This window comes from Sus scrofa, chromosome 2 (genome assembly GCF_000003025.6).
Source record: "Sus scrofa isolate TJ Tabasco breed Duroc chromosome 2, Sscrofa11.1, whole genome shotgun sequence".
In the NCBI taxonomy this organism is placed as follows: domain Eukaryota; kingdom Metazoa; phylum Chordata; class Mammalia; order Artiodactyla; family Suidae; genus Sus; species Sus scrofa.
In genome coordinates this window covers 67,575,952-67,648,040 of record NC_010444.4, presented here as the reverse complement: position 1 = coordinate 67,648,040, position 72,089 = coordinate 67,575,952, and the positions used below count along the sequence as shown (strand labels likewise).

The following is a 72,089-nucleotide window of genomic DNA, read 5'->3' as shown; positions in this document are numbered from 1 at the left end:
AGGCCCATGTCCTGCCCCTCCCCTACCTGATGTTGGTTGCAGGCTGAGGCTTTGTTCTCAGGACTGGCAGGAAGGCAGATCCAGGTATGGACGTCCTGGTTCAGACAACCATGGGAAATGAGACAAACACACATGGATCTCATTGGACTGGAGCTGGCTAAATGAAGGGCTAAGAAGCACATTCTGATTATTTGCAGTGTAATGACCTCAAGACCTCAAGGCACCAAGCACATAATTAGCCAAATTGGTCCATAGTCTCTCAGTCTCTGAGGATTTGCTAACATAATGGAGGAGGAAAAGGCGAAAAGTGAGTGCACTTGGAAGGACTGAAGCCCTTCCCCTTCTCAAGGGGAAGTTGACCGCTCCTCCTCACCTTTGTTTTCTAAATTATGTATCTTATCATTCAATGTAGACACATTTTTATTAGAGAAAGTCATATGTATTTTTATTTCTGCAAATCCATTGAATTTGCCATGTAATTTAGAGAGATGTAGATATTCCACTTAAAGATTCTGATAATTTTTCTATTTTCTTTTTCTTTCTTTCCTTCTTTCTTTCTTTCTTTCTTTCTTTCTTTCTTTCTTTCTTTCTTTCTTTCTTTCTTTCTTTCTTTCTTTCTTTCTGTCTGTCTGTCTTTCTCTCTCTCTCTCTTTCTTTCTCTCTCTCTCTTTCTTCCTTCCTCCCTCCCTCCCTCCCTCCCTTCCTTCCATCCTTTCCTTCTTTCGTCTTTTTTGGGCAACACCTTTGGCATATGGAGGTTCCCAGGCTACAAGTAGAATCTAAGCTGTCTCTACTGGCCTGTAGCTGGCCTACAACCACAGCAACACCAGGTCCGAGACATATCTTTTACCTACACCATAGCTCACGGCAATGTGGGATCCTTAACCCACTGAGTGAGGCCAGGAATCTAACATGCATCCTCATGGGTACTAGTCAGATTTGTTTCTTCTGAGCCAAGATGGGAACTGCCATATTTCTATTTTCTTGGTTAAGATTTATGTCTCCGAAAACTTCCTATCTTTCTTTATGAACCCCTGGTTTAAGGTTTGGATTTTATTTATTGGAGATTTATTGTTTTTGCCATTTTCAATGACTGTTCAAATTCTACTAATTTTATTAGAATTTTAAATTCTAAATCATTTTTCAGACTTTCTTTCTTTCTTCCTTCCTTCTTTTCTTCCTTTCTTTCTTTCTTTCTTTCTTTCTTGCTTTCTTGCTTTCTTTTTTTCTTTCTTTCTTTCTTCCTCCCTCCCTTCCTTTCTTCCTCCCTCCCTTCCTTTCTTCCTCCCTCCCTTCCTTTCTTCCTCCCTCCCTTCCTTTCTTCCGTCTGTTCTTTCCTTCTTTCTGTCTTCCTTCCATCCTTCCTTCCTTCCTTCCCACCTTCCTTCCTTTCGTCCTTTCTCTCTTTCATTCTTTTTTTTTTTTAAAGGCTCGGCTTGTGACATATGGAAATTACCAGGCCAGGGGATGAATGGGAGCTACAGTTGCCAGCCTATGCTACAGATGCAGCAACACCAATTCCAAGCCTGAACCACATCTGTGTCATAGCCTGCAGCTCACAGCAACACTGGATCCTTAACACATTGAGCAAAGCCAGGGATTGAACCCTCATCCTCATGGGTACTAGTTGGGTTGATATCCCACTGAGCCACCATGGGAACTCCTGTAAGGCACCACTTGCATGAGCTCCAGAGGGTGGGTGCTTGCCACTGATGTCATGTCAGGCTCCAGAACTCCAGAGGCAAGGTATAGATCATTGTCTCCACTGAGGGACTCCCTGTCCCTACCTTCCTGGGAACATGTGCATGGACCATGGCTGCCACTCCCCCAGAGGGCCCCACAACCAGGCACCAACCCCTCCCCTTGCATTCCTGGGAGTGGATGTGGTCCACCACCCCTAAAGTTACCAAAACCGTGCAATGACATCTGCCCACAACTCCCTGGGAGTGTGCATGGCCCACTGCCTTCTCTGCCAAGGGGCCCAAAGAAAGCACTGACCATTGCCTCTACCTTCCCAGGAGCTTGTGTGGCTCACTGTCATGACCAAGAGTCCCACACCTGCCAACATCTGTTCCTCATTTCCCTGAGAGGATGTGTGACCCACTGTCTTAGGAGCCACAAGGCCCATGACAAGTTGAGAGCTTGTGGCTGCCACTGGGCTCTAGGAGGGGTTGCACAAGCCACTGCCATCTCCCTCACAGACTCCATCACCAGCCAGCACACAGCTCCAGGAGCAATTGTGAGCCCCCACTGCTCCCATCACGTGCTCTGGAGGCACGTGCAAGATGCCAACATGACTGAGAACTCAGGAATAGGTAAGAGCCACTGCATTAGCACATCTAACATCAAGCACAAGCTGAGGGAAGAGGAGACAGATATCCATATAAAATATTCTGAGACTAAAGGGGAAGAGCTGAAATCTCTCCTCCCAATTGTGTGAACCACTGGTTTTATACCTCCACTGACAGCCTTATAAATTCTGTGCCGGTGGAGCTCCCCTTGTGGCTCAATGGTGATGAACCTGAGTAGTATCCATGAGGTTTTTGGTTTGATCCAGGGCCTCGCTCAGTGGGTTAAGGCTCCGGAGTGGCCATGAGCTGCAGTGTAGTTTGAAAATGTGGTTCAGAGCTGGCTTCACTGTGGCTGTGGTAAAGGCTGGCAGCTGCAGCTCTGATTCAACCCCCAGGCTTGGAACTTCAGAATGCTGAAAGTGAGACCCTATCTAAATAGATAAATAGATAAATAGGTAAATTCAGTGCTGGTGGAATATCCACATTGATGAGTGCTGCCAAAGCTGAGATGGGTCTGGCTTTAGCAGCTGTGGGCTCTGTGGGTACATACATATGGGGCTTGGACCAGGCCAGAGTCTGAGCTGCCTCCATATCTTCCACAGCATATCCAGGTACACGGATACTGCTGTCCTGAGTCCTCAACTCAGTGCATCTGCACTGGTGGCCAAGTGAAATTACCTGAGAGACACCAGGGCCACTTACCAACATATGCATGGTTAAGGTGGGGTTGAGAGCAACACCAACAACAGTGTATTTTGTGAGACCACACAATGGGGAAAAGGTGACACGACAGAGCACATTCACAGGCAATTAACTTCAGCATAAGGATACTCAATGGCTCCTCTCCCAGTGGGACTGCTTCAACCCCACCTGCCTTGCACTACAGGTCAGAAACACAGCTCAGAAACAGATCTGCAGGTTTCTGGAGTGGCAACTAGAGAGAAAACCCTGCCCTCTTACTGAACAGTGACAACCAAAGAGCAAACAGGAGTCCCCAGTCCATATCCAGTGCAGGTTCTGGTCACCGCATTTTCAATCACACCTTCAATTGATGTGAGAGTAAACCACACATTTTCAATGCCCACGTTCAGGATTATCTGATTACTGCTCAATTAGAGAGAGTGCATGTCTTCGACTATATTTCCTTTAGAACCTTTATGTTGGAATCTTGATGTCATTAGTATAATTTGGCTTATGAAATTTGATATGTGGGTGAGTGGTCTGTTGCAACCTTCCACATCTTACCTGTGCAGTCCTCCTGACTCAGAGTTCTATGCATGAGGAATTCAGATATTTATTTCTCATTACCTGATTTGTAAAAGTAGAGTATATATACCCAATTAAGTTGAACATGGAAGGAAAAAGTCTAATTATGTGTCTGTGCATAAATGTCAGAGGAGGGCCAAATGCCCAAATGGCAGGAGTGTAGAGAAGAATTGGAAGGAAAAGTGAGTAATTACAAATTCAAGAATGCTGGAGAAATAAGAAAATTGTAATAATAATAACCGTGATGACTTCATAATGGGAAGTGGAGATCAAATACTAGGATCATTGCTCAACTGAGACGTCATAGTATATGAAAATCAAAGATAGGCTTGTGAGTGAGTTGTTTTGTGATTTTTCCAATCCACTGTCTTTGCTATGATGAATTTTCTTGAAGGAGGCAGAAAGGTCCTCACCTTGTATTTTCTTATTACATGTCCACTTGAGAGATTTATATCATGATTACTTGTCCCTTCTTATTCTTGAAATTATAAAACCAGCATTTAACTTGTGATGCAATCTCATGCAGACTATTAATTGGGTAACATTTGATCCTATTGAATATTGATAGTAATAGAAGAAAACCAAACATTAATTATCTCAGGGGCTTATATATCACTGTATGTAATATCTAGTAGTCCAGGAAGGAAGGGAAATTATGGATTAATGTGTTACAAATATTTTGAATTTTTTAACACTTATGAAAGGGCAGGGGTATAAGAATGAATTTGATCCCAAGCTAAAGAGAGATGTTGCTTTGACCCAGTCCCTAGAAGGTAACATTTATTTTTATTTATGAGTACATATATATATATATATGCATATTTTATTCTTTTTTTTTTTTTTTTTTTTTTTTTTTTAATTTTATTTTCCCACTGTACAGCAAGGGGGTCAGGTTATCCTTACATGTATACGTTACAATTACAGTTTTTCCCCCACCATTTCTTCTGTTGCAACATGAGTATCTAGACATAGTTCTCAATGCTATTCAGCGGGATCTCCTTGTAAATCTATTCTAAGTTGTGTCTGATAAGCCCAAGCTCCCGATCCCTCCCACTCCCTCCCCCTCCCATCAGGCAACCACAAGTCTCTTCTCCAAGTCCATGATTGATTTTCTTTTCTGAGGAGATGTTCATTTGTGCTGGATATTAGATTCCAGTTATAAGTGATGTCATATGGTATTTGTCTTTGTCTTTCTGGCTCATTTCACTCAGGATGAGATTCTCTAGTTCCATCCATGTTGCTGCAAATGGCATTATGTCATCCTTTTTTATGGCTGAGTAGTATTCCATCGTGTATATATACCACATCTTCCGAATCCAATCCTCTGTCGATGGACATTTGGATTGTTTCCATGTCCTGGCTATTGTGAATAGTGCTGCAATGAACATGCGGGTGCATGTGTCTCTTTTAAGTAGAGCTTTGTCCGGATAGATGCCCAAGAGTGGGATTGCGGGGTCATATGGAAGTTCTATGTATAGATTTCTAAGGTATCTCCAAACTGTTCTCCATAGTGGCTGTACCAGTTTACATTCCCACCAACAGTGCAGGAGGGTTCCCTTTTCTCCACAGCCCCTCCAGCACTTGTTATTTGTGGATTTATTAATGATGGCCATTCTGACTGGTGTGAGGTGGTATCTCATGGTAGTTTTGATTTGCATTTCTCTTATAATCAGCGATGTTGAGCATTTTTTCATGTGTTTGTTGGCCATCTGTATATCTTCTTTGGAGAAATGTCTACCCAGGTCTTTTGCCCATTTTTCCATTGATTGATTGGTTTTTTTGCTGTTGAGTTGTATAAGTTGCTTGTATATTCTAGAGATTAAGCCCTTGTCAGTTGCATCATTTGAAACTATTTTCTCCCATTCTGTAAGTTGTCTTTTTGTTTTCTTTTGGGTTTCCTTTGCTGTGCAAAAGCTTTTCAGTTTGATGAGGTCCCATGGGTTTATTTTTGCTCTAATTTCTATTGCTTTGGGAGACTGACCTGAGAAAATATTCATGATGTTGATGTCAGAGAGTGTTTTGCCTATGTTTTCTTCTAGGAGTTTGATGGTGTCCTGTCGTATATTTAAGTCTTTCAGCCATTTGGAGTTTATTTTTGTGCATGGTGTGAGGGTGTGTTCTAGTTTCATTGCTTTGCATACAGCTGTCCAGGTTTCCCAGCAATGCTTGCTGAATAGACTTTCCTTTTCCCATTTGATGTTCTTGCCTCCCTTGTCAAAGATTAATTGACCATAGGTGTCAGGGTTAATTTCCAGATTCTCTATTCTGTTCCATTGGTCTGTCTGTCTGTTTTGATACCAGTACCACACTGTTTTGATGACTGTGGCTTTGTGGTATTTCTTGAAGTCTGGGAGAGTGATGCCTCCTGCTTGGTTTTTGTTTCTCAGGATTGCTTTGGCGATTCTCGGTCTTTTGTGGTTCCATATAAATGTTTGGATTGTTTGTTCTAGTTCTGTGAAAAATGTCATGGGTAATTTGATAGGGATTGCATTGAATCTGTAGATTGCTTTGGGTAGGATGGCCATTTTCACAATATTGATTTTTCCAATCCAGGAACATGGAATATCTTTCCATTTTTTTACATCTTCTTTGATTTCTTTGATTAAGGTTTTATAGTTCTCGGCATATAGGTCCTTTACCTCTTTGGTTAGGTGTATTCCGAGGTATTTGATTTTGTGAGGTACAATTTTAAAAGGTATCGTATTTTTGTATTCCTTTTCTAATGCTTCATTGCTGGTATACAGAAATGCAACTGACTTCTGAATGTTAATCTTATATCCTGCCACTTTGCTGAATTTATTAATCAGTTCAAGGAGTTTTGGGGTTGAGTCCTTAGGGTTTTCTAGGTATAGAATCATGTCATCTGCATACAGTGACAGTTTGATCTCTTCTCTTCCTATATGGATGCCTTTGATTTCTTTTGTTTGTCTAATTGCTGTGGCTAAGACTTCCAAAACTATGTTGAAGAGCAGTGGTGAGAGTGGGCATCCCTGTCTTGTTCCAGATTTGAGTGAGAAGGCTTTCAGTTTTTCCCCATTGAGGATTATATTTGCTGTGGGTTTATCATAAATGGCTTTGATTATATTCAGGAATGTTCCCTCTATACCCACTTTGGCGAGGGTCTTGATCATGAATGGATGTTGAACTTTGTCAAATGCTTTTTCTGCATCTATTGAGATGATCATATGATTTTTGACTTTTTTTTTGTTAATGTGGTGTATGATGTTGATTGATTTGCGTATGTTGAACCATCCTTGTGAACCTGGGATGAACCCAACCTGGTCATGGTGTATAATTTTTTTGATATGTTGTTGGATTCGGTTGGCTAAGATTTTGTTGAGAATTTTTGCATCTATATTCATCAATGATATTGGGCGATAGTTTTCTTTTTTGGTGGTATCTCTGCCTGGTTTTGGAATGAGGGTGATGGTGGCCTCATAGAATGTCTTTGGGAGTATTCCTTCTTCTTCAACCTTTTGAAAGAGTTTAAGGAGGATGGGCACCAATTCCTCTTTATATGTTTGATAGAATTCACCTGTGAAGCCATCTGGTCCTGGGCTTTTATTTGTAGGGAGTGCTTTTATGACCTCTTCAATTTCATTTCTGGTGATTGGTCTGTTCAGTTGGTCTGTTTCTGCTTGATTCAGTTTTGGCAGGCTGTAAGATTCTAGAAAATTGTCCATTTCTTCCAGATTGTCAAACTTATTGCCATATAGTTGTTCATAGTATTCTCTTATGGTTTTTTGTATTTCTGCTGTATCCGTTGTGATTTCTCCTTTTTCATTTATAATTTTGGTGATTTGGGTTCTTTCTCTCCTCTTTTTAGTGAGTCTGGCCAGGGGTTTATCAATTTTGTTCACCTTTTCAAAGAACCAGCTCTTGGTTTTATTAATTTTCTCTATTGTTTTTTGAGTCTCTATTTTATTGATTTCTTCTTTGATCTTTACAATTTCCTTCCTTCTGCTGACTTTAGGACTTCTTTGTTCTTCTTTTTCTAATTCATTTAGGTGGAGGGTTAAGTTGTCAATTTGGGATCTTTCTTCTTTTTTGAGAAAGGCCTGTATTGCTATAAATTTCCCTCTGAGCACTGCTTTCGCAGCATCCCATAGATTTTGAGAGGTTGTGTCTTCATTATCATTTGTTTCAAGATAGTTTTTAATTTCCTTCTTGATTTCCTCATTGACCCATTGGTTTTTTAGTAGCATGTTGTTTAGTCTCCATGGAGTAGGTTTTTTCTCTTTCCTTTTCCCATGGTTGATTTCTAATTTCATGGCATTGTGGTCAGAGAAGATACTTGAGATAATTTCTATGCTCCTAAATTTATTGAGATTCGCTTTATGTCCCAATATGTGGTCGATTCTTGAGAATGTTCCATGAGCATTTGAGAAGAATGTGTATTCTGATTTTTTTGGATGTAGTGTCCTGAAGATATCAATTAAGTCTAACTTTTCTATTGTTTCCTTTAGGATCTCTGTTGCTTTATTGGTTTTCTGTCTAGAGGATCTGTCCATTGATGTGAGGGGGGTATTTAGGTCTCCTACTATGATTGTATTCTCATCAATATCTCCCTTTATGTCTGTTAATATTTGTTGTATGTATCTGGGTGCTCCTATGTTTGGGGCATATATGTTGATGATAGTAACATCCTCTCCTTGGATGGATCCCTTATTCATTAAATAGTGTCCTTCTTTGTCTTTCTTTATGTCTTTTGTTTTAAAGTCTATTTTGTCTGATATGAGCGTTGCAACTCCTGCTTTTCTGTCATGTCTATTGGCATGAAATACTTTTCCCCAGCCTTTCACTTTCAATCTATATGTATCTTTTGTCCTAAGGTGAGTTTCTTGTAGGCAGCATATTGAAGGTTTTTGCCTTTTTATCCACTCAGCCATTCTGTGTCTTTTGATTGGGGCATTCAGTCCATTGACATTTAAGGTGATAATTGATAGATGATTATTTATTGCCATTTGATCCTCGTGTTCCAGTTGATTCTATGGTTCTCCATTCTTCCTTTCTTTTTTTTTTTTTTTTTTTTTTTTTTGGTTGGATGGTCTCCTGTTATTATCTGCTTGAGTGTATTTTTTTTTTTCATTTTTTGCAAATGCAATATTTGGTTTTGGCTTGTGGTTGCCCTGTTTTTTAAGTATGCTAACCCCTTCCCATAATTGTGTGTTTTAGCCTGATGGTCCTGTAAGTTCAAACACTTCATTATTATATTAAAATTAAGAAGAGAGACATACATACAAACAAAAAGGATTATTTACCTCCTAACATCCCTTGCCCACATTTTATGGTTTTGATGACTCTTTTATTTTTTTCTTTTTAATTTTATTTTGTTTGAAGCATGTTCATGATTAAATCTGTATGCTGGCTTATTTGAGTGACTGCTCTCTGATTGTATCTTCCTCAGTCCTAGTTCTTCCTCTTCTTCTTCTTCTTTTTTTTTTTTCTTTTCTTTTTTCTTCCCTTTCCTTCCTTTCTTTTTGGTTTAGAGAAGCCCTTTCAATATTTCCTTTAACCTGGGTTTTGTGTTGCTGTATTCTTTAAGTTTTTGTTTGTTGGGAAAAATTTTTATTTCCCCTTCTATTTTAAATGATATTCTTGCTGGATAAAGTATTCTAGGTTGCATATTTTTTCCTTTGAGCACTTTAAATATCTCTTGCCATTCCCTCCTGGCCTGTAGTGTTTCTGTAGAGAAATCAGCTGATATTCTTATGGGGGTTCCCTTGTAGGTAACATTCTGTTTTTCTCTTGCTGCCTTGAGGATCCTCTCTTTATCACTAACTTTTGCCATTTTTATTATGATGTGTCTTGGTGTGGGTCTGTTTGGGTTCAGTTTGTTTGGGGCCCTCTGTGCTTCTTGTATCTTGAATCCAGTATCCTTTAGATTTGGGAAGTTTCCAGCAATAATTTCTTCAAATATATTTTCCATTCCCTTATCTTTTTCTACTCCTTCTGGAATTCCTATTATGCGTAGATTGGCCCGTTTTATATTATCCCATAGGTCTCTTATATTGCTTTCCAGTTTTTTGATTCGGTTTTCTGTCTGTTGACCAGATTGAGTGATTTCCATTATTCTATCTTCCATATCACTGATTCGTTCTTCTGCATTATTCATTCTGGTTTTTACTGCCCCTAGTTCAGTTTGCATCTCTGCAAATGAATGTTCTAGTTTTTCTTGGCTCCTCCTTATATTTTCTAGCTCCTTTCTGAGGGTATCTGCATTGCTGTTCATATCTTCTCTTAATTCCTTCAGTATTTTCACTATTTCTCTTTTGAACTCCAGGTCTGTCAGACTGCAGAGATCAGTTTCATTGTTGACTGTTTTAGGTGAGTTCTCCTGTTGGTTTGACTGGGGGTGGTTTCTCAGCTTCTTCATCTTGCTTGTTGTCTTCTTTCTCCTGAGGGAGTTGTACTCTCCGTTATCGGGTAGTGTTTGCCTTGTCACTGCCCTGGAATATTTCCTGAGGGCTGTCGTTGTTGGTCAATCTTTTTTGAGGCAGTGTGGCTTTTCTGGAGTGTTGATGGGGCTAACAGTGTTTCTTTGAAGCAAAGGAGGACTTCCTGAGGGCAGACAGGACTGGGAGGTCCACCCCACGATGGTAGCAGATTTCACTTGGTTCTCAGCACCCCCTGGGGTCTTGGGCGGGTAGCAGGGCCCTTGGAGACTCAAGAGGTTCCTCCCCAGGGCAGCCCGACTCAGAAAGACCGTCTGAGATCTTTTCCCGATTCCGCCAGGCTTGTTGCAGCTTTTCTGGGCTGCAGGGGGTCCTGCCTGGAGCTGGCAGTCCTATGCAGCTGGTCCACTAGGTCTCAGCACCCCTTGGGGTCTTGGGCGGGTAGCAGGGCCTTTGGAGACTCAAGAGGCTCCTCCCCAGAACAGCCCGACTCAGAAAGACCGTCTGAGATCTTTTCCCACGTCGGCCAGGCTTGTTGCAGCTTTTCTGGGCTGCAGGGGGTCCTGCCTGGAGCTGGCAGTCCTATGCAGCTGGTCCACTAGGTCTCAGCACCCGTTGGGGTCTTGGGCGGGTAGCAGGGCCCTTGGAGACTCAAGAGGCTCCTCCCCAGGGCAGCCCGATTCAGAAAGACCGTTTGAGATCTTTTCCCGATTCGGCCAGGCTTGTTGCAGCTTTTCTGGGCTGCAGGGGGTCCTGCCTGGAGCTGGCAGTCCTATGCAGCTGGTCCACTAGGTCTCAGCACCCCCTGGGGTCTTGGGCAGGTAGCAGGGCCCTTGGAGGCTCAAGAGGCTCCTCCCCAGGACAGCCCGACTCAGAAAGACCGTCTGAGATCTTTTCCCGATTCCGCCAGGTTTGTTGCAGCTTTTCTGGGCTGCAGGGGGTCCTGCCTGGAGCTGGCAGTCCTATGCAGCTGGTCCACTAGGTCTCAGCACCCCCTGGGGTCTTGGGCGGGTAGCAGGGCCCTTGGAGACTCAAGAGGCTCCTCCCCAGGACAGCCCGACTCAGAAAGACCGTCTGAGATCTTTTCCCGATTCCGCCAGGCTTGTTGCAGCTTTTCTGGGCTGCAGGGGGTCCTGCCTGGAGCTGGCAGTCCTATGCAGCTGGTCCACTAGGTCTCAGCACCCCTTGGGGTCTTGGGCGGGTAGCAGGGCCCTTGGAGACTCAAGAGGTTCCTCCCCAGGACAGCCCGACTCAGAGAGACCGTCTGAGATCTTTTCCCAATTCGGCCAGGCTTGTTGCAGCTTTTCTGGGCTGCAGGGGGTCCTGCCTGGAGCTGGCAGTCCTATGCAGCTGGTCCACTAGGTCTTAGCACCCCCTGGGGTCTTGGGCGTGTAGCAAGGCCCTTGGAGACTCAAGAGGCTCCTCCCCGGGGGAGCCCGTCTCAGAAAAACCGTCGGAGAATTAGGTCGATCTATTCACGGCCTGGCTAGGCTTGTTCTAGCTTTTCTGGGCTGCAGGCCTTTTCTAGGGGCCTGGTGGTGTTTGGTGCTGCTCTGTGGAAGTGTAGCCCCTCCAAAGGGCAAGCAGGCCTGTGCAGGGAGAGCCCCTGCGGTGGTAGGCTTCACGCAATTGTTGAGGCCAGCCCTCCTGGATGGCAGGCAGCCCCAGGTTCGGCGAGAGCGTAGGGGGTGGCGGGGGTGGGGGGAGGGAATGCACTGGGAAGCACAGCTTTCTGCTAGCTAGCGGGCCTGTAAGCTTGCTGTGGCGTGGGGGGTATTCTATGGGGACCCACCCCTTCTTCTCTCCCCTCCCCAGCACGGGCGCAGACCAGGCTCTTCTCCCAGGTTCCCTCTGAGGCGGCTTTCCACTTCCCCGCCCCTAGAGTATTGCTCCCTTCCTCTGCGACAGCTTTGTTTTCTAGTCTCCCAGGCAGTCTCTGCCCCGTCAAATGGTTTAGAGACCTCCCAAGCAGTTTCCGCTCTTCCCCGCCCCCCTAGCCCGGGGACTAATCTCTGGAGCCGAGGTCTCGGTGCCCAGCCCCCACCCAGGCGGCGCCCCCCGGCCCTTTCTTGGGGACTAACCTTCGGAGGCGAGGTCTCTGTGCCCAGCCCCAACCCAGGCGTCCCCCGGCCCCCTCTCGGGGACCAACCTTCAGAGCTGAGGTCTCGGTGCCCAGCCCCCACCCAGGCGTCCCCCGGCCCTTTCCCGGGGACTAACCTCTGGAGCCGAGGATTCGGTGCCCAGCCCCCACCCAGGCGTCTCAATTTTTGGTGACTGTGCCCGTAGTTCAGATGGTCCGTTGGGTTCTTGATCGTTTTTCCGTACTCCGACTTACTGCTACACTCTTCTCTGCATCTGGAGATTCCTCCCGTTCGTTTGATCTTTCCCCCGGTAGGAGACTTTCCAGGGTGCGGGATCCCTTTCTCCTCCGCAGTTCCCTTTCGGGAGCGCCCGTCCCGCTCGGATTCACCTTCTCTCACTCTCCTCTTTTCTCCCGTTCTGCCCAATAATGTCACGAACTTCTTGCCGTTATTGGAGTTTAGGTTCCTCTGCCAGCGATTGGTTGTTGTTCTGTGCGAGTCATTTCTTCTGTAGATGTGCTTTTTTTGTTGTGTTTGTGGGAGAGGGCGAGCGTGTCCCCCTACTCCTCCGCCATCTTGTCCTCTCTCCCATATTTTATTCTTATTGTTATGTCCACACCTGTGGCATATGGAAGTTCCCATGCCAAAGGTGAAATTAGAGCTGCAGCTGCTGTCCCACACCACATCCACAGAAATGCCAGATCCAAGCTGCATCTGTGACTACACCACTGCTTGTGGCAAGACTGGATACATAACCCACTGAGGGAAGCCAGGGATTGACCCTGCATTGCCAAAGAGACAATGCTGTGTTCTTAACCTAATGAGCCATAAAGGGAACTCCTCTGGGAGGTAACTTTTTAAACCTTTGAAATTTCCTTAATGATAGGTGTATTAGTATTCACGGTGGATACTCTAGGCCCTACCAGAGAATTTGTGCTAATAGAAAGCCAAGCCAGAAAGGCAAACCATTAGAATTATGGCTTTGGGCAAAGTGACATCAACCCAACCTCTGAGGAGCGAAGCTCAAAAGTGAATTCAACAATATGGACAAAAATGAAACCAACCAGGTTTATGGAATGAAGCCTCTATAAAATGTCTAGAAACTGAAGCTCAGGTGAGCTACCTACTTGGTAAGACTTTTTTGAATATTGTCAGCAATTTTCAACATGAAGAAGAAATGCGTCTGGACTCCATGGAGAGAGGACAGAAGAAGCTTCACCCTGCGATGTTTGAGATCCTCTCCTGGGTTGGTTTTCTTTAGTCTGGTTCTAATTTGTATCCTTTTGCTATAATGAAACTCTAATCCTATATTCATAACTTTTCTGAGTTCTGTGAGTCATTCAAGTGCATTATGAACCTGAGGGGGTCCTCTCAGTTTGAGTCCTTCTAGAGAATTATTGAATAAGAGAAAGCCCTCAACTTTGTTGCCAGCATACCTGTAATGAGGGTGACCCTAGAAACCCCGAAATTGTGGCTGGTGTCTGAAATGAGGGGCTTCTTTTGAAGACTGTTCCTTGGGATTTTGTGGTATTTGCAAACTCTTTGTAGGGAGGAAGGGCAGTGCAAAAAGTCAAGCCAAGTTGCAGTCCATCAAAGGCCTCTGAAATCCACCAGGAAGCTCTGGAGCCAGTATGATTCCTGAGAGATGGTTGGAGGTGGGGCAAAGGGGTCAAAGGCTTATATCCCCACATGATAGAGTCATTGGATGTGGGCTGCCTGGTGGTGATCTGTAGCTGAAGCAGGTTCTTCTAGGAGGTGATTGCTGATGACTGAGTAACACCCAACATTTGGAGCAGTATATCCCTCATTCCCTACAGGAGATATATTTTTATCATAGTAAAATACCACAAAATTTACCCTCTTAACTATTTTTTAGTATGCAGTTCAGTTGTGTTAAGTACCTTCATATTGTTTTGCATCCATCACTACCCTGCTCCTCTAGAACCTTTTTCACCTTCCCAGGTGAAAACTCTGTCCCCATGAAACACTAAGTGCCCATTCCTCCTCCCAAACCTCTGACAACTACCATTTCACTCTCTGCCTCTTAGAGCTTGTCAAAATACATTGGATGTTTTAGTTATTAAGATAGAGTTTGGATCCATATTAAGAAATGGGAGGAAAATTACGTGAAAAGTATAGAAACAATAAGAAGGGAGAGCGGTGCTTATTTTGCAAAGATAGAAACAAAACTACCCATGATTGAGAGTCCTGGGTAGTGCATGTAGAAAGTGATGTGCTATGCAAAACCTTGGATGGGCCATGACTTTCATGGGGAGCGCAAGTAATAGCACAATTCCATCAGCACTGTTCGAAGAGGAAAATTCGTGTTAAGAAAAAGCAGAGAGCCAGAAAATTGCACATAGACTATGTGACTCCAGATTCTGAGTTTATTGCTGTACATATTTGATTTGCATGCCATTACCAGTTGAGAACCAAATAAAGATAGCACAGTTATTGAGATTAGACTATTCTGCTGACAATCCCCCACAGGGCACGCTTGATGTCCCCGTTCCTCAGGCTGTAGATGAAGGGATTCAACATAGGTGTGAACACAGTGTACATCACCGAGGCCACTGCACCCTTCCTGGGGGAGGAGGAGATGGCTGAACTGAGGTACACCCCAAGGCCTGTTCCATACAGCAAGCAAACAATGGACAGGTGAGAGCCACAGGTGGAGAAGGCTTTATACCTCCCTCCCGATGATGAGACTCTCAGAATGGAGGAAAGAATTCGAGCATAAGAATAAAAGATCCCTAAGAGTGGAATCCCACCAAAGATGGTACCGATGAAGTAGATTAATATGTTATAGGTGGAGGTGTCAGAACTGGCAAGACTAATGAGCTGAGAAAGTTCACAAAAGAAATGAGGGATTTTCACATCAGCACAGAAGGTGAGCTGTGACATCATCAGGTAGTGCAGCTGGGAGTTTAAGAGGCCAATGGAAAATGACCCCAGGACCAGCAAGCCACAGAGGCGGGAGTTCATGATCATCAGGTAGTGTAGGGGGTGACAGATGGCCACCAACCGGTCATAGGCCATGACTGTCAGAAGTAGACTCTCCAAACAGGCAAAAAAAGGATAAAAGGTCACCTGAGCTAGGCAGCCTGCATATCTGATAGTTTTGTTGTGTGTCTGGAGGTTTACTAGCATCTTGGAGACAGTGGTGGTGCTGATACTGATGTCAGCCAAGGACAAATTGGAAAGGAAGAAGTACATGGGTGTGTGGAGGTGGGAATCAGAGCTGACAGCCAGGATGATGAGCAGGTTCCCAATTAGAGTCACCAAATACATGGAGAGAAAGAGTTCAAAGAGGAGAGGCTGCAGGTCTGGATCATCTGAGAGGCCCAGGAGGAGGAATTCTGAGAAATAGGTATGATTCTCTGGTTCCATGTTAGGGGAAACATCTAAAAAAGAAGATATTGGTGAACAAATGAAACAATTGTTGAGGCACCAAGAGAAGTGTCCTTATTTATTTATTATTTTCTTATTTATTTATTTTATGGCCACACCTGTAGCATATGGAAGTTCCCAGGCTTGTGATCAAATCAGAGCTGCAGCTGTGGGCCTACTCCCCAGCCATAGCAACACTGGGCATAAGCTGTATCTGTGACCTGTGCTGCAGCTTGCTACAATGCTGGATCCTTAACCCACTGAGCAAGGCCAGGGAAAAACACCACATCCTGATTTGTACTCTGTCTGGTGGTGAACCCATTGAGCCATGGTGGGAACCCCTAGTGTTCATACTTTAGATTTAAGCAATTCACACAGAAATTGTTCATGGTTCAAGAACATACACCCCAGCACCTTCAGCACTATTTCTTCATTGTGAGCATCTTCTCAATTTTTTTTTTTGTCTTTTTAGGGCCACACCCATGGCATATGGAGGTTCCCAAGCTAGGGGTCACATGAGAGTGTAGCCACAGGCCTATGCCACAGCCACATCCACCTGGGATCTGAGCCATGTATGCAACCTACACCACAGCTTGCAGCAATACCAGATCCTTAAGCCACTGAGCAAGGCCAGGCATCAAACCTACATCCTCATGGATGCTAGTCAGATTCATTTCCACCGAGCCAGGATGAAAACTTCTGTGAGCTCCTCTTTATTGATGCCTGAGGCACTCAGCTGTTTCTTTATTACATCTGTTTTAGAGGCATGTGGCCAAAGACATCTGGACAATATATTGTGTGAAAACAAATCCACAAACGTAGGAAAATATCTGCCCCCTACTTTTGAAGGAACCAGAGAGAATAAAAACTATTTTTCTCTTTCTCAAAAATCTTCTAATTAAGGATGCTAAAAGCAACTAAATTTGCCTCTCAGGAAATTTCGGTTCAAACTAATCAATAGACCATTAGGGCATAATGGATGGTGGCTCATCCTGATGGCAGGAGTGGCTCCTAAGAGACATCTTAGCACTGAATAAATGCTCAATCAGAATTTGAATCATTATTGGATGAGTTAGTCATTGATGAGATACAATCCTAATAAAGATTTAATGTTATTATATTTTCCTATAAGGAGAGAGAGAGAGAAGCCTATCAGGTCCCAGAAAACTCATTCAGAGTGAGTGGAAATCATAAAATGTGTCTCAGGCACAAAATCATATTAACTACCCCTTTCTTTCTCTCTCTCTGTTTTATTTTAATGATTCAATACTTAAAAAAAACCCTGGATGTTATAGATCCTAATAAAAGGAAAATGAGGAGTTCCCATCATGGCTCAGCAGAAATGAATCTGACTAGTATCCATGCAGATGCAAGTTTTATCACTGGCCTTGTTCAGTGGGTTAAGGATTCAGTGTTGCAATGAGTTGTGGTGTAAGTCACAGACGCGGCTCATATCTGTCTGTGGCATAGGCCAGTGGCTACAGCTCTGATTTGATCCCTAGCCTGGGAACTTCCATATGCTGGTGCAGCCCGAAAAAAGGCAAAAAAAAAAGAAGAAGAAGAAAGAAAGTGATAAGACCCTCAGGAAGTGACACAGAGGCATACTAGCACTGTTTCATCTTTTGTGTAATCTTATAAGACATCACTGGAAGAAATGAAACTATAAGCAAGAATGTGCACAGTGTATGGAAGATGTATTGCCCAAACTTTATCTGAGAACCCAAGGAAGAGTCTGTACAATATCTAACATAGATTTTTTGTTCTGGTAGCCTGTGCTGTGCTAGGCTAGAAGAGGATCTGAGAAGATCAAAATAAATGAGACTCGATATTTCCCTCCAGGTATTCGGAAGCTACTTGCATGAGGACACAATAAAATGTTTTGAAGCATCTATGGAAGTCCAAGCCTCAGATCACAAGATAGTTTCACTGAGGGTACTTCACCTTGAGGATGATGAAGATGATGTGATGCTGATGACAATGTATAAAATTTACTTTACTGTTACTATAATGCATTCATTTCAAATAAATTCACATTCTTAGCACCCCTTTTGTTTCATTCTTAGTCAATGCAATGGTGTCAATTGGATATCAATTTAGAGAACAACCCTGAAGCTCAAAGATACTGCAAACTTGCCCTGTGTCATTCAGATAACAAGTAGGGTGGGAAGGATTCAAAACGAAATTGTGTGTCTCTGAGTTCAATACACTGAACTTGTCTGCTGTGTTTCCCTACTGGTCAGAGTTTTAGTGGAGGTTCAAAAGCCTCTTTCAAACTTCATAAGTTAAACTTTTCAGCTTTTTCTAAATTCTTGCATAAGGATAGAATCCAACACCTTGACGCTTTACTCCTGTAGAGATAAAAATAAATAAGTAATCAGGTAATTATTCCAAATACATAACAAGTTAATACCAATGTTACTTAAAATGTTTCAGAGAAAATAAAGTAAGAAACATCTGCCAAAAAAAAGAGAGAGAATAAAGGGGGAAGTGGGCAGTGAGGCAAAGTATAAGAGAAGGGAAAAAAAGAACTGCTTGAATTGTCATGAGCTGATTCTTCCTGGGATCCCTGTGTTCAGCTGAGCCTTACTTCCTGTCATTGATAGAGCAGGTGCCGCCAATGTCCTCCACTGTGGTCCTTCATGAATCCCCAAAGGGAAGAGCACAGTGAGCAGAGGTCTTTGCCTGGGATTAAAGGGGCAGAGTTTTCCTTTTGCTGTTTTTGTTTGTAGTGGGTTGATCAAATTTCTGAAATGTGTGTCAATCCTTAAACATTTGTGATGTCTTTTTTCTTAAATCAAATCCAGCCCCTCTGATGATCAGTTGACAGTTGAGCAATTAGGATGAAAGCCAGATCTCAAACCCTAAATTGGCCTTCATATGCCAACTTAGGAGATTTTCAAGTCAATTCATCATTAGAGAGGACTCTCTGAACACAGGCTGTGTCACCAGGAGAGAGTACTGCGTAGGTGCCCTATGAATGGAGTTTCACAGTCTGCAATCACATCCAACTTAACCCTGTTTTTACTGCAAGCCTTGATAACATTCCTTTAAAATACTCTATCCCTATCCTCAACTGTAAAATGATGCTCATGCATGTTTGGAGGGTAGTAGTGCAGAGAAAAGGCACAAAGGCTTCATTAAAAAATCTTAACTCAGCACCTGGAACATGAAATCCCTAGGTAAAGTTCTGTGACATTTGGGTTATTGTCAACATTTCCATCATCATCACCTTCATGATCATCTGGAGCACTTTAGGGATAGTTTTGAGGGACCTCTTTCCTTCTCAGTTTATAGAAAATATGCCTGCAGAAGCTGGAGCAGTGTGGGAGGAAGACAGAAATTTAAATAAGTGTTCTAGGATCCCCACCAGAACCAACAACATCAAATTCTTGGCTTGTGAGCAGAATCTTTGCCTTTTGCTATCCTGCCCCTGGCTTTCTCAAATGTCCCCCTGGCTTGACAATGAGAAAACAACCGTCTCCCCCTGCACCTGTCTCTCCCTCAGCTGGGCTGTGTCTCTGCTGGAGCAGGATGGAGAAAGGCAGATGGCGGCAGCTTTGTTCTTGGGACTGGCAGGAGACAGACATAGATGTGGACCTCCTGGTGCAGACAAAAACTCTGGGAAGATCACACACACAGAATGGAACCCATTGGACTGGAGAAGCTACCTGAAGAGCTGGGAAGCACAGGCTGATTATTTACAATGTGGCAGCCTTGAAACCTCAATGCACACAGCAGGTAATTAGACAAATTGGTCCTTGGTCTCTCCGTCTCTGAGGATTTGCTGATTTAACCGAGGGAGAAAAGGAGGAAATTGAGTGTATTAGGAAGGATATAGGCCTTTCAAGTTCTCAGGAGGAGGCTGACTTCTACTCTTCCCCTCTGACTTCAAAGCTGCTTATCTCCTCCTGAAATTCAGACAGCTTGACTTTGTTTTTCATTTAGAGAGAGAATTTTGTGACTTTTGTATGTGTAAATCCATTGAATTAGTTACGTGATTTACAGAGATTGAGGTCTTACACGCCGAGATTCTGAGGGCATTTCTATTTTCTTAGTTAAGATTTAGGTCTCTGGGAATTTCCTGTTTTTGTTTATGTGGCCATGGTTTGGGGTTTTACCTTTTGTTTGCTGGAGATTTATTGGTTTTGCTACTTTAAATGATAGTTCAAATTCTAGTTCTATTTTTACATTTCAAAGCCTAGTTAATATAAAATTCTAACTAATTTTCCTGTCTAGTTGCTATATGTCGCTACATTACACAACCGGGAATTTTGACATATTGATCTGGTAACCTGCTAGTTTGCTTTAATACTTCAAGGGGGCTCAGAGAGGTCTACATCCCAAATGTCAACCAGGGCTGAAGTCCTATCGTTCCTTGACCAGAAGAGTATCTAATTCCAAGTTCACTTACGTGGCTGTTGAGAGGATTGCATTCTTTGAAGGCCAGAGGTGTCCTGTAGTTTCTGACCAAGTGGACCTCTGAAAACATGGCAGCTGGCTTCCCTCATGGGTGAGGTGGTGAGATGGTAGGGGAGGGCTGCAAGATGAAAGCTGAGTCTTCCTACACTTTCACTTTGGAAAGGATAGCCCATATTTATTTCCAAGTTCTATTCTTTGGAAGCAAGTCCCTGTGTCCAGTACACACATAAGGAGATGGGTATATAAATGGTATGAATACTGGTGGTGGGGTTTATTGGGAGCATTTTGAAGCTGTGCATTGCACAGTGTTCAGTCTCTGGCAGGAATGTTGATGCTAAGAAGAATGTGATTATGGAGATATTTTTTAAAAAAATATGTAGTTGATTTACAATGTTTCTTCAGTTACTGTGGTACAGCAAAGTGACCCAAACCTACACAGTACCCTTTGTAGAGTAGGTCCCCATCTCCCATCTACTCCAAATGTAATAGTTTACATCCAAAACACCCCCAAACTCCCCATCCAACTCATTCCCTACCTCCTGACTTGGAAGCCACATGCCCATTTGCTATGTTTGGGAGTCTTTTGCTCTTTTGTAGACAGGATTGCTAGTGCCGTATTTTAGATCCCCAAATTAGTGATATCATATGGTATTTGACTTTCTCTTAATTTTTTTATTTTTAAATTTATTTATGATTTTTTTCTATTATAGCCGGTTTACACTGTTCTGTCAGTTTTGTACTGAATAGCATGGTGACCCACTTACAGATACATGTCTGCATTCTTTTTTCTCATATTATCATGCTCCATCATAAGTGACTAGACATAGTTCCCAGTGCTACACAGCAGGATATCATTGCTAATCCATTCCAATGCAATAGGTTGCATCTTTTAACCCCAAGCTCCCAATCCATCCAATTCCTCCCCCTCCCCTTTGGCAACCACAAGTCTATCCTCCAAGTCCATGATCTTCTGTGGAAAAGTTCATCTGTGCCTAAAATAGATGCCAGGTATAAGTGATATCATATGGTATTTGTCTTTCACTTTCTGGCTTAGTTCACTCAGTGTGAGAAGCTCTAGTTCCACCCATGTTGCTGCAAAGGGCATTATTTCATTCTTTTCATGGCTGGTAGTATTCCACTGTGTATATATAAAACATCTTCCTAATCTGGTGATCTGTTGGTGGACATTTGGGTTATTTCCATGTCTTGGCTATTGTGTATAGTGCTGCAATGAACATGCAGGTGCATGTGTATTGTTCAAGGAAGGTTTTGTCCGGATATGTGCCCAAAAGTGGGATTGCTGGATCACATGGTAGTTCTATGTATAGATTTATAAGGTACCTCCATGCTGTTCTCCACAGTGGCTGTACCAGTTTACATTCCTACCAACAGTGAAGGAGGGTTCCCTTTTCTCCACACTCCCTCCAACATTTGTTATCTGTGGATTTATTACTGATGGCCATTCTGACTGGTGTGAGGTGGTATCTCATTGTAGTTTTGATTAGCATTTCTCTAATAATCAGCGATGTTGAGCATTGATTCATGTGCTGGTTGGCCATCTGTATATCTCTTCCTTGGAGAAATGTCTATTCAGGTCTTTTGCCCACCTTTCAATCCGGTTGTTGGCTCTTTTGCTGTTGTGTTGAATAAGTTGTTTGTGTATTTTTGAAGTTAAGCCCTTGTCAGTTGCATCATTTGAAGCTATTTTCTCCCATTCTGTAAATTGTCTTTTTGCTTTCTTTTTGGTTTCTTTTGCTGTGCAAAACCTTGTCAGTTTGATTAGGTCCCATTGGCTTATTTTTGCTCTTATTTCTGTTGCTTTGGAAGACTGACCTGAGGAAATATTTTTAAGGTTGATGTCAGAGAATGTTTTGCCTATTTTCTCTTCCAGGAGTTTGATGGTGTCTTTTCTTATATTGAAGTCTTTCTACCATTTTGAGTTTATTTTTGTGCATGGTGTGAGGGTGTGTTCTAGTTTCATTGCTTTGCATGCAACTGTCCAGGATTCCCAGCAATTCTTGCTGAAAGGACTTTCTTTTTCCCATTTCATGTTCTTGCCTCCTTTGTCAGTGTTTAATTGACCATAGGTGTCTTGGTTTATTTCTGGGTTCTCTATTCTCCTCCATTGGTCTGCTTGTTTGTTTTTGTATAGGTACCACTGTCTTGATGCCTGTGGCTTTGTAAGATTGCCTGAAGTCTGTAAGAGAGATGACTCCTGCTTGCTTTTTGTTCTTCAGAGTTGCTTCGGGAATTCTGGGTCTTTTGTGGTTCCATACAAATTTTTGGATAGTTTGTTCTAGTTCTGTGAAAAATGTTGTGGGTAATTTGATAGGGATTGCATTGAATCTGTAGGTTGCTTTGGGTAGTATGGCCATTTTTATAATATTAACTTTTCCAACCCAGGACCATGGAATATCTTTCCATTTCTTTCCATCTTCTTTAATTTCCTTGATTAATGTTTTATAGTTCTTGGCACATATGTCCTTTACCTCCTTGGTCAGGTGTATTCCGAGGTATTTTATTTTTTTGGTTTGCAATTTTAATAGGTATTATATTTTTGTATTCCTTTTCTAATATTTCATTGTTAGTATACAGAAATGTGACTGATTTCTGAATGTTAATCTTATATCCTGCTACTTTGCTGAATTTATTGATCAGTTCAAGTAGTCTTAGGGTTTTCTATGTTTAGCATCCTGTCATCTGCATACAGTGACAGTTTTACCTCTTCTCTTCCTATTTGGATGCTTTTATTTCTTTGGTTTGTCTAATTGCTGTGGCTAGGACTTCCAATACTATGTTGAATAACAGTGGTGAGAGTGGCATCCTTGTCTTGTTTCAAATTTTAGTGGGAAGACTTTCAGCTTTTCTCCATTGAGTATTGTATTTGCTGTGGTTTGTCATAAATGGCTCTGATTATGTTAAGGAATGTTCCCTCTATACCACTTTGGTGAGAGTTTTGATCATGAATGGATGTTGGACTTTGTCAGATGCTTTTTCTGCATCTATTGAGGTGATCATGTGCTTTTTGACTTTTCTTTTGTTAATGTGGTGTATGACGTTGACTGATTTGCGTATGTTGAACCATCCTTGTGAACCTGGGATGAATCCCACCTGGTCATGGTGTACTATCTTTTTTATATGTCATTGGATTCAGTTGGCTAAAATTTTGTTGATAATTTTTGCATCTATATTCATCAAAGATATTGGCCTATAGTTTTGTTTTTTGGTGGTATCATTGCCTGATTTTGGAATGAGGGTGATGGTGGCATCATTGAATGTCTTTGGGAGTGTTCCTTCTTCTTCAAACTTTTGAAAAAATTTAAGGAGAATGGGCACTTGTTGATATTTTTATGTTTGGTAGAATTCACCTGTGAAGCCATCTGCTGCTGGACTTTTATATGTAAGAAGTGTTTTTATGACCTCTTCAATTTCATTTCTAGTGATTGGTCTGTTCAGTTGGTCTGTTTCTTCTTGATTCAGTTTTGGCAGGCTGTCAGACTCTATAAAATTGTCCATTTCCTCCAGATTGTCAGATTTTATGGCATAGAGTTGTTCATAGTATTCAATCATGTTTTTTTTTTCTTTTATTTCAGCAGTATCCATTGTGATTTCTCCTTTTTCATTTCTTATTTTGTTTCTTTCGGTCTTTCTCTCTGCTTCTTAGTGAGTCTAACCAGAGGTTTGTCAAATTTGTTTACCTTTTCAAAGAACTAGCTCTTGATTTTATTTATTTGGTTTCTAATTTTCTTTGAATCTCTATTTTTATTGATTTCCTCTTTGATCTTTATGATTTCCTTCCTTCTGCTGACTTTGGGTTTTGTTTGTTCTTCCTTTTCTAATTCATTTAGGTGGTGGGTTAAGTTGTCAATTTGAGATCTTTCTCCTTTTTTGAGGAAGGCCTGCATTGCTATGAATTTCCCTCTGTGCTGGGGTCAGCTCAGCAGGATGGGGCTGAAGAATGGGTGCTGTGGAACTTAAGGAAAAAGAGTTAACATAAAACAAGACACAGAGACATTTATCTTAAGTAAAGGTGGAACCAGGGGACTCAAGGTCTCAGGGACCAAGAGCCCTGCCTCAAGAAACCACACTGCTTTTATTGTGAGATCAAGTGAGGAGTGGCTATGGGTGGATGATACAGGGTTTGTTTACTCTTATACTATTTAAAAAGACACTTAGGTGGTAAAGACTTAAGCTCTTACTCTGACCTCTAGGCACATAACAGTTCTTAAGCTTAAGTCACTTATGCCTTTAGGTCTTTGTTCTTAAGCTTAAGTCATTTACCAGTACTGTGACTGTTTTTCAAAGCAGGAAGATGGGATAAAGTAAGACAAGAAGATGGGATAAAGTAAAGAAGACAAGATGGAGTTTTCAAGGAAACATGACTTGGGACACCTCTGAGCACTGCTTTTGTGGCATCCAACAGATTTTGAGAGGTTGTGTCTTCATTACCATTTGTCTCAAGGTATTTTTTTAATTTCTTTCTTTACTTCCTCACTGACCCATTGGTTTTGTTAAGTCTCCATGTAATAGGTTTTTTTCTCATTTTTTTCCTTGGTTGATTTCTAGTTTCATTCCATTGTGGTCAGAGAAGATACTTGAAATAATTTCTCTACTCTTAGATTTGTTTACATTGGCTTTGTGTCCCAATATGTGGTCAATTCTTGAGAATGTTCCATCCCCTTTTCTTCTTTTCCTTCTGGCATTCCTATTATGTGTAGATTGGCCTGCTTTATATTATCCCATAGGTCTCTTATATTGCTTTCATGTTTTTTCACTTAGTTTTCTGTCTGTTGTCCTGTTTGGGTGACATCCATTATTCTATCTTCCACGTCATTAATTCATTCCTCTGCATTATTCATTCTGATTTTTATGGCCTTTATATCCATTTTTATTGCTACAAATGAATTTTCTAGTTCTTGGCTTCTACTTACATTTTTTAGTTCCTTTCTGAGGGAGTCTGCATTACTGTTCATATCTTCTCTTAATTTCTTCAGTATTTTCACTGTCTCCCTTTTGAACTCCAAGTCAGCCAGACTGCAAGTTTCTGTTTCATTGCTGACTGCTTTGGATGAGTTCTGCTGCTGCTTCAACTGGGAATGGTTTCTGAGCTTCTTCATCTCGCTTGTATTTTTCTTTTTCGTGGTGGAGGTGCATGCCCCATGGCTGGGCAGGGTTTACCCTGGTGCTGCTGTGAAGTGCTTCCCGAGGGTGGGCAGTGCTGGTGGGTCTGCTTTGAGGCAGCAGGGCATTTCCCAAGGATGTGCAGGGCTAGCCATGGCACTCTGTGGCAGAGGGTGTTTCCCACGTGTGGGACTAGCAGGGTCACTCTGAGGCAAAGGAGCACTTCCCAAGAGTGAGGTTGGGCTGGACTGGCAGATGTGCACTGTGGTGGAGGTGCACTTCTCATGGCAGGGTAGGGCTTGCCCTGGTACTCCTGAGCCATGGAGCTCTTCCTGAGGGTGGGCGGTGCTGGGCAGCTTGCTCTGCAGGTGTTGAGTGCTTCCTGAGGGCAGGCAGGGCGGGCAGGCTTGCTCCACAGTAGTGGGGCACTTCCCGTGTTTGGGCAGGCTGGGCCAGGGAAAGCCATGGTGGTGGTTGGTTTCCCTCAATTGATGGCAAGTGGCTTTTGGCCAGGCACATGTGGGGTGGGGGAGGGAGGATGTGCTGGGAAGCTCTGCTCTCTGCTAGCTGGCAGGTAAGCATGCATGCTGGGGTGCAAGGAGTATTCTCCTCCTCTCCTCACCCCAACACTGGTGCCTTGTCTCTCCTGCAGCCCCAGACCTTCTCCCGGGTTCCCTCTGTTGTGGCTTTCCACTCCCCAGCTGTTAGAGCATTGCTCCCTCCACCCATGACACACTGCTTCCTAACCCCTCAGGCTATCTCCACACTGCCAACCCCAGCCCGCTCCCAGGGACTAAACTCTGGGGCCTAGGTCCTAGTGCCCAGTCCCCACCCGAACATCTCAGTCTTTAGGGCCTGTGCCATGGTTCCGATGATCTGTGCAGCTCTCACTCTGCTTTTCAGATCTCAGACCTGCTGCTGCACTTTTCTCAGCATCTGGAGATCCCTCCGACTGGGTTGATCTTTCTGTCAGTTAGGTGACTTTCCAGGTTTGAGGGTTCCATTTCTCCTTCACAGTTCCCTCTCAGGAGTACCAGTCCAGCCCTGATTCCCCTTCTCTCTCTCTCTCCTCCTTTCTCTTGTTTTACCCAGTTATGTCAAGAGACTCTTGCCATTTTTGGAGGTTTAATTTCTTCTGCCAGCATTCAGTTGCTGTTCTGTGTGAGGTTTTACATGTTGATTTGTTGTTGTTGTTGTTGTGTTTGTGGGAGAGGGCAAGTGCATCCCCCTACTCTTCTGCCATCTTGCCTCCAATTATATGTGTGTTTAAATGGCAGGAGGAAATTTGGGGGGACAAGATGGCAGGAGGGTAGAGAAGGGTTATAGAAAAGGAAGTGATTTGGGGAAATTTTAGAGTGCTTGGGAAGTAGGCAAAATCTAATCCTAAACTGAAATCCTTTATTGATGGGATGAGGGGATCTGATATGAAAGTCACTTCCAAAGCTGAGTTTTAGAGGACATGTATAAAAACCAAACACATTTACTTTTGTGCCAAAAATGAGGATAAGCTTTGTGCTCTTTTACTAATTTTCCCTCACATGATGAGTATCCTTGAGGGACATAGAAAACTACCTTCTCCTATTATCTTTTTAGATCTCCAACTGAGAAATTTCTTTCCTCACCATTTTTTCTTTGTACTCGTAGAACTTATAATAGTCACCTTTCCTTTAAAATCTTAGATGTACTATTACATGGGGAAAAAGGATGCCATTGAATTTCATTATAGTAAACACAAACTATATGTTTCTTCTCTAAAGTATTTGTACAGCACTCTATTTAAGGTCTAATGGTCCGTGGAAGAAAGGATATACTGAATGTATTGATATTTGTCAGGGGAGGGGGAGGGGTAGGAGAGGGCAGGACTGGGAGTTTGGGGTTAGTAGATGCAAACTATTATGTTTAGAATGGATAAAAATCTAGGTCCTACTGTAGAGATCAGGGAATTGGATCCAATCTCCTAGGATAGACCATGACGGAAAAGAATATTAAAAGAATGTGTATATATGTATGTGTAACTGAGTCACTTTGTACAGCAGAAATTGACACAATATTGGAACCTATAACTCAGTATTATCAAATATATCTCAATATAAAAAATTAAATGTCTTCACTTTCCTTGCAAAGTAAAGGAATAAAAATTTTACATGAATATTTATTCAAGAATAAATTTTCTTGAATAAAAATAATATTTTCTTCAAAACTATACAATGTAAAGTTATACTTATTCTCCGCTCTGGCTATACTGTTTTTGAATATATAGACAAAAGATATTAAGTATCAGCTCTCAAATTACTCAAGTTCTCATTTGCAAAAATAAAATTGTAAGATCTCCTCTCATAGTCCAGTTTGAGCATCAGAGTTCACTGTCAGTGAAGTTGGTAGGTGATTTAGCTTAGTGGGAAAAATCAGAGTAACTAAACCAGTTATTGGATAGCTTTTCAGAAAACCAGAATAGTACCTCAGAAACTATAGGTAGGAGCTCTAATGGAAAGATTGATATGCACAGGTACCTGGGTATGTACCAGAAAGGAGCCAAAGAACACTGATCATAGCAGGATACTGCTCAGCCATAAAAAAGAACAAAATAATGCCATTTGCAGCAACATGGATGCAATGAGATGATTATACTAAGTGAAGTAAATCAGAAAGAGAAGGACAAAACTCATGTTATATCACTTATATGTAGAATCTAAAATATGGCACAAATGATCCTATCTGTAAAACAGAAATAGTCTCACAGACATAGAGAACAGACTTGTGGTTGCCAAGGGGAAGGGGGGAGGGATTGGGATGGACTGGGAGTTTGGGTTTAGTTGTTGAAAACTATTACATTTAGAACTGATAAGCAATGAGGTCCTACTCTATAACCCAGGGAACTTTATTCAGTCTCTTGGGATAGACTATGATGGAAGATAATATGAGAAAAGGAATCTATATATATGACTTGGTCATAATTCTATACAGAAGAAACTGACATAACACTGTAAATCTACTAAATTCTAATGAAAATAAAATTAAACAAAGAGCATGGATACAAATTGAGATCCTAATGAGGTTCTTTTCCCAATTGTTAAGAACATGATTTTTGTTAGCCTTGAATATCAAAAATTAAGATAAAGTTAAGTTTATTCATAATGACTTGCATGTCTTAACAATCCACAGGCACCTTTAGAGCCACGTGGTAACTGGAAATATGAAAGCATCCCACTAAACTTAATTGTACACCCTAGGTAAAGACATGCCATTACAATCCCTTTTTGTTTCCTGAGCACAATTTGCAGTCTTCTAAATTCAGAATCTCACAACATACCTTTATTCCCCATGCTATGGTTTATCATTCAGAGTTAAAGAAAAAAGAAACCATTCTTGTTATTTTAATGAAGATAATATAATGAAAGTCATTGATTCAATATTTATTGAAAGATTAAAGCCATAGAAGAAAAAAATGTGGTAACATAAAGACATAGTTTCACGCATCACAAAGAGAACAAAGAAATTTCAGCTATGTGTGGGGATGGATGTTAACTAGATTTAATGTGTTGATTCACAACATATAGAAATATTATATATTTATGTTGTATGCCTGAATCTAATAGAATGTTATATGTTATGATATCTCAACAAGTTAAATTGTTCTACTTTTTACTTATGTTATAATGAGAGGCGACTTCCAAGCTTCTTATACTCTGGACTCAACAGTCTACTAATATTTTAATCTGTTCTTATATTCCAATGAAATAGTCACATACATGGCTTAATAGCATCTTCTTCAGGATTTAAAAAAAATATTGGAGTATAGTTGACTTAGAATGTACAACCTTAAATTACCTATGTAATGTGATTGAGGAAACTTTGAGTGGAATAGAAAGGATATTTATCAGGAAAATTGGAAAAACCTCTCTGCTCTGATAGATCCTCTCCCATTGACTCCTTGGGCATCAAGCATCTGCATTTTACACAGGAAGGTCCCAATTGATAACTGATTATCCAAACTAAATAGTAATAGTGCCTACTTTCCAAAGGTTTAGATAAGAAATTAAATATCCACTGTACCTACTCAAGAATCTTCTCAAATTTATTAAGGGGTAAATATTCATAGATGTCTTTGTTCTAAAGGTAAGGTTTAGATTCTTTGAACAAATGGGGAAACATATAGGAAAATATAGAAGATATCCATAACAAGAAAGAGAGAGCTATGATTCTTTTGCAGTGAGAGAAATGAGAGTGCTCATGACTAAGAGTTCTGGATAATGCACAAGGAAAGTGAGACAAGCGTACTGATGTACTATACATAATCCTGGAGTAACCGACTTAAGTGGTAAATCAAAAATAACACCCCAATTTCATTAGAGTTATACTGAGAGTAACAGCTGTGTAAACAAATGACAAAGGGCGATATGGGTCCATACATAACATGTGAGTTCATATTCAAAATTTCTTGTTGTGCATATTGGATTTTGCTGCATTTTCCTGTCCTGTGAACCAAAAGGATAAGACAGATACTGACATTAGGCTATTCTGTTGATAATCCTCCACAAGGCATTCTTGATATCTTTGTTCCTCAGGCTGTAGATGAAGGGGTTCAACATGGGGGTGACCAGGGTGTACATCGCTGAGGCCACTAAACTCTTCTGGGGGGAAGGGGAGACAGCTGAACTGAGGTACACCCCAAGAGCTGTTTCATAAAATAAACAAACAACTGACAGGTGAGAGCCACAGGTAGCAAAGACTTTGTACTTCCCACCTGTTGATGGAATTCTCAGAATGGAGGAAACAATTTGAGTATAAGAATAAAGGATCCCTGAGATGGGAATCCCACCAGTAAAATAGATTAATATGTCATCAATGGAGGTGTCAGAACAGGCAAGATGGATAAGTTGAGGGGCGTCACGAAAGAAATTAGGGATTTCTACATTTGTGCAGAAGGTAAGCTGTGAAATCATCAAGAAGTGAATCTGGGAGTCCAAAAGGCTGATGAAAAATGACACCAGGACCAACAAACCACATACGTGGGGCTTTATGATGACCAGGTAGTGCAGGGGGTAACAAATGGCCACTAACCGGTCATAGGCCATCACGGCCAGGAGTAGACTGTCCAAACAGCCAAAGAGGAAAAAAAAGGACACCTGAGTGAGGCAGCCTGCATAAGTGATGGATTTGCTGTGTGCCTGGATATTCACCAGCATCTTTGGGACTGTGGTGGTGATAACACCAATGTCAGCCAAAGACAGATTGGAAAGGAAGAAGTACATGGGGGTGTGGGGGTGGGAATCAGAACTGACAGCCAGGATGATGAGCATGTTTCCAAGTATGGCAACCAGGTACATGCAGAGGAAGAGCCCAAGTATGAAGGGCTGAAGTTCTGGATCATCTGAGAGTCCCATGAGGAGGAATTCTGAGACATGTGTAAGATTCTGTAGTTCCATGTAGAAGAGACACCTGTTGAAGAAGAAGAGATAGTTGGAGTTCTCTTGCAGTGCAGTGGGTTAAGGATCTTGCATTGTCTCTCTGGTATATTGGGCGACTATTATGCCACAGATTCTATGCCTAGCCCAGTTAATTCCACATGCTACAGGTGCAGCTGAAAAAAAAATCTAGAGAGATGGCTGGACTAAACAAAACAAGACACCCAGATAAGTGTATACATTTTTGATTCAAGAACGCTACCAGTAAAATATTCACACTTGAGGACCATACACCTCAGGACCTTCATGAATATTTCTATTTGAGTTCTTAAAAGAATTTTCTTCTTCATGTCTGGGTTATTCACCTTTTTCTGTACACAGTCATGTTAGAGATGTTAGGCTGAAGAATGTTATAGAAGAAAGGAATTCTTGAGATAATAAATTCTTGAACACAGTAAAATATCAGTCCTCAATTTAAAAAGTAGAATGAATATTCTCTTCAAGAAAAAATTGTTCCAATTAAATGAAACTATGAAGCACTATAAGGTATTTAGAATGAATAAGCAATGAGGTCCTTCCATGTAGCACAGGGAACTACTGTATCCTGTCATTGGGATAGATCATGATTGCAGACGATATGAGAAAAAGAATATATGTATATTATGACTGGGTCACTATGCTGCACAGCAGAAATTGACTCAACAGTGTAAGTAAATATACCCTAATAAATTTATTAAAGTGGGAAATAAATTAATAAATTTAAAAAATTAAAGTACCTAATCATACAAATTCTCTTGATTTGGAGTGTAACACTTGGAGAGATAAAACTACATTAAGGATCCTAAATTAAAATCAAACAGTCATACTCTGTATTTTTATATGGCAATTATTTTCATGTTTGGTTTTCATAATTTGGTTATGACAGCCATCTTTTATGGAGACCAGTACTCACTTAAATATGTAGGCCATCTGGTCCAAACACTAAAATATAATTCAAACATATAAATATTTGTTCTTGCTGCACTTCATATTTTGATAAATTTGCTTTTGTTATAGGCACAAAATCATGCATCACTAATTAAAGATGGTATTGATTTACAGTGCACCAGTGATTAAACATTATTTAACTTTTAATGAATATTCTGTACCTACTTTTCATTTTTTGGTGATTTTCATCAGTCTGTACTATCTCAGGGAAATGTCTGAGGTTAAGTTTGCTTTTTGCTGTTTTTGTTTTCAGAGGCTTGATAACAATTCCTTTTTTTTTTTTTTTTTTTGTCTTTTTGCCATTTCTGGGGGCTCCCGTGGCTTATGGGATGTTCCCAGGCTAGGGGTCTAATCAGAGCTGTAGCCGCCAGCTTACACCAGAGCCACAGCAATGTGGAATCCGAGCCGCATCTGTAACCTACACCACAGCTCATGGCAACGCCAGATCCTTAACCCACTGAGCAAGGGCAGGGATCGAACCTGCAACCTCATGGTTCCTAGTTGGACTCGTTAACCACTGAGCCATGATGGGAACTCCAACCATTCTTAAATATGTCTGTAATCCCAAACTTTTGTGAATGGTTGATTTCTCATCAAAGCCAACCTTCTTATGTACGGTTAAGAAATTTATAAGCAAATTTGGTTTGATTTATTCTTGTTTTTTATTGCCATTACTCTAGGAGGTGGATCAAAAAAGATGTTGTGATTTATGTCAAAGAGCATTCTGCCTATATCTCACTCTAAGTGTTTTATAGTATCTGGCCTTATATTTAGGTAATTAATTCACTTTTAGGGTATTTTTTTATTTTTGGTATGGTGTGAAAATGTTCTAATGTCATTCTTTTACATGCAGCTGCCCATTTTTCCCAGCACTACTTACTGAAGAGACTGTCTTTCCTCCACTCTATGCTCTTGCCTCCTTTGTCATAAATTAGTTGACATAGGTGCTTGTGTTCATTTCTGCTTTTATTTTAAATCACAACAGTAAATATTAACTTTATTGATTACTATCAAATGGATCATTTCATTTCTGGGCTTTCTATCCTGTTTCATTGTTCTATATTTCTGGGTTTTTTTGTGTGTGCCAATACCATATTGTTTTGATGATTGTAGCTTTGTAGTATAGGCTAAAGTCAAAGCGCCTGATTCCTCCATTTCTGTTTATCTTTTTCAATATTGCTTTGGCTACTTGGTGTCATTTGTATTTCTTTTTTTTAAGTATTTTATTTTTTAATTTCTTTTATTTCATACAAATTTTAAGATATTTTGTTCTTATTCTCTGAAGAATGTCATTAGTAATTTGATAGGGATTGCACTGAATCTATAGATTGCCTTGGTCATTTTGACAGTATTGATTCTTCCAATCCAAGATCATGGTATATCTTTCCATCTGTTTGTGTTTTATTCCTAGGATTTTATTCTTTTTGATGCAATGGTAAGTGCAATAGATTTCTGTGTATGAATTTTGCATCCTGCACTATGACATGACTCTGTCAATCAACTATAATCTAATAAATTGACACAACTCTGTAAATCAACTCTTCTCTAATAAAAACTAAAAAACTTAAATCAGAGTTTGAATCATAGTTGGAATAATGGGTTTATCAATGAAATGCAATCCTAAGAAATTATTTAAGGACCTTTTATTTTATTGTGCTGTAGAGAGATAGAAGCCCATCATGTCCCAGGCAATTCATTCATGAAACATGTAGAAATCTTAAAGTGTGTCTTAATTCACACAATAAAATTCTCTCTCTCACTCTCCCTTTCTTTATAAAGAAAATATCATGTTTTTAAATGAATATTTTATATTCCATTAAGTAGAAAATGATAGATTTCCTCAGAAAATCTCTGACAGAGATACACCAAAGCACTGTTTTATTGTTTGTCCAGTGCTGTGGGACATCTCTAGAAGGAAGAAACTACCCTCCATGTGGAAGTCACACTGCCTAAGCTCTCTTTCAGATGAAACAAGGAAGGGTCTATTCAATATTTAGTAAAAATAGTTTTGCTTGCAGCTTACTCTGTGCCAAGCCAGGTATAGGCTCTCTGGAAGCAGAAATGAATGTGATTTTTTTTCTTACCTTTATTTGGCCCTATACATATTTATGAATTATGTTCTTCGGTTGTGATACCTGTTAAAGCAAATATTGAAACAAACTGATCTCAGATTTAGATTTTGAGTTATGCAAAAGCAGTAAAATAAGATTGTAAAAAAATAATAATAAATATCCATCCAAAATGATGTTCTAAAATGTATTAACATAGTAGTAAGCAATTATAAACTATCAATTTTTAAATTTTTAAAATTTGGTATGTTTGAGGTACAGTTGATTTTAAAAAGAACCATGCAGGTCATAATCTTCTGAGACAAGAGGTATGATTAAGTCATTATGGTTTTGTGATTGTAATGCCTTTGAGATCCCTCAGTTTTATCAAGTGTATTAACAGTTTGTTCCTTTATATTATGGTTACCATAGTCTGTCTATTTTTATAGAGAGACATTTGGATAGTTGCTTATTTGAGTCAATTATGGATAAAGAAATTATAGCTAAAAAATACATGAAAGTGATTCAGTTGTTTCCCTCCAGCCACTCAGAAACCGCCTGTGTAAGGACAAAAATAAAGTGTTTTCTCAGGGCTCTGAAGAAAACTAAAACTTTGTATCACTGAAATACATGGCATTTAATAATAATGATAATGATAATGCCAAAAATATACTTACTGCAGGCATCCATCTCATAGTTACTCACATATTCAGTACTTATTATGTTTAATGCTTAATCATTACAGCTATATGGACTGGAGATCAATTCAGATGATAAAGCTGAGGCTCAGAGATCCTAAGGACTTGTCTTGGGTCTCACAGATAATGAGTAGAACAGAGGGATTTAAAATTAAATGGAGTGTCTCTGAAGCCCATGCACTGACCATGTCCATTGTTTCCTTCCACTTCAGAGAGTCTAAGCCGAGGTTCAGAGCTCTGTTTCCTAAGGTATATCTTTTAACTTCTTCCTGTTTCCTGACTAAGAATGTAACCCAACACTCTGATTTTATGTCTCCTTTAGAGATTGAAGGGAAATAAATTATAAGCATGAAGGAGGAAGTAGATAGCAAAACAAAATCAAGGAACAGGGCAAAGAAAGAGAGAGAACTGTCCTGGATCACTGTGTGTCAACAAGTTCTGTGACTTCCACCTATGGTCTCAGATAACTTCCTATGACTTTTTTTTTCTTTGAGGGACACACCTGCAACATATGGAAACATTCCCAGTCTAGGGGTCAAATCAGAACTGCAGCTGATGACCTATAGCACAGCCACAGCAACTCCAGATCCAAGCAGTGTCTGCGACCTACAGCAGAGTTCGCAGCAACGCCGGACCCTTAACCCAATGGGGAAGACCAAGGGTTGTACCCCGTCCTCATGGATACTAGTCTGGTTCATTATCGCTAAGGCACAATGGGAACTCCACTTCCTATAACTTATGCAGCAGGTGAAACCTTCTACTCGCCAATGTGGTCTTATAGGAATCCCAAAAGGAAGAGCATAGTAAACAGTGGGTCTCTGGCAGCAGTGACAGAAAAGAGAAATATCAAGTTGGACTGACAGATGAAAATATTGTCTAGATGGCCTGTGAATGGAGTCTGAATTTTGCATTCAAATCTGACTCCACCCCTTTCTATCCAAGACTATATTTACATACAAGTACATATAAATGTTTTCCTGTCCTTACCTGTAAAATAATGATAGTGAAGGTTGTTCTTTTTTCGGGGAGGTTATATAGAAAAAAGTTAACAAGTAACCTTAAAAAATCCTATCTCAGTGTTCCCATTGTGGTTCAGAGGGTTAAGAACATGGCACATTGTCCACGAGGGTACAGGATGGATTCCTGGCCTCGCTTGGTGGGTTAAGGATCTAGCAGGTCGCAGATGCAGCTCTGATCTGGTGTTGCTGTGGCTATGGCCCAGCTTGCAGCTGTGGCTCTGACTTGATTCCTAGACAGGGAACTTCCATATGCTGCAGGTGCAGCCATAAAAAGAAAAAAAAATACTTATCTCAGAGTCTGGCACTAGGAAACCCTACATAAAATGTTCATGATATTGTGATCAATGTCATCATTTCCATCATTGTCATCATCACCTTCATGATCATTTTGGTGATTAGCAGATAGTATAGAAGGAAATATTTCCTGCTGTGGTGGGAGAGATGTCTACAGGTGCTAGAATCAGTGCAGGATGAAAATAACATTGTTTGTGATATCATATGTTATTTGTCTTTGTCTTTCTGGCTCATTTCACTCAGTATGAGATTCTCTAGTTCCATCCATGTTGCTGCAAATGGCATTATGTCATTCTTTTTTATGGCTGAGTAGTATTCCATTGTGTATATATACCACATCTTCCGAATCCAATCATCTGTTGATGGCCAGCACAAATGAACATCTCCTCAGAAAAGAAAATCATGGACTTAGAGAAGAGACTTGTGGCTGCCTGGTGGGAGGGGGAGGGAGTGGGAGGGATCGGGAGCTTGGGCTTATCAGACACAACTTAGAAAAGATTTACAAGGAGATCCTGCTGAATAGCATTGAGAACTATGTGTAGATACTCATGTTGCAACAGAACAAAGGGTGGGGGAAAATGTAATTGTAATGTATACATGTAAGGATAACCTGACTCCCTTGCTGTACAGTGGGAAAATAAAAAAAAAAATAACATTGTTTGTGAGAGTTCCTGCACCCCCAACAGAACCAGGATTTAAACCTCATAGATCTCTAGCTGAAACATTGGATACTGATTCCCTCCCCTATAGCTGTCCTGCTTATCTCAGTGAAAAGGGAAAAAAATGCTCCTCCAGCCTGTCTTCCATCCAGTTTCTCCCTGGGCACTCACTGGCTGCTCTGCATCTCTGCTGGGGCATGAGCAAAGACTGATGATCCCAAAACCCCTCTCTTGCCTGGTAAGCAATGAAAACTCAAGCACTGTTCTCAGGACTAGCATGGGTCCTCTGATGCAGGCAATGAATGACTCTGGGAAGAGAACATATAGGTATGAATCCCACTGGACTGGAACCAGAAACTGAGGAGCTGGAAGGCAAAAGTGATTATTTACCTTTGTGGGACCTTGGGGCTCAATGCTCAGAAGCTCATAATTAGCCAAATAGGTCCAGGTCCTCCCAACCTCTGAGGACTTGCTGATATTAGCGAAAGCAGGAAAGGAGAAAAGGGAAGAGTTTGGAACCTTCCTCATCTTAGGAGAAAGCTCAAATGTATGACTCACTTCTGACTTCCAAATTACAGGGATTCTTATAAAAATAACTCATATTCTATCAATTAAAAACATATAATGAATTTGGGTTTAGTAGATGCAAACTAGTGCCTTTGGAATGGATAAGCAATGAGGTCCTGCTGTATAGCACTGGGAACTACATTTAATCACTTATGATGGAGCATGATGGAGGATAATGTGAGAAAAAGAATGTATATATGCATGTGTGACTGGGTCACTTTTCTGTAGAGTAGCAAATTGACAGAACACTGTAAACCAGCTATGATGGAAAGATAAAAATCATTTAAAAAGATAAATAAATAAGTTAAGTATGCCTTAAATCTGCAAATCCATTAAGTAATAATGAAATTTAGAGAGAATTAGGTCTTTTATATTCAGAATCAGATATATTTCTTTTTTTTTCAGTTAAGATTTACATCTCCAAGGAGAACTTCCTATTTTTCTTTTGATTGTCCTGGTTGACAACGTGTATTTTAGCAGTGGAAATAGATGTGGGCATTGGAGGTGGATATTTCTTGCTATTTTGAATGACAGCCCATTTTTTCATTTTTCTGCTGAGTTGATATATATTGGTACATTAGACAACTACCTATTTTCATATACTTATCAGGAAGTTAACTGTTTGATTAAATACTTCAGGAAGTCTCACAGAGGTATACATTCAAAATATAGGCCAGTATTATGGAGAACAGTATGGAGCTTCTTTAAAAAACTAAAAAGAGTGTTAGTGTGTGATCATGAAGTCCCATTCCTGGGCATTTATCCAGAGAAAACCATAATTTGAAAATATACATGCACCCATATGTTCATAGCAGCTCTATTTACAGTAGCCATGGAAGAAACATAAATGTAATCAGTAGATAAATTGGTAAAGATGTGGTATATATATATATATATATATATATATATATATATATATATATACACACATATATATATATACATATATTGTGTGTTTTGTGTGTGTGTATACACACACATGCACACATGCAATGGAATATTACTCAGCCATAAAAAATAATGAAATAATGCTATTTGCAGCAACATGGCTCAACCTAGAGATTTTTATAATGAGTGAAACATGTCAGACAGAGGAAGACATATACCATATGTTATCATTTCTATGCTGAATCTAAAAAAAAGGATAAAAATGATCTTATTTACAAAACAGAATTAGATTCACAGATACACAAAACAAACCTATGGTTAGTAAAGGGTATGGGGAATAAATTAGGAGTTTGTTAAAATATGCATACTACCATATATAAAATAAATAACCAGTGAGGACCTACTATATAACATGTGGAACTATACTCAATATTTTGTAATAAGCTATAAAAGCAAAGAATCTGAAAAGGAATGGATATATGTATATGTATAACTGAATCACTTTGCTGTGCACTTGAAGCTACCACAACACTGTACATCAACTATTCTTCCATAAAATAAACAATAAATAAATAAAATGTACGTGGGAACTGCCACCATATCAATGCTTGACTAGAAGAGGATATGATTTCAAGTTTGCTCATATGGCAAAGGCAGGATCCAGTTCCTCTTGGGCAGTTGGCCATAGGCATCCCTCAGTTTCTTGCCACATGGACTTAATCTACTGGACCTCTGAAATATGTGAGAGCTGAAAGCAGAAGAGGGCTAGCAGGCTGAAAGTCTGATTATTTACTCACTAATGTTGGAATAACACATGAATAATTTTCCAAATACATTTCCTTGCATGGAAGTCACTAGCTCTAGTCAACACCCACAAAACTTTGTCTATAAAAGGTCATTAATACAGATGTGGGAGTTGTTGTTGTGGCTCAGCGGGTTGTGAACCTAGGCTGTATCCATGAGGAGGTGGGTTCAATCCCTGGGCTCTCTCAGTGGGTTAAAGGATCTGGCATTGCCATGAGCTGTGGCATAGTTCACAGGCATGGCTTGGATCTGGCACTACAGTGGCTGTGGCATAGGCTGGCAGCTGCAGCTCTTATTTGACCCCCAGCCTGGGAACTTCCATATGCCACATGTGCAGCCCTAAAGAGCTAAATGGGAGCTAATTGGGAGCATCTTAGAAGCTGCTTATCACAAAGATTTCATCCTCTATCAGGAATTTGTTCTCTAAGCACCAGACTATAGAGATGTCTCTCTGCTTTTCAACATAGTACCCAGCTCTTTGGAGTTCCCTAGTGGCTCAGCAGGTTAAGAAACCAGCACAGTCTGGGAGTTCCCATCATGGTGCAGTGGAACCCAATCTAACTAGGAACCATGGGGTTGTGGGTTCGCTCCCTGGCCTCACTTAATGGGTTAAGGATCTGGCATTGCTGTGAGCCGTGGTGTAGCCACAGACGTGGCTTGTATCTGGCTTTGCTCTGGCTCTGGCTTAGGCAGGCAGCAATAGCTCTGATTTGACCCCTAGCCTGAGAACCTCCATATGCCATGGGTGCAGCCTTAAAACAACAAAAAGACAAAAAAAGAAAAGAAAAGAAGAAAGGAAAAGAAAAGAAAAGAAACCAGCACTGTCACTGCTGTGGCACAAGTGTGATCCTTGGCCTGTGAACTTTTGCATGCCATGTGTGTGGCCAAAAAAAAGAGGCAAATATAGTATAGTTCCCAATGCTTCATAACACCAACTTTTAAAAAAAAATCTTTACTGGAGAATAACTTATACATGAAAGAATTTGTTCTATTGTAGGTATTTCTGCAGATCCCACCATGCTGCCCCTGGCCATGTCATAAGAAGTCTCCCTGGTTTCTCTTAAATAGAGAAGTCTCCCAAGCCTTTCCATGTTGGAAATAAGTGTCACATACCCTTGGAAAGACTTCTTGCTTATCTCAAGGTGAACCACCTATAGAATAACATAGAGATGCTGAGATGTTCACTGCTGTCTCAGTAAAACTGATCAGCAGTGATCCTGGAGTGAATAATTTGCATGGTGATGATAATTGTGGGGCCATCCTCATGTCTTGAAGTTCAAAGTCTTCACAGTAGTTGGACTCATTTAGAATTTAAACTTTTTGTGCCATCACAATTCAAGTAAATTTTAATTTTGAAATTACCTACTCTTTTTGTGTATTTTAGTAAGTTTTTTTGCATGTGGGAGGGGGTGTAGAGATGTAGAGAGTTCATAATATGCTTGTTTATGTTTTCTCGATTAGAGCTATATGTTGAAAGAGACATTTAAACTCTTAAAGAAAAAAACAACAGAGTCGTTTTCTCTTTGCCAACAGAAACCACAGCCATTTCAGGACCAATCCAACAAGAGTCTCTAGAGGTTTCTGCTTTCTGTTCAACTAGAAAGGGCACATTTCTCTACAAATGTATACTTCTTAGGATCTTTGTATTTGACTCCTGAAGTCTTCTTTATTCTTTTTATGGCTGAAACTGTGGTAAATGGAAGTTCCCAGGCCAGGAGTTGAATTGGAGCTGCAATGCCAGACCCAAGCCCCATCTGTGACTTATGCTGCAGCTTGCAGATCCTTAACCCACTGAGTGAGGAGGAATTGAACCCACATCCTCATGGAGACAACATGAGGTCTGTAACCCTCTGAGCCACAACAGGAACTACTTGATGTCTTTTTTTAAAAATGTGGCTTTTGTCCTATAGAGTGAGATAAAGTGAAGTGCATGGAAATCATGATTTCTGGCAACCTCTATGTCTTCTCTTTACAGCCCACCTGGCTCTGATCTCTCTATATGAGGAACTCAGAGATTGGTTTCTAATTAATGGATATAAAGAACTTGATTATTTACTCAATATAGCTGGATATGAGAGAAAGGATGCTAATTATGTGTGTGTGCATAAGTGGCAAAAGAACATTTTAGGAGCCATAATGACCAAATAGCAGAAGTAAAGAGAGGATTGGAGAAGAAGGTGTGAGGGCTGAGACATTTTAAAATGCTCGGGGAAGAAAAATCTAATATTTAAGAGAAGTCATTTCTTAGTGGGAGGTTTCAATCAGGGACTAGTTCATTGTTAGTGAAATTCATAGGTAATTTAGGTCCTTGGTAAAAGGCAGGGTAAATACTATGCTGACCTACATGGGAAAAGAATCTGAAAAGGAATTGATAGATAGATATAGATATAGATATTGATATATCTGATTCATTTTGCAGTATACCTGAAACTAACGCAACATTTAAGTCAACTCTACTCCAAGAAAATATTTTAAAGGCCAAGTAATTTAGACCGTTACTGGATAGATCTTCAAAAAGCCCAGATTGCTCTCTCAGAAACAATGTGTAGCATCTCTAAAGGGAAGGTTGAGATGACCATAGATACCTAGGTATGTAGCAGAAAACAGAGTGACCCCAAATATGTGATCATGATGGGAAGAAGAGATGCATTATTATAAAGTGAATCCTAATGAGGTGGTTAGTAGTGAAAGGAAAGGTTTCTGCTTTGCTGAGGGTGTGATCCTTTGCTGTCCTTGAGTAATAAAAATTAAGATAAGATTATACATAAGGACTAGGGTGACAATTATCTACAGGCACAATTAGAACCACACACTAACTGGATATACCAGTATTTAAACTTCAACTTCATATCCAAAACTAAGCCATATCATTACAATCACCCTTATTTTTATAGGCTAAGCTCACTTTGAAATTTCAGTTGCCTCTCACAATGTAGATTTATCCCCCATATTATGATTTAATAGTCAGGGTTCAATCAAGAGAAGGGAGATCGTGCTATTTATTTTAATGGTGATAATTTAATATTGGTACTTGTCAAATAATTATTAAGAAATGAAAGGCACACAAGAAAAGACATTGTAACACAGAGTGGTCACTGAAGGAAGTGGCGACAATGCCATAGGTTAAGGGATATGGGGAAAAGTTGGGCGATAGGGCAGGATGACATTTCCCAAACATGAATGAGAAGGAACTAAGAGAAATGAGATGGAAATTCAGAACAGCAGTCTAAAAATGCTCCGTCCCCACCATAGTATCACAACTTAAATATTAAAGGGTAATTTTGGAGGAGAAAAACAGTACCTGAATAACCAGCTCATATGACCAGCTCATATGGAGAGAGAAGATATATGAAAAAATATTATCAGAAATACTGAGAAAAATCACATTGGTCTTGCTAAGGTAAATACTCTATCTTATTTATGAATTCCGATTACTTTAAGATCTTCAGGATCTAATTAAGAACAGTAAAGGGCCCAAGACATACAAGCTATCTTTGAATGAAAAGTCTGACAGAATTCAATAATCCTCAACATTGGCTTCACATAGACTCACTTGGTCATGCTCTGGACTTCCCTTGTGGTGCAGTGGGTTAAAGATCCAGTATTGTCACTGCAGTAGCCCAGATACCTGCTGTGGTACAGGTTCAATCCCTGGCCCAGGAAAATCTACATGTCACATACACAGCCAAAAAAAAAAAATCAGTCATGCCCTTTTTGCTCTCTAATCTAATTAAATCTTTGTTTTCTTTTTTTGTAATTCATATATTAGTTTAAGGTGTACAACACAGTGATTCAGGTAAACATAATGATAGATATATATGGTTTTCCAGCTTCTTCTCCCTTATGGTTATTATAAGAAATTCAATAGCATTTGCAGTGCTGTGCAATAGATCCTTGTTTAACTATTTTATACGTAGCCATGTGTATCTGTTAATCCTAACCTCCCAAATTATCCCTCCTCTCCCCCACACCTCCCTTTTGTAATCATAAATTTGTTTTGTATGTCTGAAATATGTTTAATTTGATGTTTGGAAGAAGATGGAGAAGGAGACGAAGAAGGAGAGGAAGAAGAAGAAGAGAAGAAGGAAAAGAAGAAGGAAGAAAGGAAGAGGAGGAGAGGAGAAAGAGGAAAAAGAGGATGAAGGGGAAGGAGAAGAGGAAGAAGAAGAGGAGGGAGAAGAGGAAGAAGAAGAAAAAGGGGAATAGGAATGGAAGAGAAAGGGAGGGAAAGGGGAAGGAAGGATAGGGAAAGGATGATAAAAATGGAGCAGAAATAGAAGAAGAAAGGAGAAACTAAATAACACCTACAATCTTGCCCAAATTACAGTCAATAAACATAAGCATCAAAAAGCATCTGAGCTGTAGGGTGACTTGGCTTCTTCCTCCACCAGCCAGTTTTCATGTTCCTTGCTGATCCTAAGTGTCATGGCTCTCCTCACCAAATATAATTCTGCTGTTTTAGATGTGTTTTCTCTGCACAGTGGCCTGTGGATGAGAGCCAATTCCATTAAGAGTTCAACTAAAGAAAGAGCATCCCCTCCAATCTTGGAAGAAAAACTAGTGATGTGATGATTGATCTCTTACATTTTACTTTAGAATGAAAAGGTTTTTAAAAGCCAATCCATGGAGTTCCCATCAAGGCACAGTGGAAACAAATCCAGCTAGGAACCATGGGGTTGTGGGTTCAATCCCTGGCCTCACTCAGTGAGTTAGGGATGTGGTGTTGCTGTGAACTGTGGTGTAGAATGCAGATGCAGCTCAGATCCTGCATTGCTGTGGCTGTGACAGAGGTCAGCAACTACAGCTCCGATTGGACCCCTGGCCTGGGAACCTCCATATGCTTCAGGTGCGGCCCTAAAAAGACAAAAAGACAAAAAAATAGGAAAATTTTAAAAAAATAAAATCCAATCCAAGTAAATTTTAATGCTCGGTGGTGGGACTCAGGCAAGAGGATTTTTAAAGTTTATCAGATGCTTCCAATATGAAGCCAAGATTGAGGGTCACAGAAGAAATGAGGAATTTCCACTTTGGTACAAAAGGTAAGATGTGACATCATCACACAGTGCAGCTGGGAGTCCAAAAGGTTGAACAGAAAAGACCCCAGGACCAGCAGGCTACAGAGGCGGGGGTTCATGATGACCTGGTAGTGCAGGGGATAACAGATAGCTACAAACGGATCGTAGGCCATCACACACAGAAACGCACTGTCCAAATACCCGAAAAGATTAAAGAGAGTCAACTGAATCAGGCATCCCACATAGGAGATGACTCTGCTGTGAGTCTGAATGTCCAAAAGCATCTTTGGGACTGTGGTAGAGGTAAAGCCGAGGTCAGCCATGGACAGAATGGAGAGGAAGAAGTACATGGGGGTGTGGAGGTGGGAGTCAGAGCTGATGGTCAGGATGAGCAGTAGATTCCCCAGCCCGGTGACCAGGTACATGGACAGGAACAGGAGGAAAGTTAGAAGCTGCAGTTCTGGATCCTCTGAGAGCCCCAGGAGGAGGAATTCCAAGAACCGGTGAAATTCTGTGGTTTCATGGAGCAGAGGCACTTTCTGAAAAATAAATGAGAGTTGATATAAAAGGAAACAAGTATACATGTACCCATCAGTGTGTCTCTGTTCAGAGCCAAGCAGTTCATACATAAAATATTCAATTGAGGACCACAGCCCTTTAGCAATATTTCTTTGTCATAACAAACACACCCTTCTATGAAATTCCTTTTTCCCAGGTTTTTTTCTCCTTCATCTGTTAGTATATGTATCATATTGAAAAAAATAAGCTAAAGAACTTAGAGGAGGAGTAAGGATATTTAGAGACCAAAAAAACTCTCCATAAGTAATGAATGGCCAACAGGGACAGAGAATTCAACCAAATATTCTGTGATTACCAATGTGGGAAACGAATTTGAAAGAGAACAGATGTGTGTACATGTATAGCTGAATCACTTTGTTGTATGTAAGAAATTATTACAACTTCGTAGATCAACTATACTTCAATAAAACTTTAAAACCTAAAACAACACCATAAGAACACTGAAATACCAGTTCCAATCCTTTCAAGGAAACCAGAGGAATAAGAAATATCCTTTCCTCTGAAGAAAAAAAATCCTAATTGAAGGACACTAATAGACAGTCATATATACTGTATTTTATCCAAATGAGGTATAATTAACTTCCTTGATTTGAACCATTTATAAAACCCTAAGAACTATGCAATAAAGCATGTGGGTCTATTTTCTGTGTTTGATATTTGGTTGCTGGCAGATTTTAAGCCGTATTTTTTGTGTGTCTTTTTTGCCATTGTTGCTGCTGTTGCTGTTTTGGTGTTTGGGGGCAGTTGCCATTTTTAATTTTTTAAAATTAAAGTATGATTGATTTATAATGTTGGGTCAATTTCTGCAGTACATCAAAATGACCCAGTCATACATATATATATACATTCTTTTTCTCATATTATCTTCCATCTGTTCTATCCCAAGAGATTGGATATAGTTCCCTAGACAATCTATACAGTAGCATTAAGCTATACATTTCTCTCTTCCCCTCCGGCGCAAATTGTGGGCAAGTTTATAAGTTCCAGGTCCTCCTTCCTTTGGTGATGCTGGAAAATTCAAACCAAGCCACCTTGAGCACACAGGCAGGAACTCTCACTCAGAAATTACACTCTTGCCACAATTAAAAAAAATTTTTTAACCCTCAAACAGGCCACTTTTCTTGAACTCTTCAGCCATTGCAAACTCACTTAGAGGACCTTCCCTTCACTCCCCAGACAGGAAGATCTTCAGCTGAGGAGTAAAACCTATTACACCCTCTTGTATGTGTGGCATTGTCTATCACACCATCCAAGCCAAATCTGGCATGGGAGTCTGTGCTATTTCTGAAGAGTGTCCAGTGTAACAAGTGAGGCACTGGGACAATGACCACCACCATCAGAGGTTTTTCTGCTCATGTTGCAGCTTGCTCACTCGCTTTGTTGCCTGATGGCAAACACACACATTGGCAACTGCCTCCTGGCAAGCTTGTCCTTCAGACTGTGCTGCACTGAGCTGCATACATTGAGCCCTTCCAATCCTCTCTTAGAGGTGTAGCTAATCTAGCATAGGAGTTTCACTAATTATTTGGCCATTTGAGACAAGAGTTTGGGGTTGTGTCTTCCCTTAATGTGGCCCTGGGTAATGTGTCTCAGTCCAGACCTGTCTGTACATCTTCAAATAAAGCTATGGCTGACACTAGGGTCAGGGGACTGACTGGCTATGTGTTTCAAGCATGCAGTGGCCAACATGGGTGCTCAGGGGAAAGAGGATACCCTGTGGAAGATATAGGTACCTTATGTGGTTGCTCATGAGGGTGGAAGGTAGAGGATTGTGATAGAGGGAGAAGGGGAAAGAGAGAGGAGGTGGGAGAGAAAAGAAGAGAAGAAAAAAACTGGTATTGTGTATTTTCTGTCATCTGCATCATAAAAAGACCAAAATCTTTAAACACCACTGCTGCCACCATTGCCCATGCCTTTGTTACAACAAAGAACTAGATCCTTGTGCTTATAGGGAGAAACATCCATGACACCTATGTAGTACGATGAAAGAGTTATGTCAAACCCGATTTATGCACATATATAAAGCCTGCAAAACATACCTCAGTTTGGACTAGCCACTTTTCAAGGGTCCACATGAAACTAAACGGTACAGAAAGGCACTCTCCTGTACCCTGTGAATACTCTCACTGCTCAGATCCAAACCTGAGTTCACTCCTTTTTACCCCAAGACCAATTTAAATGAGAATACTCTGCTCGAGTGTAAAAAAAAAAAAAGCAATAATGCGTGTACCTCTATCTTGTTGATAATTGTGTAGATGGAAATTTGAAGGCTACATAGCACATAGCTAAGAGCCTGTCACAGGAAAACCTTGATGAAGCTTGAGATATTATGGCTACCCTCTTCATCAGCAACATGATCATAATGATGACATGTAACATCGTAGTTTTTTATGGCCACCTGGTGGTATATGGGAATTCCTGGGCCAGGGAATGAATATGGGACACAGCTGCATTTAACCTAGTTAGCCAGCCCAGGGATCGAATCTGTGCCTCCACAGTGACCTCAGCCACTGAAGCTGGATTCTTAATCCACTGTGCCACAGTGGGAACTCCTCCAAGATGATCTTGGAGTGCTTAGAGGATGGTTCAAAGAGATCCACTGCCTTCTCTCTTGTGGATGATGCTTATGGATGCTAGAATGGGTGATGGAGGAGAGAAGAATTCTGAATGCGAGTTCTGAAATCCCCAGCAGAAAAACAGAACATAGATTTCATCAGCTACTGAGCTGAAACTAGCATACCAGTGTCCTCCCACCCAACTACCCCATCCACTCTTCTTGTCTTGATGAGGAAACAACTCCCAACAGTCCCTCCCCCATCCACCACCTCCCTGGGTACTCACTGGTCCATGTTGTATCTTTGCTGCATCATGACCTAGGAGTTTGGATCCACTGCCCTCTTCTGCCTGATGAATAATGAGGGCAAAGGCTCTGTCCTCAGAACTGAGGAAGACATACATAGGCATGAATCCCCTTATGCAGATAATGACTCTGGGAGGAGGAGATACATATAAAACCTGCCTGAGAATGGTACCCTGAAAGGCTGGAGACACTGGCTAATTATTACTTACTCCTACATTGCCTTAAAAACACAATGCACAGAGCTCCTCATTAACAAAGTTGGTCCATGTTATCCCAGTCTCTGAGGACCTCCTAATATTAACAAAAGAAGAAAACAAAATGTATTTTGAGCATTCTGGAGCTTTCTTCTCCTCAAGAGAATGCTCACCTGTACTCTTTCAATGTACAGATTGAATTGCATTCCAACTTCAAGCATCCTAACTTAATGTGCAGCCTCTTTTTAAAAATTTCATGTATGACTTTTTGACTTTGACATCTGCAAATCCATTGTGTCAATCCAATAAATTAAGGATAATTGTATAGCGAGCTCTGAAGTTACTTCTCTTTTCTCAGTTAGGGTTTATGTCTCTACGAGGAATGTTCTAGTCCCCTTTTTAGGGATTTTTGCTCATTTAAATGATGGCTCAAGTTGTAATTTTTCTCTTTAATTGATGGATGTTGGTATATTAGAAAACTATGGACTTTATACACGTATTTATAAGTTGCTACTTCTCTTAAAGAAACCAGAGTATCTAACAGATGCCAATCAAGGTGTCAGCTAGAGCTGCAGTCCTCTCAAAGTTTCACTGGAAGAAGAATTATTTTCAAGCCTGCTCATGTAGCCTTTAGAAAGATGGAGATCCCTGTGAGCTCTTGCCAGTTGGTTTCCATCAAATGAAGCAGACAAGGAGATGGAGAAACAAGGGTCAGAAAGAGGAAAGGCAGTCTTTTTGCACCCTAATCTCAAAAGTGATATCCCATTAGTACTGCCCTATTGAAAGCTTTGAAAACAAATCTCTAGTCCCATGACACACTCAAGACATGAGTTTCCACCGTAGCATGAATAGAAGTTTCCCTGTTGAGAAGAACTGGCATATGGGTAGAAATTGGCTCTGATTTGGTATTTCTGCAGACCTCACCATGTTGTTTCAGGATAGGAAGTTTGAAAAAGCCAATGTAATTTTTCTTCCATCACCAAGGTCGCACCATTGACAGCCACAGCCCTTCTGTGCCTCAGTACAGCAAAAATCCCTAGGGGAATCCTGATTTTTCTCATTGGGAAGAGCGCATCCTGTTCCAGAATTTATTTTCTTTAGATCAGTTTGTATTCACAGAGATTTAAGTATATGTGCTATGGGCCTGTTAATTTTTTTCCAGTTAATAAAGTGAGTAGTAGGGGAATGATCCCTTGCAACATTCCACATTCTACTAATGCAGTCCTCCTGATGCAGAGGTCCCTGGAGGAGGAATTTTGAGATTAATTTGTCATTAACTGGTATGAAGCCAATGACATCACTGAGATTGTAAAGTAGGAGTAACCCAGCCTCTGTAATCCCACAATGATCAACAATTAGACAGCTATCCATGTACAAAAACAACTCTGGAAGAGGTCAGGGGTCCACATGGGAAATTTCAGCAACAGAGTAGAACCAAACTGAGAATAGCTGCATGAAAGGGAAGGAAGTGGTACAACCACTATGGAGGTTCCTAAAAAATCTAGCTATAGAACAACCATGTGACCCAGCAATCCCATGCCTGGGTGTTTATCTACGTAAGTCAGAAAAAGACAAATACCATATAATATGATATCACTTATATGTGGAATCTAAATAAACCAAACTCTAGAAATAGACAGTAGAATGGTGGTTACTAGGGACTGCGGGTGGGGGAAATGGGGAGATGTTGGTCAAGGGGTGCAAACTTTCAGTTAGAAGATGAATACATTCTGGAGATTTAATATACAGCCTGGTGTCTATAGTTAATAATACTGTATTATACACTTGAAAGTTGCTAAGAGAGTAGGTCTTCAATGCTCTCACCACAAAAAAAGATATCTTTTAAATCATGTGTGACATGATGACAGTGTGAGTTAACTCTATGGTGGTAATCACCTTGTAATATATAATATAATGGTATCCAATCAAGACACTGTACATCTTAAACTTACAATTGTATGCCAGTTATATTTCAATAAAGTTGAAAAAGGAATACATCAAGCTAGGATACATGAAGATAATGATATCTGTATTTATTTAGTTAATAACATAGGAATATTGTCTGTTTAATCCCAGAATGCTTTCAGCTAAATATCATTAAAACTGAAGCGTTAAAGGCCCTGGGAATTATGAAAATACCTCCCAGTACACTCAGCTAATTAGTTGTAGGAGCTAATGCCTCAAGTCAAATTTCAGCCTGTGAAGCCTGTGTATTAAAACTATACAATGGCCTGTTAATATATTAATTATAACAAGTTGCCCTTATTGATTGACTGCTACATACTGAATGCATAGTGTTCTGTTTACTGCATTTCATTGTATCTTCTCAATCGGCCTCTCAGTTAAGTGCTCTTATTATCTTAACTCTACAGATGCGGAACTTAAATAGAAATATGTTCTATATCATATGACACAAGCTCATAACTTTGGGTTACTTATGAATTACTTAAATGCATATTTAAATTAACTTCCTTAATGTTATAGTAGGATGAACCATTTGGTGGGAAACTACCATTGGACTGGTCCATGACATACACTATATAAAATTGTTGTATGGCCTTGGAAGATAAGCACTATTGCACTTAATTTACTGCTGAGGATTCTGAGGTCCAGAAAACCATTTTGAGGAGTTCCCTTGTGGCACAGAGGGTTAAGGACCTGGCATTGTCACTGCAGCAGCTTGGGTAGCTGCCGTGGCTTGTGTTTGATCCACAGCCTGGGAAATTCTGCATGCTGAGGGTGTGGCCCCCCAAAAAGTTGGCATTGCCAAAACATCAAATTTTGGAGGCCATATTAGGGTGTGGAGTATTCCATATCCTGCATTCTTTCAATTATCTATATTTCTTATTCTAATCAAGTATTGTCACACCACACCTCATGGCTATGTGAAACTTTCAGTCTTTTCCCATGCTTAATGTTAAGCCATCATTATCACCCTTTTACATTTAAATCTAAACAAAAGAACAAAATGCTACCTCTGAGGGGAGTGTACAATTTGATATTAAAAGGCAACATAGATTTCTAACTTACCAAGGTTCTTTGGCTATCACTTAAATTTGAATAAGTAGATAGAAAATAGGGTAATGTAGTAATTTGTACTGGGTGATAGTTCCCCACTAAATTCTATGGCTTCATCATCTGTCAAGTTCATTCCTTTCTTCAAATCAAAGTTTTGTATTGATGTAGTTGGTAGGTGATTTCCTTACACTTAAAAAGCAGAGTCAACTAAATTAGTTGTTGATAGATCTTCAGAGAACAAAGATTACTATATATATATATATAGCAATGTGACACAGTTTTATATATATATATATATATAATATATATATATATAAAGTATATATATATATACTTTGTCTCACATTATCCTCCATCATGTTCCATCAAATCGATTAGATATGTAGTTCCCTGTATAGCAGAAATAGACAGAACATTGTAAATCAATTCTAATAAAAAAAATTAAGAGGAAACTATTGTGATGTTGCTAAGGAAATATGGATTATCATTTTGAAGAATACAAATGAAGCCCAAAGACTGATTTATTATGACAGAATATAGGGAAGGTTGGGAACAGTGAAGTCCTAACCAGCCTGTTACCAGTGAAAGAAAAAGAGCTCACCTTTGCTGCCAACAAGGCCCTTTACTACTTATGGTAAAGTAAAGGAAGACAAAGTTTAATTTATTTATGACAAATTTTGTAACTTAATAATCTTCAGACACTTTTAGAGCTACATATCAACTGGAAATATACCAGGACTTAAATCTGTTCTACAACCTTTATCAACGGTAGGTACTTAAAGACATTTCTATTTTTTAATCTCATCTGTCAACATTTCAACTGCACATGACTCATGGCATAGATTTCTCCCCATGTTATGGTTGATCATTCAAGGGTCTATCAAGAAAAAGACAAGCTATTTATTCGAGTTAAATGAACTGAGCATAGAGAATTGGTTAAATAGCTACAAGAGGACAGTCAAAAAAATGGAACTGTGTGGTTAACAGATAGAAGCCAATAAATACCAAGGGCTTAGGGGTAGAAAAAGAGTAGTGAACTTAACTCTTGATTGGGGTAAATGAAACTTACTAAGCATTATTTAAAGTATATAAGAAGAAAGCCATATGGAAGATAGAGCAGTGATTTCAAAAGAACCACCCTGGTATCACAAGATAAGTGTAGAAGGGTGATTTGGGGGCAGAGAGACAGTACCTTAATGACCAGCACAAATGAAGATCTTATGATATTGAAGGACAATGTATTTGAGGACGTTGCCTGGAGTTGTAATAAGCTCTTTTGTAACATCCTTTCGAGCTTGATCTCTTGAGACAATGACAACTAAACCTTTCCAAGTGTTTTTAAAAACTCCTCCTACCTAGATACACACCAGTCCAACTAAATCAGGATCTCTGGTAATGAGACCAAGTCCTCAGTATGTATAAAACACTCAGGGGATTCCGTAAAATCCATACTTGAGGACCAGTGAACTGCATGCTCAGCCATTATGTGAATAAACAGATTTGACAGATGCAAAAGTTTTGTGGAAAAGAAACAGTAATAATGGAAAAAGGTGAAAACATTCAGTATGTAAAAGAGAGTTGTACATTTCTTCTGGATACCATGGTATTTGAGGGGAACCTCTTATGCATTCATTATGATGTACAATGGATCCCAGAATATTCCCACAATCCAACTAAAAATGAGTCAAAAGAATTAATATCCACTTTTGAAACATAGAGAGGACTGAAACAACAGTGTGACCAAAGAAGCAGTATTCATTGGTCTGCAAGTTTTGTTTTGCTCATTTTTTCAATCTATATTTCAAAAAGATTTTCCCACAAGCTGGTATTAAGCTGTTCTGTGAAGGATCCTCCATAGGGCACTCTTGATGACCCTGTTCCTCAGGCTGTAGATGAAGGGGTTCAGCATGGGGGTGACCAAGGTGTACATCACTGAGGTTTCCACATCCTTCTTGGGAGATGGCGACAATGCTGATCCAAGGTAACCACCAATAGCTGTTCCATAAAATAAGCAAACAACTGACAGATGGGAGCCACAGGTGGAAAAGGCTTTATACATCCCAGCTGATGAGGAGACTCTCAAAACTAATGAAACAATTTTATAGTAAGAGAAAAAGATCCCTGAGATAGGGAGAAAACCAGAGATGGTGCCAATAAAATACACAATAATGGTGTTGGTGAAAGTGTCAAAACAGGCAAGTTTGAGGAGTTGAGAAGGGTGACAGAAGAAGTTTGAAATTTCCACATCCTTAAAGCAGGCAACTTGTAGGACAAGCAAATTGTGCAGCTGAGAGTCCAAAAGACGAACAAAAACAGACACCCAAACTAAGAAGCAACGGAGGCGTGGGCTCATGATGCCTGGGTAGTGCAGTGGGTGGCAGATGGCCACAAACCTGTCATAGGCCATCACAGTCAGAAGAGTACTATCCGTATATCCAAAAAGGATGAAAAAAGACATCTGCGTCAGGCAGCCCACATAGGAGATGACTCTGCTGTGAGTCTGGATGTTCACAATCATCCTGGGGACAGTGGTGGAGGTGAAGCCCATGTCAGCCAAGGACAGGATGGAGAGGAAGAAGTACATGGGGGTGTGGAGGTGGGAGTCAGAGGTGACAGCCAGGATGATGAGCAGGTTCCCCAGCATGGTGACCAGGTACATGGACAGGAACAGCCCAAGGAGGAAGGGCTGCAGGTCTGGATCCTCTGAGAGTCCCAGGAGGAAGAAGTCTGAGACACTTGTTAGATTTTGTGGTTCCATGTGTGTGTACACCTTTGGAACAAGAAAAGAGGGTTGGAAGAAAGGAAACAAGCAAGTGGGCATGCAGCACGATTGCCATATTTTGAACTCAAGCAAATCACAAAAAAGTATTGACACTTGGAGTCATTGACTGCAGAATATTTCTCAGTATTTCGAATCCTATCTTCTTGGAAATCTTTCCTCATTTGTTTGTTATTCACCTCTTCGTGTACACATTTACTTTTGAAACACTCGACTGAAGATTAACAGAGGAGCAAGAAAATTAGAAATAATAAATCTACGATCATAGTAAAAACAGATACTTCTTTAAGAAAGAAAGAGAGTACAATAATACCCTTCATGCTCTAACATAAATATACTAATAATTTTAAACATTAAGAAGCAGTTAAAAATACCATATTCAAACACAGTGATTGATATTCTCTTCATTTATAATATTGATAAACACTCTATAAAAGGCAAGCCTGGGTGTTCCCATTGTGGCTCAGCGGAAACAAATCTGACTGGAACCATGAGCTTGCAGTTTCGATCCCTGGCCTCGCTCAGTTTGTTAAGGATTGGGCATTACAGTGAGCTGTGGGGTAGGTTGCAAACACGGCTCAGATCCCAAGTTGCTGTGGCTGTGGTGTAGGCCAGCAGCTACAGCTCCAATTCGACCCCTAGCCTAGGAACCTCCATATGCTGTGGGCACGGCCCTTAAGAAAGCAAAATAAATAAATAAACATATTAAAATAAAATAAAAGGCAAAGCTGTGTCATCTGTATTCTAAGTTAAAGTGCTAAAAAAAATGAACAACCCAATCAAAAAGAAGGATAGAAGCCCTAAAATCATTTTTCCAAAGAAGACTTAGAGATGGCCAAGAATCATGTGAAAAATATAAAGCAAAATCACAAGGAAGTATCACCTCACACTGGTCAGAATGTCCATCTTCAGAAAGTCTACATGTAATAAATGCTGTAGAGGGTGTGAAGAAAAAGGAACCCTCCTACACCATTGGTGGGAATGTAAATTGGTACAGCCACTATGGAGAATAGTATGGAGGTTCCTCAGAAAACTAAAATCGAACTACCATATATGATCCAGCAATTCCACTCCTGGGCATAAAAATCTGAAAAGATGAAATCTCTAATTCAAAAGATACATGTACCTCAGTGTTCATAGCAGCACTGCTTACAATAGCCAAGAGATGGAGACAACCCAAGTGCCCATCAACAGGCAATCAGTTTAAGAAAACGTGGTGTATATATATATATATATATATTATTCCACCATGAAAAGGAATGAAGGATTTCACATTGTGCCTCATTGGGTTAAGGACCTGACATAGTATGCATGAAGACAGGGTTTGATCCCTGGCCTCGCTCAGTGAGTTAAGGACCTGGTGTTGCTAGAACCTGCATCGTAGTTCACAGATGTAGCTAGGATCTGGTGTTGCCAGTGGCTGTGGCACAGGTTGAAGCTGCAGCTCCTATTAGACCCTTAGGCCGGGAATTTCCATATGCTGCAGGTTTGGCCAGAAAATGAAGGATAAAATACAATATTGCCATCTGCGGCAACATAGATGGACCTAGAGAATATTATGCTTGGTGAAATAAGTCAGACAGAGGAAGCAAATATTATGTATCACCTACATGTGGAATCTAAAATATAATACCAGTGAATCTATGCAAAAAACAGAAACAGACTCATAGAGAAAACCAATTTATGATTAAAAAGGGGAAGTGGGGTAGGAGGAACAAATGAGGAGTTTGGGATTAACATGTACAAATGACTACACATAAAACTGTTTAGCAACAAAGATTTACTCTATAGCATGGAAAACTGTATTTAATATTGTACAGTAACCTAAAATGGAATATAATCTGCAAAAACTTTGAATCACTATATTGTATACATGAAACTAACACAATGTTGTAAATCAATTACACATCAATAAAAAATTTAAAAATTCATTTAATCTTTGACTTTTGTGGCCTTCAAATTTTGATAAATATGGTTTAGTTTGGGGCACAGAATCATAAAACACTGATAACTACAGAGAAGGTGTTAGTATACAGAGCATCTCTCAATGTTTAAACATTAAAGAAATTGAAACAACACTCTTGAAATATTTTAATTTTATACAGGGTTAATTTTATTAACCCCATAGAATCTCAGTAAAATGTCTGGTGTGTGAGACTTCTCTTTGCTTTGGGGGGGGGGGCTCAATTTTGTAGTGGCCTAATAATACTCCTTCATTAATTTTTTTTCTAGTGAAAGATATGATATAACTTATATGGGGAATCTAATTAAATAATACAAAAGAACTTATTAATGATATTTTAGTATATAACACAGGGAACTATATCCAGTCTCTTGTGATAGAACATGATGGAAGGTAATATGAGAGAAAGAATGTAGATGCAAATCTGTACTCCAAAAGCAACCAGTGTCACGAGGCTGATGGGTATGTTTTCTTGTCAATGTTTCCACAATGTCAATATTGATTTATTTATCCATAACTAGCTTTCTCAAAATTTTACCTGAAGAGTATACTACACATGATGCCTCTGAAATGTATTGGAACCAAAACATTGTGTTTAAGTCTCCTGTGAAATACATACACCTACTTCCAGCCTTTTCCTTGTGCAATACATTACATGAGATAAGGTTGTTTTTATGATGGAATATTACTCTGCCATTAAATAGAATGAAATAACATTCTTTGCAGCAACATGGATGGACCTAGAGATTCTCATGCTAGGAGAGGTAAGCCAGAAAGAGATCGATAAATACCATATGATATTATTTACATACAAAATCTAAAATATTGTGGTTGCCAAGGGGGAAGGGGAAGGGGAGGAAGTGGGAGGAACTGGGAGCTTGGGGTAAATAGATGCAGAATGTGCCTTTGGAATGGCTTAACAATGGGATCCTGCTGTGTAGCACTGGGAAGTCTGTCTAGTCATTTACGAAGGAACACGTAATATGAGAAAAAAGAATGTATACATGTAAGTGTAACTGGGTCACCATGCTGTACAGTAGAAAAAAATACATATAAATAAATGATAAAAATAAAATGAATATTATGCAAATCAACATAACTACAAGATGGCAATGGATGCACAGACATAAAGATCAGATTTGTAGTTGCCAAGGGGGAGGGGTGTGGGAGAGGAAGGATTGGGAATTTGGGATTAGTAGAGACAAACTACTATGTACAGAATGGATAAACAACAAAGTCCTTCTCTATAGCACTGGGAACTATATTCAATATCATGTGATAAACTATAATGGAAAATAATATGAAAAGAATGTGTGCATGTATAACTAAGTCACTTTGCTATACAGCAGAAATTAATATATTGTAAATCAACCATACTTCAATAAATTTTTAAAAGATCCTTTTAATCAGTTTATAAATCTATATATTTTAATATAAATTTAATATATTTTAAAATATATTTACTATATTGTAAATGTAATAGTAGCTTTGTAATTTAATATATTTATAAATTAAAATTTTATTTGATATTATATCTGTTATATTTTCATTTTATTGTTATTTGTACCATTCTCATCTTATAACAACCCTATGAGAATTCTTGTACTTCTCTCTATATCACATAAATGAGAATTTATATATACAAATTCTGGACTGTAAAACATGACTATTCATAGAAAGCCCTATAACCCACCATATTGGTGCCATTATGGCCTCTGTAAACTATTCGTTCATTCCCATAATTAACAGGTAGACACACTGAATAAAAAGAAGGTGAATTAATTCTTCTATCTTCATTTCAAATCTGGGAACAAATTTGGTTTGAAAAGAAACACTTTTTAGCTACCATAGAGATGACTGAGAACTGGTGCAGGAATAAACTGATCAATATTTGAGTCCTGGATCTCTCACCCCTATATGTGCACTATGTGTAGATCTCCCCTCCTCTCTGGGCTTCTCTTCCTTCTTGGAAATGGGGGGTCGAACACCCACCTCTAGAACATGAGTGGCAAAATTAACTTGTCTTTTGGGAGATTGGAATTTAACAAATATCTGGTCACTTTTATAAAGAATTTCAATCACTACTGGAATATGGGTATAGTAATTAAATGCAACCTCTCATTTAAAAACCTTTTATGAATTACATGGCAGAGAGGCTGAAGACTCATTTCAGGGCACCAGAGCATGGATGACATAAAATCCTAAAATGTGTTTTAGCTCATGTAATAAGATGTACCACCTTTTTTGTTTCTGACTCTTTCCCCCTCATATTTATGAAAATTTCTGCAATGACTTTTCAACCATTGCATCTTGTAGATGCTATTAAATGGAAAATAAAAGGTTCCATAGAAAATGTAGGACATAGACACATAACAGCACTGTTTTATCTTGTCTGTAGTCTGACAGGAAATTCCTGAGAAGAATGAAAACACTGGCATGAACAGTTCACTGTGTGGAAACCACGTGGCCCCCATTTTGTTTCTATGAAAAATGGAAGGGTTTATTGAACACTTATCTGGGGAATTTTTTTTCCATTCTTGGTGCCTCCTCTGTGCCAACAGAGTATTATAGGCTCATGGGAATCAGAAACAAATGAGCCTCAATCACTCCTCTATATATCTGGAAAAGATAGCTGTATACCACAGGTAAAATGTCCTGTCAGGGATATAAAAAACAATAAAATTAGGTCCACGGATAAAATCAAATGACAAGAGAGTTAGACTTGACATTGCTTATAACAAAATGTCTATTTTTTTGCCTTTTCTATTGCATCCATCACTTAGTTTGTGTATAGGAGGCATCAATTATACAGTTAGTCCTTATTCAATGGATTTGTACCAAAAAGGAACCAATTCATTTGACAATCCTAAGTCTCAGAGATACTAAGAAATTTCCCCATAATACACTACGAATAGAGGAGCACACAGGATTCAAAATTAAGTTGTCAGGGAGTTCCCTGGTTGTGCAGCAAGTTGAGGGTCTGATGTTGTCACTGCTGCAGCTTGGGTTGCTGTTATGGTGTGAGTTTGATTCCTTGCCTAGGAACATCTGTATGCCATGGATGCAGCCAAAAAAAATTTATATTTTCAGTCTCTGAATCCCACACACTAAATTTCAGTGTTTCCAGATTTTCTGAAAGTTTCAAGCAGATGTACAGAAGTCTCACTATGGATACATCTAAGCTATTAAAAAAAAACTTCATGTTCCTGAGTAGAAATATATTTTAAGGCTCTGACTTTATGTTTCCTTTTGTGACTGAGAAGGGCCATTGTCAGCATGGAGGAGGAGGGAGACAGCTGAAGTGAAATCCAGGAGTAGGTTCAGCAGAGATCGGCTTTGAAATGTCCTCTGCCAATTCTTTATGACCTTTGCCTGAAATCTCACACTTCCTTCTTCCTATGGTTGATCCAGCAATTCCTACCTACTGCCCTGCACTGTGGCCCTCCAGAAAACTCCAACAGAGTGGCATAGTAAGCAAGGGGTCTCTTCCAAGACTGATCTTGATATGACTGTTTGTGTTGGCAGGGAGAACACTGCCCAGATGGCCTGTGTCTGGAGTCAGCCTGTCCAGAATGACTGGCTTCAAACTGGGCTTTGACCTTTTTGAACTCATGACCTGGTACAAGTTTTATAAAATACTGTGCTCCTTTTACCTGTTAAAGTAATAGTTGTGTCTGTGCAGTTATAATTGGAGAGAGATTATGCATGCAAAATCAAATAAGATACATTAAAAAACACCTAGAACCTGACACTTAGGAGGCCCTCAATCATAGCGCATGATGTTATGGTTAATGTAAGCCTGATTCTCCTCCTTGTCCTTATTGTTGCTGTTATAATCACCAGAAGTGCTCAGGGGGCAGTTTAGAGACCCATTAGCTGCAACAGGTGGGGAGATGCCAAGCAGAGCCAGAGCCAGAGCCAGTGATGGTGGAAGCACAAACTGAATGAGAGTTATCCCATTTCTACCAGAACCAAGATCACAAACTTCTGAGGCTCTGGTGCAAAATTGTGATTACTGGTGCCCCCTCAGTTGTCTAACCTGACTGCTGTGTTTGTTTTGTTGAGGAGGAAATCATGCTCCCAACAGTCCCTCCATCAATAGCTCTCTCACCTCAACACTTATTGGGCTGGGCTGCATATCTGCTGGACCATGACCAAGGAGTTCATATTTACTGCCCTCTCCTGTGTGGTGTGGGATGAAATCTCAGGGTCCCTCCTCAGGACTGGCAGGAAGACAGACTCAGGCTGGGAACTGCTGATGCAGGTGCCCACAAAGGATGGAAACATAGGTGTGCAGTCACACTATTGAAGTGTCCAAGTAAAGGGCTGGAGGCACTGGCCAATTATGTACAGTGTGTGACCTTAAGGCTCAGTGCACAAAGCCCATGTGGTCCCAGTCCCTGGTGACTTGCTAGTATTAATGGAAGAGGAAAGGGAAAAAAGTTAATGTACTTGGAAGTTTCTGAGTCCTTTCTCTCCTCAGGAGGAAATTCACCTGTATTCCTTGCTTCTTATGTCCAAGTGTGGGATCTAAACAAGAAACTCAGACATTCCCCACCACCACCAATGTAACCACTCAGTGTGTTATTTTGATCACTGTAAATCCATTGCATCGATCACAAAATCTATGCCACAATAGTTTCTCTATACCAAGAATATGATACTATTTCTAATTTGACTCTAAGGTGAACATAATATTCATTTCTTTAGCCCGTGTGTGGGTTGGCATTTTATATGTTAGATATCTACATGTTTTTGAGATAGGTTTTTTTTTTCCAATTTTAAAGTTTAGCTGAAGTATAGTTGATTTACAAGGTTGTGATATTTCTGCTGTACAACAAAGTCATTTAGTTATTGGAGTTCACATTGTGGCACAGCAGAAACCAATCTGACTAGGAACCATGAGGCTGTGGGTTCAATTCCTGGCCTCACTCAGTGGGTTAAGGATCCTGCATTGCCATGATCGGTGGTGGAGGTCGCAGAGGAAGCTCAGATCCCATGTTGCTGTGGCTCTGGCATAGCCTGTTGGCTACAGATCAAATTAGATCCCTACCCTGGGAACATCCATTTGCTGTGGGTGCAGCCCTAAAAAGACAAAAAGACAAAAACTAAAGTGATTCATATACATGTACTCACATCCATTTTCTTTTAGATTCTTTTTCCCTTTAGTGTTCATTTGAATGCGGCTTCAGTCTGTTTTTTCCTCTAATTGAATTACACTGACATATTAGAAAACTATAGATTTTTACTTAGTATTTGGTAACTTATTCTTAAATATTTCAGAAGTCCTCCCAGATGTTGCAATCAGGGTGTCAGCCAGGGCTGCAGACATTTCAAGGACTGACTGGCAGAAGCTAACTATAACTCACTCACAGAGCTATTGGTAGATTCAAGTGTTCACAAGCTATTGACCAGAGATTCTGCACAATTCCTTGGCACATAGGCCTCCTCCTTGGGAACTTGGATCTTGTGAATATGAGAAAGAGAGATACCATAAGAATAAAGCCATATGGTATTTTTGCTCCATTCCCAGAAGTGATTTCCCAACACTTCCCAATGTGTTCATGCAGGAATTAAGTCTATACAGACATTTCACACTCAAGGAGGGGAAAACTGGGAGCATCTAAGATACAGTCCATCATGATAGTCTCACCCCCCTTGAAGACTTTTTCTCTTAGCACAATAAGACTCAGGTCCTGTCCATCTTTTTTCCAGGCTAGTCCCAAATTCATCCCACCATCATGATCGCAGCCAAAGTTCCCTGGGCATAGCTAGCAAATGGGTAGAACTACTCCACTGGGTCCTTCTGTAGATCCCACTCTACTGCTTCAGGGGATGCAGTCTCAAGTAGACCCCCTGGTTTCTGACTCACTAGGGGAGCTCTTCCATCCACATCAGGCCAATCTGCAGCCATCCCATGGTCAAATGTAGCAAATATGCCAAATTGTTACTGATTTATGCTAACTAGAGAAATACAACTCACAGCACAATATATTTTCTAAGATTTCTATTTTAATATTTTATTTAATTTTATTGGAGTGCAGTTGAATTTCAAAATTGATTTAGTTGCCAGTATACAGGAAAGTAAAACAATTATGCACATACATCTATCCATTCCTCTTCAGATTCTTTTCCCATTACACAGTTATTGCACACTATTGAGTAGATTTCCGTGTGCTATAAAGTAGATCCTTGTTACTTATTTGGTCCCCTGGTGGCTCAGTGGGTCAAGGATCTGACATTGTCATTGCTGTGTCTCAGATTCAATCACTGGCCAGGGAATTTCTGCAAGCCACTGGCACAACCAAAAAAAAGTATGCTCAGACTAATCCCAATTCAATTAAATCAGAATATCTAGTGGTGAGACCAAGGTGTCAGTAGTTTAAGCTTGCCAGGCGATTTGAAGAAATGTCAAGGTTGGGAGGCAGCATCATATATCCTCATAACATAACCTGCACATGCAGATTTGAAGAAACAGAAATTACTATGGAAAATACACAAGAGCTGTGGAAAAGTTGTAAATGTTCAATATATTGAAAAAGAGTTGTTCATCTTTCAAGAATGCCTGGATCACCAAAGATAAACTATAAAATCACTGTAGATATAGTAATGTTCACTCACGCAGTGATTATGATCTACAAAGGATCCTAGAACACTCCGCCAGTCATAGTAATGCCATAAAAGAGGAGAAACATTGAAATAGTAAGCCAGGAGAGGCATCAAGCCAAAAAGAACTACAAAAATGATGTAATAAGAGAGTGAGAATTTCAAGTGTACATGTTCAGTTTTGCTGCATTATCCAGCCAACACTCCACATGGCTGGCACAGGTACTCAGATTACACTGACTTTCTGAGAAACCTCCTCATGGCCCTTTGGATGTCACTGTTCTGCAAACTGTAGATGAAGGGATTCAGCATGGGGGTGACCACAGTATAAACACTGAGGCCACTGAATCCCTCCTGAGAAAATGTGAGACAGCTGAGCTGAAGTACACCCCAAGGCCTGTTCCATAAAATAAGCAAACACCTACCAGGTGAGAGCCACAGGTGGAGAAGGCTTTATATCTCCATCCTGGAGAGGGGATTCTCAGAATGGAAGAAGTGATTTTATAGAAAGAGAAAAAGATCCCTGAGACTGGAGTCCCACCAAAAATGGCACCAACAAAATACATGATTAAGTTATGGGTGAGATCGTCAGAACAGGCAAGCTTGTGGAGTAGAGAAGGGTCACAGAAGAAATTAGAAATTTCCGCATTCTTGAAGCAGGTAAGTTGTAGCACAATCCAATTGTGCACCTGGGACTCCAAAAGGCTAACCAAAAAAGACACCAAAACTAAGTTGCAACGGAGGTGTGAGTTCATGATGACCAGGTAGTGCAGTGGGTGACAGATGGCCACAAACATGTCCTAGGCCATCACAGTCAGAAGTGTACAATCCACAGCCCCAGAATAATAAAAATAGGCATCTGAGTTAAGCAGCCCACATAGGAGATGACTGTGCTGTGAGTGTGGATGTTCACAATCATCCTGGGGATGGTGGTAGAGATGAAGCCCATGTCAGCCAAAGACAGGCTGCAGAGGAATAAGTACATAGGGGTGTGGAGGTGGGAGACAGAGGTGACAACCAGGATGATGTACAGGTTCCCCAGCATGGTGACCAGGTACATGGACAGGAACAGGACAAAGAGGAAGGGCTGCAGGTCTGGACCATCTGAGAGGCCCAGGAGGAAAAATTCTGAAACATTTGTTACATTTCTGGTTCTGTGTAACTTGGACAGATTTTAAACAAAAAAGGAGGGTTGAAAACAAGGAAATATGTAAGTGGGAATGCAGCATTCTTTTCATATTTTGTCTGCAAGCATTTCATTTCCAAGGTCATATACCACAGTGTCTCAGTGTGATAAATTTTATCTGCTTAGAACATGTTCCTCTTTGGTTTCTGTGTTATCCACCTATTTCTATTCACTCTTGCTTTGTAAAACACTACTGAGGGGTAAGAGGGAGCAAGAACCTTAGAGACAATCAATTCATGATCTAAATGGAATACAGCCTACTTCTTTAAAAATAATGTAGAATGAGAAATCGCCTTCCTCCTTAAGAAAAACATACTTTGAATTTAAAGAAATCAAAACATAGTTGCAGAAATCTTTTTTTATTCAAACACAATTCTAGGTATTTCCTTCATTTAGAATAATTATAAATCTCTATGAATGCAGAACCATGTCATCTGGATTCTAAATTAGAAATGAATATTCATAATCAGAAAACATTTTAGGAGTTCCTGCTGTGGCTCAGGGGTTCAAGAAGCCAACATATGTCAAAGAGCATTCTGCCTATGTTTTCATCTAGCAGTTTTATAGTGTCCGGCCTTACATTTAGGTCTTTAATCCATTTTTTGGTATGGTATTAGAGAGTGTTCTAACTTCATTCTTTTACATGTAGCTGTCCAGTTTTCCCAGCACCACTTACTGAAGTGACTTTTTTGGCAATTGCAGATTCTAGCCTTATTTGTCTAGATTAGTTGACCATAGGTGCATGGGTTTATTTCTGTGTTTTCTATTCTGTTTCACTGATCTATGTGTCTGTTGTTTTTCCAGCACCATACTGTTTTCATGACTGTAGCTGTGTATGGTCTGAAGTCAGAAAGCCTGATTCTACCATTTCTGGGTTGTATTTTCCAATTTTGTTTGGCTTTTTGGGGTCTATTTGTGTTTTCATGTATATTTAAAATATTTTGTTCTACTTCTGTAAAGAATATCCTTGGATCTTGTTTGATCCACCTCCTAGAATAATGTCAATTAAAAACAAGAACAGGAGTTTGGGTCATGACTCAGTGGAAACAAATCTGACGAGTATCCATGAGGATGCAGGTTTGATCCCTGGGCTTGGTCAGTGGGTTAAGGATCCAGCATTGCCATGAGCTGTGGTGTAGGTTGCAGACACAGCTTGTATCTGGTATTGCTGTGGCTATGGCTTAGGCCTGTGGCTACAGCACTGATTCAACCCCTAGCCATGGAACCTCCATATGCTCTGGGCGCAGCCCTAAAGAGACAAAAAAAAAAAAAAAAAAAATCCAGGACCTTATTAAACTAAAAAGATTTTGCACAACAAAGGAAACTATTTTTTAAAATGAAGAGATAATTCACAGAATGGGAGAAAATCTTTGCAAATGATGTAACAGACAAGGGCCTAATCTCCAAAGTATACAAATAGCTCATAAAATTCAACAATAAAAAAAGCAACACAATTCAAAATTGGACAGAAGACCTAAATAGACATTTCTTCAAAGAAGACATATAGTTAGCCAGTAGGCACATGAAAAAACTCTCAACATCATTAATTATTACAGAAATGCAAATCAAAAACTACTATAAGGTACCACCTCACACCTGTCAGAATCGCCATCATTAATAAGTCAACGAATAACAAATACTGGAGAGGGTGTGGAGAAAATGGTTCCCTCCTTCAATGTCAGTGGGAATGTAAATTGGTACAACCACTATGGAAAACATTATGTAGGTTCTTGGAAAACTAAATATAGAACTACCATATGGTCTAGAAATCCTACTGGTGTATTTAGAAATTAGACAATTTTCTGTCAATGATTAAATAATAATGAAATTTTTAAAACACTCCAATATTTTTATTTTATACAGGGTTATTGTTTCAAAATAATAGTATCTCAGTAAAATCTCTGGTGTCTGAGAATACTTTACTTATTTCGGACACTCTTCTACAGTATCCAAATAATATCACTTTATTTTTTTTCTTTTTTTCCCAGTTTATTGAAGTATTACTGACAAAATTGCATAAAATTGTTCAGCTGAAATGTTTTTATAAAGATGTACAAAATGATTTAATACACACAGACATTGTGAATGATTATCACAATCAAGTTAATTAACATACCCATCACCTACAGTTACTATGTGTGTGTGTGTGTGTGTGTGTGTGTGTGAGAGAGAGAGAGAGAGAGAGAGAGAGAGAGTTTGGTAATGGTTTAGCAGATCTCACTAGCGGAATTCAAGAATAAAATACATAATTGTTAACTATGGTTACCATACTATAAATCGGATCCCCCAACTTACTCATTTTATAACTGAAAGTTTGTGCCCTTTGACCAACATCTGCTCACTTCCACCACCTCTTGCCCTCCCAGCTACAGATCTAATGTAGATGATCCTATGAGTTTGATTTTCTTAGATTCTACACATAAGTGAGATCATACAGTATTTGTCTTCCTATGTTTGGTGTATTTCAGTGAGTATAATTGAACTCTCCAGTTCCATCCATGTTGTCACAAATGGCAGGAGTTCCTTCTTTTATGGCTGAATAGTATTCCTTTTCTAAATACACAAAACATTTCCTTCATCCCCTCATCTGTCAACAGACATGTTGGTTGCTTCCATATTTTACTATTTGAATAATGCTGCAAAAAACATGGGAGGGCAGACAGTTCTTTGAGGTCCCGATTTCATTTGTTTGGGATATACCCTGAAGTGGAGTTGCCGGATGATGTGGTAGTCCTATTTCAATTAGCAGCAATTTTTAATTTTTAAGAGACTTCCATTCTGTTTTCCATAATGGCTGTACCAATATTCATTCCCACCAATCAGGTGCAAGGGTTCCCTTTTCTCCAGAGCTTCACCAACATTTGTTGTCTTTTTTATATGTAATTGCCATCCTAACATATGAGAAGTGATATTTCAATGGGGTTTTGACTTGAGTCTCCTGATACTAATGATGTGGAGCTAATAGGCTTCAGACACCTAATAGGCTTGTTTTCCTGACCATAAATCCTCTCGTTTACAGCTGAGGAGCTTAGCACTAGGGGAGGCCCTAGAGCCCAGAGTATGACCCAGCCTTCTCACATCTAGCTAGCAGGTTTGCATGTCAATCTTTCCTGATACAGGAATTGCAATTCTCTCACTTCTGCTACCTGATGGTAATTCAGTTTCATTGCTTTGACATGTAACTCTATGATTTGATGCAGAAAAAAATCAAAATTAATAATGTAAACAAGTCTGGGAAATTTCCTTACTATGAAATTAGGGTAATAATTGAACCTACCTAGTGAGACTATTGAAAGAAAGTTTGACAAAATCAGTAATATTGCTTAGACCAGTGCTTTTAAGTGCCAGTTGGCTGGTAATTCATGTGTGCTTATTTTAAAAATACGCAGACAACACACCCTCAGCCTAGAACCAATATCAGGATCTCTGCAGGTGACTTTTTCAATCACACTAATGAGAATCTGGGCTTAATAAACACTGTCTTGGAATATTGCCCAACACTTAAAGAAAGCTCCAGGAATATTACCTATAATTGCTCTCATCAATACACACCATCACTTATTAAATATGAATGTTTAATAATACTTGCTTCAGTTTTCATATTTTATTGAGATGTGAAACATATCTGATAACATTTGGCTTTTCTTGGATCTCAGCTCAATCCCATCCCTCTGTATACCTGTCCCCTAAAAGTAACCAGTGGCATGAAGTTGATGGGTATATTTCCTTGTCAACATTTCCATGATGTCAATATTCATTTATGTACCTCTAAGTAGATTTCTTAAAAATCTCACCTTAGCATATTTCCTCTAAAATGTACTTTACCTAAACTTTGAGGTGAAATCTCTTTGTGAATACAAATAAGTACTTCAAACATTTTTCCTGATGCACATGGTTGCAAAAGGCAAAACATAACTTATTTGGTTTATAAATTTATAAATTTATATTTATGTATTTTAATATAAATTTAACACATTTAAACTATATTGTTTGTGTATATTTACTGTACTTATATAATCATATATTTTATTTATTAAATAGTTAACTTAAACACTTTATATTATTATTTATATCAGAGTCCTTTTACAACAGTCCTATGAAAATTCTTCTGCCACACTTTGTATCTTACAAATGAGAATATGCATATGAACTGTGAGTGGCGAATAGTTCAATTTCTAAGAACTAGTGAATATTCAGTTTTACTAATATTAATTGCTTACATTTTTATTGTCTAAGTCCTATGCCTTGATTTCCATGTTTTCAGACTCTCTGAAAGTTCTAAGCAGAGGTGCAGAAGTCTAACCACAGATACATCTGATGTACATTATTTTAAATAGTTTTCATTTTCCTAAGTAGGAATGGATCCCAAGACTAATTTTATGTCTCCTTTTGTGGTTGAGTAGGCTGATTATGGGTATGGAGGAAGAAGTAGACAGTTGAAATAAGATCCAGGAGCAAGATCAATAGAGAGATCATCCTTAAATATCCTGCACCAATTCTTCTTGTGATTTTATTTTATTTTATTTTCATCAGAGTACAGTTGATTTACAGTGCTGTGTCAATGTCTGCTGCAGAGCATATTGACCACGTCATACATATGTATACATTTTTTTCATGCCATCTTCTATCACGTTCTATCCCAAGAGATTGGATACGGTTCCCTAAGTTGTACAGCATGACCTTATTGCTTATCCATTCTAAATGTAAGAGTTTGGAACTATCAACCCCAAACTCCCAGTCCATCCCATTCCCTCTCCCTTCCCCTTGGCAATCACAAGTGTTCTCTATGTCTGTGAGTCTATTTCTGTTTTGTATATAGGATCATTTGTGCCTTATTTTATTTTATTTTATTTTATTTTATTTTATTTTATTTTATTTTATATTTTGCTCTTTAAGGCCCACCTGTGGCATATGGATGTTCCGGGGCTGGGGTCTAATCAGAGTCACAGCTGCTGGCCTACACCATAGCCAAAACAGCACCAGATCTGAGCCATGTCTGTGACCTACACCACAGCTCATGGCAACAGTGGAGGAAGGGATTGAACATGCAACCTCATGGTTCTAATAGGATTCATTTCCCCTGTGCCACGATGGAACTCTGATTTGTGCCATGCTTTAGATTTCAAATATAAGTGATATCAGATGGCATTTGTCTTTCTCTGTCTCTTTCTGTCACTCAAACATCTTTCCTATCATCCATACAGCAAACACTACCTACTGTGTTCTGCAAGAAAACTCCACAGAGAAGGGCTTCATGACAGGGAGTTTCTGCCAGCTCTCACAGGGAAGACACATGACTGCTGAGGTTGGCAGGGGAAAGCCTGCTCAGATGCTTTGTGTCTGGACTCAGTCTGTCCAGGATGACTGGCTTCAAACATGGCTTTAACTCATACTAACCAATACCACAGTAAATGTTACATAAAATGCTGTGCCTTCCTCTTATTGAAATAATCATGGGATGTGGGTACTTACAGTTTGAGAGATGATGCAGATGTAATCAAACAAGAGACATAATACACAAACCACAGAGCCTGACACTCATCAACAGTACATGATGTTTTGTTTAATGCCATCCTCCTTCTCATCTTCATCATTGCTTTCATGAGCATTTGAATTGCTAAGAGGGAAGTTTAGAGGGGTTCTTGTTCTGCTATGGTGGGAGGGATGCCAGGCAGAGGCAAAGCCAGTGAGGATGGATGCAGAAGTCTGAATGTGAATTCTCACACCCAAACCAGAACCAAGAACAAAAATTTCAGAGGGCTCTGCTCCAAAATTCTGTACATCGATGCCCCTTCATCTTTCTATCTCAACAATCCTTTTGGTCTCTTAGGAGGAAATCATGCTCGCAAGAGTCCCTCCATCAATCACTCTTTCCCCTCAGCACTTACTGGGCTTGGATGCATCTCTACTGGACCATGACCAAGGAGTAGAGATTCACTGCCCTCTCCTGCCTGGTGTGTGATGAAGGTTCAGGCTCTCTCCTCAGAACTGGCAAGAAGTCAGACTCAGGCTGGGAACCACTGATACAGATGCTCACAATGATGGAGACACAGGTCTAGAATCCATACTCTTAGAACTGGCAAACTGAAGAGATGGAAGCACTGGCCAATTATGTACAGTGGTGTGACCTGAGGTCTCAGTGCACAAAGCTCATAATTAGCCATTTGGTCCATGTTGTCCCAGTCTCTGGAGACTTGTTTGTATTAATGGAAGAAGTAAAAAAGAGAAAACTGAACATTTCTGGAAGGTTCTTGGTCCCTAGTCTCTTCAGGAGGATGTTCACCCATACCTTTGTCTCCTTACATGTAACATGTTGCAGAATGTTAACATAATATTCAGATATTTCCCCCCAATGTAATCAGTCAATGTATGATTTTAATCCCTGTAAACCCATTGTATTCATCACAAAATCTATGCAGCACTGGGCCATCTACAGCAAGAATGTGATACCTTTTCAATTTTCTCAGCTAATATATGTCTCCAAGGATTACTTATTTTCATTACCTTAGTTCTTACTTGGAATGGCACTTTATATTGTGGAGATTTACGGGTGTGTGTGTGTGAGGGGGATGTTTACTAATTTCAATGAGTCTTCACTTCTAAGTTTTCCTCTAATGGAATTAGGTTTCCCTATTAGGATACTCTTGATTTTTGTCTTTATTTGGTAACTGATATTTACTTAAATATTTCAGAGGGCCTTCCAGAATGTTGCAATCTAGCAGTCAGTCAGGGCTACAGACACCTGGAGGCTTGATTGGCAGAGGAACACTTCTCCAGCTCACTCATGGGGCTATTGTTAGGATTCACAAGTACACAGAAAATTATCCAGAGAACTCCCATAGTTCCTTGACTCATGGGCCCCTGAGGGAATACCTCACCACATGGAAGCTGTGTTCTCTCAACAGAGAGAGGAAGAGAGAGAGGAGGAAAAAAGGTCAGATTTTTCTAATACGCTAATCCCTCAAGTGACACATCCCAACATGTCTTCCACATTCTCATTGTCAAAATCAAGTCACTATGTACATCCATTAGTCAATGGGAGGGAGGTGTACAAGGCATGAAAAGCAGAATTGGGGATCCATAAGAACATCTCAGAATCTGCCCACCACAGAGGCCTCTGCCCTAAGAAGTTTGTGCTCCAAGCATTTTAAGATTCAAGTCCATTTGCCTGCTTTCTAGCATATTCCCAACTTCATCCCACCACCATAATCTACATAAAATAATCTGGAGCTGCTCAAGCAAATGGGTAGATCTTCCCCTCCACTGGGTTCTTCTGCAGACCACCCATCTACTGCTTCTGGTTGTTCAATTTCAAGTAGACCCCCTGATTTCTGACCAACTAGGAGAGCCCCTCCATCCACATCAGGCCAATCTGCAGCCATTCCAATGTCAAATTAGCCAATGTTCCCAGGGTGGACTCCATTCTCCCTGGAATCTCTTTGCTTTAGGTTTCTTTGTGTTTTCAGCTCTTGAAGCCTTTCATAAAATATGGTTGGGGATTACCTGTTTTGTTTCATTTTTTTGCTGGTGGATAGAGCAGGAGGTATGTGGATAGTGTGGTCGTATAACCTTCTCAGTCTTATCCATGCAGTCTTCCCGACACAGTGACCTCTCTGCTGATGAATACAGAGATTGGTTTGGCATTAAGTGATAGGAAAGCTAATGTACACCAAAGCAAATTGGATATGGAGCAAAGCATGTTATTAACCTGTGTGCACATAAGTGATGGAGAGTATATTTAGGAGAGAACATATGGCAGGTAAGTAGAGGTAGATATGAGAGGGGAGACTGGGTATTGGGGCAACTAAAATAATTAGTCCACAGGGGAAAAAAACTATTATTAAACTGAAATGATTGCATAGAGATTTCAAGGGATAAGATTCTAGAGTCAATGACAAGTGCCAATTTATAGGATATTAGATGAGGAAACCAGTGGTAGTTATATTTGTACCATAAAACATCCTTTAACCTCCTGTGCCTGGCCAGGGACAAAACCTGTACCTCTGCAGAAACATAAGCTGCTGCACTCAGATCCTTAACCCACTGTGCCATAGTTGTAACTCCCTACTGCTCCATTTGATCTCTTCCCAACAAGGAAGTTAATTTTAAATGAGCATCTTGGAATTTATGTTACCTGGTATTACTAACTGTGATATTGAGTAGCATACAAATCATCTTTCTAACAACCTCATCTGTAGAATGAAATTAACAAAAAATTTCAACTGATAGGGTGGTTGAGATGAGGTAAATAAAATTACTTATTAGAACATTTTTTGAGGAGTATGTATGATCCCCTTTTTATGTGGAATCTAAATCATTGAACTCAAAAGGAACAGAGGGTATTTACTCCCATTTCATCAATTGTGAACATTGTGGAGATATATTACATGAATATTGTAGCACACCTAGCACTGATACTCAGGTGGATACTTTCTATTATAGTATTTTTGGATTTGCATTTTCCTATTTTCACTTGCTGTGAGAATTTTATGTTTTTATTCAATTTTTTGGCTTTCATTTTTTTTATACTGTACAGCATGGTGACCCAGTTACACATTTATGTGTACATAAATTTTTTTCTCACATTATGTGGTCCATCGTAAGTGACTAGACAGAGTTCCCAGTGCTACAGAACAGGATCCCATTGTTAATCCATCCTGAAGGCAATATTCTGCATCTATTTACCCCAAGCTCCCAGTCCCTCCCATTCCCTCCTCTTCCCCCTTGGCAACCACAAGTCTATTCTCCAAGTCCATGATTTTATTTTCTTTGGAAAGGTTTCTTTGTGCTGTATATAATATTCCAGATACAAGTGACATCATATGGTTTTCGTCTTTCTCTGACTTACTTCACTCAGGATGAAAGTCTCTAGTTCCATCCATGTTGCTGCAAATGGCATTATGTCATTCTTTTTTATGTCCAAGTAGTATTCCATTGTGTGTATATACCACATCTTCCTAAAACAGGATATAGTATATTTAGCAGAACATAAACTGGAAATTAAACCAAACACACACAGACAAAACAACATAACTACGGCTCTTTCCAAGATGCTTTGGCTATTACTTAGGTTTGCATAAGTTGATATGCATATATAACATTTCAGTACAGTTAATCATTTCTTATTGGGCTACATCTCTTCCTAAAAACTATTAGAAATTTTCCTCTGTCAAATGTATTATTTTCTTTCATAGCAAAGTCAAGTGTATTGTTTTCTTTAATATCAACATTTCTCACAAACAAATGGATATTTTTGGTTGATAACTGATTCACTTTGCTTATACCTAAAGTTAACACAATATTGTAGGTCAAAAAGGCTCCAATAAAATTTTCTTTGTGTTTGACATCTACGTTCATTGTAGTGAAATGCCTACCTCAATAACTTAAATAGTGAAACGTGAAGTAAATTGAACTAGTCTTGCACAGCATTCAGAGGGCCCAGACTACTACCATTAAAAATGAAGCCTAACAAATCTAAGCAGGAATGGACACTCATCTTGTGGAGCACAAACAGGAGCCCTCAGACTTAGTTCTTGTGACAGAATACAGAATGGCAT

The 72,089-nt window shown here is 39.8% G+C and overlaps 4 protein-coding genes and 1 pseudogene across 4 annotated transcripts; all 5 read right to left on the bottom strand.

Annotated features, from left to right (window-relative positions):
• Positions 14,494-15,423, bottom strand: LOC110259637 (olfactory receptor 18-like). Its single transcript, XM_021085127.1, has one exon. The coding sequence runs from the start codon at positions 15,421-15,423 to the stop codon at positions 14,494-14,496; it is 930 nt and encodes a 309-aa protein (XP_020940786.1).
• On the bottom strand, positions 29,472-30,392 carry LOC110259636 (olfactory receptor 7E24-like). Its single transcript, XM_021085126.1, has one exon. It carries the CDS (start codon positions 30,387-30,389, stop codon positions 29,472-29,474), a length of 918 nt encoding a protein of 305 aa, XP_020940785.1. The 5' UTR covers positions 30,390-30,392.
• On the bottom strand, positions 43,299-43,772 carry LOC110259635 (olfactory receptor 7E24-like). Its single transcript, XM_021085125.1, has one exon. The coding sequence runs from the start codon at positions 43,770-43,772 to the stop codon at positions 43,299-43,301; it is 474 nt and encodes a 157-aa protein (XP_020940784.1).
• Positions 51,827-52,756, bottom strand: LOC110259634 (olfactory receptor 7E24-like). Its single transcript, XM_021085124.1, has one exon. The coding sequence runs from the start codon at positions 52,754-52,756 to the stop codon at positions 51,827-51,829; it is 930 nt and encodes a 309-aa protein (XP_020940783.1).
• Positions 61,578-62,520, bottom strand: LOC106508081 (annotated as a pseudogene).

Bases quoted from the DNA above. Each gene is read 5' to 3' on its own strand.
- LOC110259637 (XM_021085127.1), bottom strand. From the start codon at position 15,423: ATGGAACCAGAGAATCATACCTATTTCTCAGAATTCCTCCTCCTGGGC.
- LOC110259636 (XM_021085126.1), bottom strand. From the start codon at position 30,389: ATGGAACTACAGAATCTTACACATGTCTCAGAATTCCTCCTCATGGGA.
- LOC110259635 (XM_021085125.1), bottom strand. From the start codon at position 43,772: ATGTACCTGGTCACCGGGCTGGGGAATCTACTGCTCATCCTGACCATC.
- LOC110259634 (XM_021085124.1), bottom strand. From the start codon at position 52,756: ATGGAACCACAAAATCTAACAAGTGTCTCAGACTTCTTCCTCCTGGGA.